Below are 70302 nucleotides of genomic sequence, written 5' to 3'. Positions count from 1 at the left end.
TTGAATTCAGAAATGCAAGCTGCCTCACTTTCGAGGGGTTCGCTGCAGACCCTTACACAGGAGTATCACTTTTGAGGCTGTCACATAGCTGAAGAGCGAGAACAGTAACTTATTAGTTCAGGTTCATGTTTTGTCTAGTGATACTACATTCTCATCTACTGCTCATATACAATACTGGATTAAATAATGATGTAGTAATAACTGCTTACTGTACCTCTCTCCACTGATCTCCACAGTGACCTGCTCAAAGGGTTCCAGGACTCTGCACACCTCCTCCACCACCTCCTATTCCTCTTGGGTTAGAGTATCAACAGGTGCATTGACAATGGCCAGGGAAGAGATGATGACATCCTTTGACTCAAGAAACCGCTTCAACATATAAAATGTTGAATTCCACCTTGTAGTGCAGTCTTGTTTAGGCCTCAGCTCAGGCATCCCCATCTGGCGTTGTGTAGACTTTAGTTTTTTAGCACCTACTGTGCTCCTGTGGAAGTATTCCACAGCTGCTTTCACTTTGTCCACAGTGGGCTTCATCACCTTCAGAGCATCTCTTACAATCAGGTTGATTGACATGGATGATGGGTCCATTTAAAAATGTTCATGACTTTGGTTATGTTAGCCTCATTGTTGCTAACACAACAGACCACTTTTCCCATCTACTTGCCACTCTCAACAGTTCCTCTGCCACGTTCTCGGAGGTGTGTCTGTCTGTGAACTCAAAGCAGTCCAGAAGACAGCTAGACATTGAAAAATCTTCAATGAAGTGACATGTAACTGACATGTAAGAAGTGGTTACCCCTGATGTCCAGCAGTCAGTGGAAAGGCAAACTGCAGTAGCTTTTTGGACTCTTTCCCACACTGAAGCCTGTGTCCTCTCATACAGTTGTGGAATAAGTGATTTTGAAAGGGTTTTCCTGCTTGTAATTGTGTATATTGGATTTAGACTATTGCTATAATTTCTAATACCTCTGTCCTCCACTGTCGAAAATTGCTGGAAATCGGTGGCAATAATTTTAGCCAATGCAATAGCAATTTGGCCTTGTTTTTCTACAGACATAGACTTTGGCATAAACTGGTCCATAGAAGACTGCGTTGCTGTGGGTCGCGGAGTAGGCCTACTTGACTGAGTGGATACGTCTCCACGTGTGAAGGTGCTGGCTCCACCACTATCACTAGTAGGCCTACTTGACTGAGTGGATACATCTCCACGTGTGAAGGTGCTGGCTCCACCACTATCACTAGCATGCCCGCTAGTTTCTCGAAGCTCCGCTACAGCTAGCTTCACAGTTGGGTGCACAGTTCGCATATGCCGGTCTAGGTTGAGCGTAGAACCGGCTTTATATGAGATTTTGTTTTGGCAAATTCTACACTCTGCTCTAATATTGTCTACATTATTAAAATGCATCCAAATGCTACTGTGCTTCTGACTCATTTTCTAGCTGTTGTTTTCACAGCTGTCCTTCCTCTCTCTCATCGGCTGCTAAGTGTGTGACTGAGTGAATTGGCTCGGCATATTTGGTTCATTGGTTGACACTGCATGTCTGACAGGAACAACAGGTGGGGCTGTTAGTCTGAGCAGACAGTTAGAAAGAATGTGTGTGCGCGCTTGAGCATTTAGGCCTATATAATTATTACAAAAAATGTTGCTCTTTGCATTAGTTAATTCTATTCATTTAAATATTTTGATTATTCATATCTTAATTTTTTTATAAATAGATTAGGCTCTTCTGATATGCGAGCCGGCTCCCAACATTCACCTACAAGAGCCGGCTCTTAGAGCCGAATCGTTCGTGAATGACCCATCACTGGTCCCCACATGCTTTAGATGGCCACCATTGTTCCTGTATCCAAAAAGCGAAGGTAACTGAACTAAATGACTATCGCCCCGTAGCACCCACTTCTGTCATCATGAAGTGCTTTGAGAGACTAGTCAAGAATCATATCACCTCTACCTTACCTGACGCCCTAGACCCACTTCAATTTGCTTACCGCCACAATTGATCCACAGACGATGCAATCACACTGCACACTGCCCTATCCCATCTGGACAAGGGGAATACCTACGTAAGAATGCTGTTCATTGACTATAGCTCAGCAATCAACACCATAGTACCCTCCAAGCTCATCATTAAGTTTGTGGCCCTGTTCTCCTCATTGAGTCCTGTGCAACTGGGTCCTGGACTTTGTGATGGGCCGCCCCCAGGTGGTGAAGGTAGGAAACAACACCTCCACTCCGCTGATCCTCAGCACTGGGGCCCCACAAGGGTGCGTGCTCAACCCCCTCCTGTACTCCCTGTTCACCCATGACTGGGTGGCCAAGCACGTCTCCAACTCAATTATCAAGTTTGCAGATGACACAACAGTAGTAGGCTTGATTACCAACAATGATGAGACAACCTACAGGGAGGAGATGAGGGCTCTGGGAGCCAGGAAAATAACCTCGCACTCAACATCAACAAAAGAAAGGAGATGATCGTGGACCTAAGGAAACAGCATCGACGGGACTGCAGTGGAGAAGGCTGGAAAGCTTCAAGTTCCTATGCGTACAGATCACTGACAAACTGAAATGGTCCACCCACACATACAGCGTAGAGAAGAAGGTGCACCAGAGCCTCTTCAACCTCTGAAGAAATGTGGCTTGGCACCCAAAACCCTCACAAACCTTTACAATTGAGAGCATCCTGTCGGGCTGTATCACTAACAGCAACTGCACTTCCCGTAACTGCAGGGCTCTCCAGATGGTGGTGCGATCTGCCCAAAGCATCACCGGGGGCAAACTACCTGCCCTCCAGGACACCTACACCACCCGATGTCACAGGAAGGTCAAAAAAATCAAGGACAACAACCACCCAAGCCACAGCCTGTTCACCCCACTATCATCCAGAAGGCAAGGTCAGTACAGGTGCATCAAAGCCGGGACAGATGTTTTTCAGTCTCTCGATCTCAAGACTGTTAAATAGCCATCACTAGCAGTTAGAGGCTGCTGCCTATATACATAGACTATAAGGGCACAGGGTGAGACCCAGATGCAGACACGGGAGGCAGATTCCTAATGTTTATTAGTATCCATGGGGCAGGCAAGAGAATGGTCGTGGACAGGCAAAAGGTCATAACAAGGTTAGAGTCCAGGAGGTACAGAGTGGCAGGCAGGCTCGAGGTCAGGGCAGGCAGTATGGTCAGGGCAGGCAGTATGGTCAGGCAGGCAGTATGGTCAGGCAGGCGGGTACAGAGTCGAGGCAGGCAAGGGTCAAAACCGGGATGACTAGCAAAAAACAGAGAAAAGGAAAAAGTAGGCGCATGGAGTAACACGCTGGTTGACTTGACAAAACGAGACAAACTGGCACAGACAGACAAAAAACACAGGTATAAATACCCAGGGGATAATGGGGAAGATGGGTGACACAATGATGGGGTGGAGACAAGCACAAGGACAGGTGAGGCAGATCAGGGTGTGACAGACTTGAAATTACTGGCCGTTTTAATAAATGGAACACTCGTCACTTTAATAATGTTTACGTATCTTGCATTACTCATCTTATATGTACAGTGGGGCAAAAAAGTATTTAGTCAGCCACCAATTGTGTAAGTTCTCCCACTTAAAAAGATGAGAGAGGCCTGTAATTTTCATCATAGGTACACTTCAACTATGACAGACAAAATGAGAAAAAAAATCCAGAAAATCACATTTGTAGGATTTTTAATTAATTTATTTGCAAATTATGGTGGAAAATAAGTAGTTGGTCAATAACAAAAGTTTATCTGAATACTTTGTTATATACCCTTTGTTGGCAATGACAGAGGTCAAATGTTTTCTGTAAGTCTTCACAAGGTTTTCACACACTGTTGCTGGTATTTTGGCCCATTCCTCCATGCAGATCTCCTCTAGAGCAGTGGTGTTTTGGGGCTGTTTCTGGGCAACACGGACTTTCAACTCCCTCCAAAGATTTTCTATGGGGTTGAGATCTGGAGACTGGCTAGGCCACTCCAGGACCTTGAAATGCTTCTTACGAAGCCACTCCTTCGTTGCCCGGGTGGTGTGTTTGGGATGATTGTCATGCTAAAAGACCCAGCCACGTTTCATCTTCAATGCCCTTGCTGATGGAAGGAGGTTTTCACTCAAAATCTCCCGATACATGGCCCCATTCATTCTTTCCTTTACACGGATCAGTCGTCCTGGTCCCTTTGCTGAAAAACAGCCCCAAAGCATGATGTTTCCACCCCCATGCTTCACAGTAGGTATGGTGTTCTTTGGATGCAACTCAGCATTCTTTGTCCTCCAAATACGACGAGTTGAGTTTTTACCAAAAAGTTATATTTTGGTTTCATCTGACCATATGACATTCTCCCAATCTTCTTCTGGATTATCCAAATGCTCTCTAGCAAACTTCAGACGGGCCTGGACATGTACTGGCTTAAGCAGGGGGACACTTCTGGCACTGCAGGATTTGAGTCCCTGGCGGCGTAGTGTGTTACTGATGGTAGGCTTTGTTAGTTTGGTCCCAGCTCTCTGCGGGTCATTCACTAGGTCCCCCCGTGTGCTTCTGGGATTTTTGCTCACTGTTCTTGTGATAATTTTGACCCCACGGGGTGAGATCTTGCGTGGAGCCCCAGATCGAGGGAGATTATCAGTGGTCTTGTATGTCTTCCATTTCCTAATAGTTGCTCCCACAGTTGATTTCTTCAAACCAAGCTGCTTACCTATTGCAGATTCAGTCTTCCCAGCCTGGTACAGGTCTACAATTTTGTTTCTGGTGTCCTTTGACAGCTCTTTGGTCTTGGCCATAGTGGAGTTTGGAGTGTGACTGTTTGAGGTTGTGGACAGGTGTCTTTTATACTGATAACAAGTTCAAACAGGTTCCATTAATACAGGTAACGAGTGGAGGACAGGGGAGCCTCTTAAAGAAGAAGTTACAGGTCTGTGAGAGCCAGAAATCTTGTTTGTTGGTAGGTGACCAAGTACTTATTTTCCATCATAATTTGCAAATAAATTCATTAAAAATTCTACAATGTGATTTTCTGGATTTTTTCCCTCATTTTGTCTGTCATAGTTGAAAAAACATGCCTCTCTCATCTTTTTAAGTGGGAGAACTTGCACAATTGGTAGCTGACTAAATACTTTTTTGTCCCACTGTAGATACTGTATTCTATACTATTCTACTGTATCTTAGTCTCTCTGACATTGCTCATCCATATATGTTTATATTCTTAATTCCATTCCTTACTTATATTTGTGTGCATTGGGTATATGTTGGGAAATGGTTAGATATTACTGCACTGTCGGAGCTAGAAACACAAGCATTTCGCTACACTCGTAGTAACATCTGTTAAACACGTGTATGTGACTGTAACAGTATAATTTTAAACCGTCCCCTCGCCCATACCCGGGCGCGAACCAGGGACCTTCTGCACACATCAACAACTGACGCCTACGAAGCGTCGTTACCCATCGCTCCACAAAAGCCGCGGCCCTTGCAGAGCAAGGGGAACTACTACTTCAAGGTCTCAGAGCAAGTGACGTCACTGATTGAAACGCTATTTAGCGCCCACGCTAACTAAGCTAGCGGTTTCACATCCGTTACATGACCAATAAAATTTGATTTGATTTTATCTTAAATAATCGCACAGCTCCCCCTTACTAACTTTTACCTTGCTGATATCTACTTTATTGAGGAAAATCTTACTTACTATGACTGAGATGTGTGGTTGTCCCACCTAGCTATCTTAAGATGAATGCACTAATTGTTAGTAGTGCTGGATAAGAGCACCTGCTAAATGACTAACATGTAAATGTAAGGTAGACATGCAGAACATGGAATAACAACAATATAATGTACTCACCCATGTTGGGCATGGCTAGTTTGCTGCTCTGGGGAGAGGCTGTGTCTGTGAAAAGTAACCTGTCTATGTCCTGGAGACAGATAATGACAGGATTAGCATTGTGTGTGTGTGTGAGATACATAGAGGGATAGTGATTGGCTTAGACAGTGTCTCTCATTCTCTTGGCCACCTGTGCTGTGGCCCTCACTTTCTGATACAGAGCAATGCCATGTATGGGATCAGGGGGACCACTAAATTGAAGGGAAAAACACATTCAGTATAACACTCATAGCTATCTGAAATGCTACTGTCGGAAATAGAAAGATGAAATGGAGACAGTGAGGTGTGTTACTGGTCATATCATCATCGTCATGTCCATCATCTCACCTGAGGCCTGCTGGATGAAGGTGGATTTCCGTCCAAGTTCTGTCAGAAAGTGAGGCAATCCGTGGCCACAGAGATGGACGAAGATCTTCAGAACCTGGAAGGACAGAAACGATGGAAAGGGAAGAGGGATAAGGCTCAGGAGGAACAGATAAATAGATTATATTATATATGGTGAAGATTAGCTTCATTCTTCTACATGATTCCTCTTCAGCCTCAGTTAACAAACTATGGTAAAATTCAGGGTTTGGGGTTTCTTAATGCAGGTGAAATCCTGCTAACCTGGCTAGCTGAGCTCACCTTTATTTTGACATGGCAGGATTCTACCTCCAGCCTCTTCAACAGGTACTCCAACAGGAACTGACCACACCCAGTGGACTCCTGGGAGATTTCTACACAGCCAGGAGGGTAAAGGATGCAAACTGTACTGTCTTTGAGTTGACTTTGAAAAGAGGTGAATCTTACTAAATTATTTTTCATATCAGAACACAGTGCTGATATCATCATGGCCAGCCATGCCCAACATGGGTTAAAAGGATACTTCCGATTTCTTCAAAGAGGTAGCCAGGACAAGGCGATTCATCATCTGCTGTTGCTTTCATCAGAGTGGGAACCTGAGAGAGAGAGATATCTTCAGGCATGGCCAGGTGAAGCCCAGAATAGAACATTTAGCAAGGATTGCTGTCATGTCATAGCCTCAATTATAAAAAAAAAAAAAACAATTCTCCCCAATTGGTAGTTACAGTCTTGCCCCATCGCTGCAACTCCCCTACGGACTCGGGAGAGGCGAAGGTTGAGAGCCATGCGTCCTCTGAAACACGACCCTTCCAAGCCACACTGCTTCTTGACACACTGCTCGCTTAACCCGGAAACGAACCGCACCAACGGGTCGGAGGAAACACCGTTCAGCTTGCAGGCCCCCGGCCCGCCACAAGGAGTACATAGAGCGCAATGGGACAAGGAAATCCCGGCCAGCCAAACCCTCCCCTAACCCAACAACACTGTACTCCGATTGTGCTCCGCCTCATGGGTCTCCTGGTTACGGCTGGCTGTGACACAGCCTGGGATCAAACACCAGGTCTGTAGTGACACCTCAAGCACTGTGATGCAGTTCTTTTAGACCACTGCACCACTCGGGAGGCCTAAGCATCAATTTTGTCTTTAGCACAAACAGGACACACAGGGTGGGTCCGTGGTGATACAGTGTGAAAGAAATCATATCAACGGACTGTAAAGCTCAAGTCTAGTCTGACGATGACATACGATTTCTGTTCAGTGACTGTGATGTCATACAATGTGCTAGCATTCTAACGTTAGTTAGGCTGCTGTAGTGGTACAGTAAACAGTGGGCGTAATGGAATATACAAAACTATTTACTGTTCCTGCAAAATGTGACATATCCACATATCAAAATATTATTTTTCATAGTGTTTTTATTTGTAAATAGCACCAACGTTTTGAAGGAAAGCCAGTCATTCCTTGAATATTACTATGATTTTGCCATCCCGTTCTTCTTCTTCGTGAGGTTTAACTGCGGTTGGCATCCAATAAATGTTGCTTGTTTCTACTGTATTATTGACTGCATGTTTGTTTTACTCCATGTGTAACTCTGTGTCGTTGTATGTGTCGTATGTGCTTTGCTTTATCTTGGCAATTGTAAATGAGAACTTGTTCTCAACTTGCCTACCTGGTGAAATAAATCAAATAAAAAAATAAAACATTTGCAGATGAAGGCGCCTTACAGAAGAGGGGAAGAAATGTGCCATACATAGTCAGGAAGGTACAGGAAGCAATTGATGAGGTAGAGCGATGGGCATTAATGTCAGGATTCAGGTTCTCTGTAGAGAACTCAGACCGTGTCTAATCACATCTAATCCATCTGTGCTGAATGACTACCCTTTCGCCTTGACATCCTTAGAAATGAAATGCCTTGAGAAAATTGTGAAGCCCAGCAGAGGAGTTGATGATGCCATTCTTACTCTCCTCAACATGGTTTACAGACATCAAGAGGGTGCCAAATCCAATGTCAGGGTTTTGTTTGTTGCCTTTTCTTCTGCCTTCAACACAATCCAGCCTTACATTCTGGCACAGACTCTTTCGAGACTTCCCCTTAGATGGGGGGGCTGGTTTTGTGGCTGTTGGACTTCCTGAGCCAATGGTCACAGCGGGTCAAAATACGTCCCCACGCGTCGGACATACGCAACACCCACACAGGCTCTCCTCAGGGATGTGTTTTGTCCCCTCTCCTCTTGTACACTAATAGTTGTACTAGTTTCCATCCTGACAGACACCTCGTTAAGTTCACTGATGACACTGCCTTGATCAGCCTGTTGCATGATAACGAGGAACACCATGGCCCGGTCCTAAATTACTTTGTAGAGTGGTGTGACCAATCACTCTTGGTCCTCAATACCAGTAAGGAAGCATACAACACTTACCTCGGCAACATCTATCAGAGGTCAGAACATAGAGATTGTAGAGGAATGCAAATATGTGGGTGTCCTCTTGGACAAGAAGCTTCAGTGGAGTAAATGTACAGACCTGATCCACAAAAAGAGTCAACAGAGACTGTACTTTCTCAAAAAGCTGAGCTCTTTTCATGTTAATTGTCCTATACTGACTCTGTTTTACAAATCTTTCATTTAGAGTATTTTAACTTTTTGTATTGTTTGTTGGTTTGGCAATTTCACTGTCAGCTAGAGAAATATGCTGAGAAGGATTATTACCACAGCAAGCAAGGTACTTGGAGTCAAACATACAGGCCTGGATGAGGTCTTTAAGGTCAGGGCCCTCCTCAAGGCTCACAAAATCATTTTAGACCCAAGCCACTCCCTGTACCTGGACTTTGAACTACTCCCCTCTGGGCGCAGGTTTAGGGCACCCCTCGGCAGGAAAAACAGAACTAGACAATCATTTGTGCCAGGTGTGAAATCCCTCCTAAATAGCTCGGGCTAATGTTCCTATCGACCCAGTGAGGCTAGTCTCTTTTTATTGTTATGTAACTGTTATGAAAGTTGTATTGTCAATTTGTTTTGTTATTTAAACGCCACTTTAAACGTGTACATGACACTGCAACACAATTTCCCCATAGGGGGACAATAAAGTCAGTAAAGTAAAGTGTTCTTCATCAGGAGGAAGGTGGTAGATGAGGTACGCTTGAGGTTATATAGGAGAAACTTGGAGAGGGTGGGGGCCTTCAGGTTCCTTGGAGTGTATTTTGACACTAGGCTGACCAGGGCAGAACACATTGAGAGAGTGGTGGGAAACTGTAAGAAGGTGCTAGATGTGATGTGCTGTCTGATGGTGATTGAGTGGGGGGGCTGGCCGATCCTCATTGAGGAACATGTACTGTATGTTGCATTGTTCAAATCTGTAATAGACTATGGCAGTATAGCGTATGGTTTGGCAGCCAAGGACCAAGGACTTCCAAGGACATACTGGGTCAGCATTTGTAGTGCAAGAATGTGGGGTGGCAGTCAGGAAACGTATTACAGATCATCTGGCTGTATATGCAGCTGAGCTGATGGCCATACTGTTGGCCTTGCAGTGGGTGGAGGAAGTCAAGGCAGACAGAGAAGTTATTTGCTCTTATTCATGTGCAGGATTGATGAGTATGCAGTCCTTTAGCTCATGTAGCAGCCAGTTGAATAAGACTATAAATGTGATAGAAAAGCATCCAGCAGGAAAGTGTGATTCTTGCCAGGAAACCAGAGACAGTGGAGCATGTACTGATACAGTGTAGGCAGTATGAGCGGGAAGAGAGAGGCTGAGATCCAGTATGAGGGAGAAGGGTATACAGGAAATTTGTTTAAATAGTATACTGAGTAGAACGTCATTAGATACAGTATTAAATATGTTTTTTTTAACGGGGCTAGCAGGTCTCCGACCCACATTCCAGTACAGTAGGTGGCGGTAATGCACCATAACGTTGGTTGCCAATCGCTGATAAACCCCACAGAAGAAGATGGACGTGGAAATTAACAAATCACGTTTGTAGATTTACATGCGTGTCATTTCCTGATTCAGGGTCAACAAGATGGTGCCGGTGCCGTCCATGGTCTGGGCGAGCCAATGATTTGAGTGGATATTTTCCTACGAATGCCTTTTATTTCTATGACACTTCGCTAATATTGTACAAGAGCTAATGCTGGGGCATTAGATTGTTATTCGTTGTTTTTCCACTGTCAAAGAGTATTGAACAAGTGTCCATCTCTGCTGCTGCTCACACAACTGATCATGTCGGGGACAAATGTGTGGACTCGCAGTCGGGAGAGGATGAGACGGTTCCCAGAGCTGTTTGCCCAGTGTTCTGGTGAGGTGCGTAGCCACCAAACAAATTCATACTGAAAAAATATATAAAGGCAATATGCAACAATTTCTACGATTTTACTGAGTTACAGTTCATATAAGGAGAGCAGTCAATTGAAATAAATAAATTAGGCCCTAATCTATGGATTTCACATGACTGGGCAGGGGTGCAACCATGGGTGGGCCTGGGAGGGCATAAGCCCACCCACTGGGAGCCAGGTCCAGCCAATCAGAATTCGTTTTTCCCCATAAACGGCCTTTATTAGAGACATAAATACCCCTCAGTTTCATCAGTTCGCTGGTCTCAGACGATCCCGCAGTTGAAGAAGCCGGATGTGGAGATCCTGGGCTGGCGTGGTTACACGTGGTCTGCGGTTGTGGGGCCGGTTGACATACTGCCAAATCCTCTAAAACGACATTGGAGTTGGCTTATGCTAGAGAAATTAACATCACATTCTCTAGCAACAGCTCTGGTGGACATTCCTGTAGTCAGCATGGCAATTGCACGCTCCCTCAAAACATGAGACATCTGTGGCATTGTGTTGTGTGACAAAACGGCTGACTTTTTGTCCCCGGCACAAGGTGCACCTATGTAATAATAATGCCGCTTTAATCAGCTTCTTGATATGCCACACCTGTCAAATGGATGGGTTATCTTGGAAAAGGGGAAATGCTCACTAAGCGTGATGTAAGCAAATTTGTCAAAAATTGAAGCTTTTTGTGCATATGGAACATTTCTGTGATCTTTTATTTCAGCTCATAAAACATGGGACCAATACTTTACATGTTTATATTTTTGTTCAGTATAGATGGCCACTGTTTGCCATACAATATCCAAAAGCATAAAGCCAAGTTAAGTTGTCATTCTGCCAATGTGAGGACTTGTCCCAGTGTTTCTCCTACCATTGTATAACTGGGGCGGCCCACCAAGGAATTTGGCTTGTGGCCCTGGATGATGCTTTTGGGGAGGAGGCTCGTAAAATAAAAGAAGGTGGAAACACTGCCTTAAACAATAATATATCTATTGTGTTTCCGTAATCATCCTCCAACAGAAGTTTGATCTAAATACTGACTTTTGAATATCATGTCCTCAGGCTGCAGCTTATGGGAAGTGTGTGACAGCTACTACCACAGGCAGACAGGAGCTGAGAAAGGACCTGTGTGTTAAAGAGTTTGATGCTCTGAAGACTTGCATTGTTACAGCAGTGAGTGGCATATTACAGGTGTTCCATCACTTTGTATGACATTGTCTGTCTTTGATGTATAAATTCAACTGACTTGATCATCTTATTGTCTTGCAGGCCAAGAAGGGAGTGAAGTAGACCATTCCGCCCAACACATCTCTGCTGGACATATAGTGCATTCTGCTGGACATATAGTGCATTCTGCTGGACATAGGCTTTATCGTCAACATAAACAGGGGTGTATTCACTAGGAACTAAACGGACGGAAACGAGGAGGGACCTACCTGAATTTGTTCAATAGAAACGCTCAATTACATTGTAAAACGTTTGCATCTGTACTAATGACTACACCCCAGGCAGTTGACCTAATGTCCCCATTGTTCCATGAACATCATGCATTACTGAACCAGTACTACGATGGCAGGTGCTGAAATATATATTGACTAGTCCCACAAGCATAATGTTTGACCTGTTGTTGGTCACAGAGGTAATGCTAGCATGGTGTTTCAACTAGTCTTCAATAGTGCGTCAAGGTCATACCGTTTGACTATGTAATAACATGTAACCCACCACCGAAGACTTGCAGGACTGTGAATTTGTCATGTAGAAATATGCAAATTGGTGTATGGGGTTCTCTTTGGTTAATGTACACAACACACATTGACAACCAACATTTCATATTGTGACATTTTCAGAAATATGAGTCGACCCAGAATTAAAGAAGTCATGAAGACACTGTTGATGTCCTCCCTCTATGAAGTCCATTTCATTCACTGTTCCTTATGGTAGCCACAGCACTGGGCACCATTGAAGAAGTCCAAGCCACTGTTTCAAATGCTACAAGAATAGAGATGACGACTAATTGCACTTCTGTTCTGGAAATGATGCATTTACATCTCAATACAGGCATAAAGATATTCCCTTCGACCCGTTCCATTTCACCCCTAGTTAGGATAAAGGCACAAAGCAGTGGAGCCCTCACACACAGGATACGACAAAACAAAAGAACCATATTCCTTTACAGTCACAGAAGAAACACTGCTGTAGCACATGTAAGGCACAAGAACATGGAATGTAGAATCAGAGTTATGGATTCGGAACTCACACGAAAAATAAAATCATATTGGAATTGTACCGTATGTGTGTGAGAAGGATACGCATTTCTACAGCACTACATTCTTATTTTTATTCATCAAAAATATGATTCTGTTTTCAAAATCAAGAGTCAAATGATCTGGAAGGAGCACTGAAGCTAACCAATTGATCCCTATTTAAAATGTTCTTTGAACACTTTCCAAAAATATGTAGAAACCAGCACGAGGACATTTAGCGACAGTTCAGAGAACATATAGACGCTATTCACAGCACACGATAACCAACATACATTGGGCTTAACAAAACCACTACAGTAACAAAAACACCAGCACGTAATCTTTCCAGAGCCAAAATGAAAACGCCTAATCACTTAGAAGTATCAAGGGATTTAAATTGACTAAAATACAAGTCATTGGATAGATGGTACATTGCGCTCTCAAAACACAGGAAAAAAGGAAACTCTGTATGTGGTATTGCATCGCTTAACATACATTCTAGTCCAAATCTCACCCCAGAGAAAACAAAAAATAAGTTAACATTTACATACAAATCTATTTTTAATAAAGACTAGATCTATGGCAGCATTATACAGCATATTATTATAGAATAATATGTGATCATTGCTACAATATCTTTATCATCACTATTATCCTGTATCTTCTGGAATCATGGAAGGAGCACTAAAGAAAGCACTAGTATTTGGTAATAGATGCCCACAGACTAAGGTCACATGAAGACGCTGCCCAATTCAGATCAGATCTTTTGCCAATAATTGTGAAAAAGATCAGAATTGGGTTGCCTGTGTAAACGCAGCCAGAATGTTCCCTATCACATCAATGCATCTCACACACTCACACTCCTCCTGTACATGTCAGGTATTGTGAAGGCAGGTGGTAAGGCAATAGAGTGTGATCCACGGTACATGACTGTGTGGGGGAGAGAAAGAGTGTGTGTATGCGTTGTGATTAGTATGAAGATGTGTACAAGGTTAGCGCAGTCTGACCCAGTGTGTGTGTGCACAGTCTGACCCACTATGTGAGAGTGTTTGTTTAAATATAGGGATTCGCACAGTCCAACCCAACGGTCCATGAGTGTATGTTATACCGTATTCATGTGCGTGTATGCCGTTACCCAGTCCCTGTTACTCGTCTCTCTCAAGCTCAGAGGTCTGTTTAATCTGGCGTGTGTGTACCAGTGCTCCCCCCAAGGCTGCATGGAGATCTGACCCCCCCATGTCCAAGAAGGGCTCCAGCTCACCCTCCCTGGACTCCCCTGCCCCTCCAGCACCTCCTACCCCCAGGGCTCTCCTTCTCCTCCTCAGGTCCATGTCTCCTTGGTCCCTGGCCTTCTCCTTCTCGTGGATCACCTGGGGCTGGGCTTCCAGAAAGTCCCTGGAGTCTGACTGGACGGCTGCCCTCTCCTTCAGGTCCCGTCCACTCTTCTTCACAGCCTCTAGTTCTCCTGGTTCGACAGGTCCTGGCCCAGCTACAGCCAGAGCCTGTTCCTCCCCTCTTCCTCCCCTCTTCGCTCTCTCCATCACCTCTCTCTCAGTCTTTTCCTTCTCCCACTGGATCCTCTCTTGCTCTGCTTTCTCCTTATCCACCTTCTCCCTCTCTGCTCGCTCCTTTCCCAGCCTCTCTTTCTCCGCTCTCTCCTTCTTTACTTGGTCTTTTTCCATCTCCTGCTCTCTCACCAGTTTCCCTCTCCTCTCCCTCTCTAACCGTTCCTTCTCCACTCTCGCCTGCACCTCTCTATTGATCCTCTCCTCCTCCAGTGTCTCTTTCTCCATCCTCTCCTTGTCCTTGTCTACTACTGCCTCTACCGATCCTTTCCCTGGCCCGTCCTCAGCTTTAGCAGGTGGTGGTTGCTCCTTTCTGTGTTTGGGCTGGTCTGGTTCTACCTTCACCCCCTCTGCCACCTTCTGACCCAGCGGTACCCCTCTAGCTCCCAGCTCCCTCTCCTTAGGGGCCTCCAACGCTGCCCCTGCCACAATCGTCTGTTTAGGGACTTCCTGGACTACTTCCTTGGGGATCACGGGGAGAACCACTTTGACGACCTGCTCTTCTGCACTCTTCTCCACAGGGAGGACCTCATTCTGGGGCTGGACGTGAGGCTCGGCCTGTAGAGCTTCTGCTCCTTTGGGCTCCTTGGCATCTGAGGCCAGGGCAGGGCCATCTTGATCTGGGTCTTTGAGCTTGGATGCTCCCCCCTCCTCCTGTACTCCCTTCTCTGCATCAGCCTCTGGAGCTCCATCTAATGTAACACAAGATACAAAGATCATTATTTACTTTGCCTTTAACTGACCTTACATTTCAATTACTCATACTCAGCACTTAGACATGCATCAGAATATAAACTTAGAGCATGTACGAGAGTGCACACACGGAGTGTGTGTGTGTGTGTGTGTTTACACACCTGTCTTTTTGGGGTGCATCTCCTGGTGTTGTTCCTGTATGACAGCCAGTAGTTTCTCCTGCTGGTCCAACAGTCTCTTCTGCTGCTCCTGCTGCTCCTTTATAACCTGCAGCAGAACGGCATGGTCCAACTGACCCTCTACATGGGGGGAGACAGGGTTAGAACATACCAAAACACACACAGGGGGAGTCAATTACAAGTTCATAAATCATACAGTGCATTCAGAAAGTATTCAGACAACTTCCATTTTTCCATATTTTGTGATGTTACAGCCTTATTATAAAATGTATTAAATCATCAATCATCCTCATCGGCAGACTCAACAGCCTTGGTTTCTCAAATGATTGCCTCGCCTGGTTCACCAACTACTTCTCAGATAGAGTTCAGTGTGTCAAATCGGAGGGCCTGTTGTCCGGGCCTCTGGCAGTCTCTATGGGGGTGCCATAGGGTTCAATTCTTGGACCGACTATCTTCTCTGTATACATCAATGATGTCGCTCTTGCTGCTGGTGAGTCTCTGATCCACCTCTACGCAGACGACACCATTCTGTATACTTCTGGCCCCTCTTTGGACACTGTTAACAACCCTCCAGACGAGCTTCAATGCCATACAACTCTCCTTCCGTGGCCTCCAATTGCTCTTAAATACAAGTCAAACTAAATGCATGCTCTTCAACCGATCACTGCCCCCACCTGCCCGCCCGTCCAGCATCACTACTCTGAACGGTTCTGACTTAGAATACATGGACAACTACAAATACCTAGGTGTCTGGTTAGACTGTAAACTCTCCTTCCAGACCCACATCAAACATCTCCAATCCAAAGTTAAATCAAGAATTGGCTTCCTATTTCGCAACAAAGCATCATTCACTCATGCTGCCAAACATACCCTCGTAAAACTGACCATCCTACCGATCCTCGACTTCGGCGATGTCATTTACAAAATAGCTTCCAATACCCTACTCAACAAATTGGATGCAGTCTATCACAGTGCCATCCGTTTTGTCACCAAAGCCCCATATACTACCCACCATTGCGACCTGTACGCTCTCGTTGGCTGGCCCTCGCTTTACACTCGTCGCCAAACCCACAGGCTCCATGTCATCTACAAGACCCTGCTAGGTAAAGTCCCCCGCTTATCTCAGCTCGCTGGTCACCATAGCGTCACCCACCTGTAGCACGCGCTCCAGCAGGTATATCTCTGGTCACCCCCAAAACCAATTATTTCTTTGGCCGCCTCTCCTTCCAGTTCTCTGCTGCCAATGACTGGAACGAACTACAAAAATCTCTGAAACTGGAAGCACTTATCTCCCTCACTAGCTTTAAGCACCAGCTGTCAGTGCAGATTACTGCACCTGTACATAGCCCATCTACAGTATAATTTAGCCCAGGCAACTACCTCTTTCCCTACTGTATTTATTTTATTTATTCATTCATTCATTCATTCATTTATTTTGCTCCTTTGCACCCCATTATTTTTATTTCTACTTTGCACATTCTTCCACTGCAAATCTACCATTCCAGTGTTTTACTTGCTATATTGTATTTACTTTGCCACCATGGCCTTTTTTTGCCTTTACCTCCCTTATCTCACCTCATTTGCTCACATCGTATATAGACTTTTTTCTACTGTATTATTGACTGTATGTTTGTTTTACTCCATGTGTAACTCTGTTGTATGTGTCGAACTGCTTTGCTTTATCTTGGCCAGGTCGCAATTGTAAATGAGAACTTGTTCTCAACTTGCCTACCTGGTTAGATAAAGGTGAAATAAATCAATCTCCATACAATACCCCATAATGACAAAGCAAATATCTTTAATAAACATTTTTTTCAAATGTATTAAAAATAAACTATTCAGACCCTTTGCTATGAGACTCGAAATTGAGCTCAGATGCATCCGGTTTCCATTGATCATCCTTGAGATGTTTCTACAATTTGATTGGAGTCAAACTGTGATAAATTCAATTGATTGGACATGATTTGGAAAGTCCCAGTTGACAGTGCATGTCAGAGCAAAAACCAAGCCATTATGTTGAAGGAATTGTCCGTAGAGCTCCTTGACCGGATTGTGTCGAGGCACACATCTGGGGAAGACGACAAAAATAATGTCTGCAGCATTGAAGGTCCCCAAGAACACAGTGGCCTCCATCATTCTTAAAAATTGAGGAAATTTGGAACCACCAAAATTCTTCCTAGAGCTGGCCGCCCAGCCAAACTGAGCAATCGGGGGGCCGTGGTCAGGGAGGTGACCAAGAACCCGATGGTCACTCTGACAGAGCTCTAGAGTTCCTCTGTGGAGATGGGAGAACCTTCCAGAAGGACAACCATCTCTGCAGCACTCCACCAATCAGACCTTTACGGTAGAGTGGCCAGACGGAAGCCACTCAGTAAAAGGCACATGACAGTCCACTTGAAGTTTGACAAAAGGCACCTAAAGACTCAGACCATGAGAAACAAGATTCTCTGGTCTGATGAAACCAAGATTGAATTCTTTGGCATGAATGCAAAGCGTCACGTCTGGAGGAAACCTGGCACCATTCCTCAGGTGAAGCATGGTGGTGGTGGCAGCATCATGCTGTGGGGATGTTTTTCAACAGCAGGGACTGGGAGACTAGTCAGGATCGAGGGAAAGATGAAATTAGCAAAGTACAGAGAGATCCTTGATGAAAACCTGCTCCAGAGCACTCAGCACCTCAGACTGGGGCGAAGGTTCACCTTCTAACAGGACAACAACCCTAAGCACACAGCCAAGACAACGCAGGAGTGGCTTCGGGACAAGTCTCTGAGCCCAGGAAATAGATAGAAATAGATGTGCAGCAACGCTCCCCATCCAACCTGACAGAGCTTGAGAGGATCTGCAGAGAAGAATGGGAGAAACTCCCCAAATACAGGTATGCTAAGCTTGTAGCGTCATGCCAAGAAGACTCAAGACTGTAATCGCTGCCAAAGGTGCGTCAACAAAGTACTGAATAAAGGGTCTGAATACTTATGTAAATGTGATCAGTTTTTTAAAAATTATTTGCCAAAAATTTTGCCAAACCTGTTTTTGCTTTCTTATTATGGGGTACTGTGTGTAGATAAATGAAGAAAAATAAACAATTGAATACATTTTAGAAGGCTGTAATAAAAAATGTTCAAAAAGTCAAGGGGTCTGAATACTTTCCGAATGCACTGTATATTGAGCAGTATTGGTATCTACATCGGAGGGAGAAGGAGCATTCGATTTATCCAAACAAACAGCATAGGGATGTGTTTATGGGTGGGGGGCTGGAGGAGGGATAACTCAGTCAAACTAATGTAGGGTATGGTTGCTACAAACAAGATGTGAGCAGTTTAGGCAAGGTGGGGGGATACTGTGTGAGAGGGCGTGAGGTGGGTTAGGACTTGGGGATTATGGCCATGTGGGTTGGGGGGGGCAGAACTAGAAAATATTACTAAACTGGATACTACGCTCTCATCTCCAGACTTCATTAGTTGATTGAATGACTAGATGTGAATACAGTAGGAGAGAGAGGAGTTCATACCTGCAACCATCTTTTTTATCACTGTGACAGGAGCCCGGCAGAGGAAAAGAAAAGGAGCGAGAAAGAGAGAAAAGAAAGAGTGAGTCAGCAGAGAGAAACCAAAAATGTGCTGCGGAGTGTCCTGAGTGAATCAAGCCAAAGAGCGAGAAAGTAACGAGAGAATCCACTCTTCAAAAACAACCAGGCAAAAGCTTGTTGCCAAAGACACACTTGAGATGGAAAGCGAGAATAGAGAGATAGACAGAGAGAGAAGCAGTCAGACAAAGAGGCGGTACAAGTCAGAGAGAGAAAGAATACAGACAAAGCATGGAATGGGACAACTGAAGTGGGAGGTTTACATACACTTAGGTTGGAGTCATTACAACTCGTTTTTCAACCACTCCACAAACTTCTTGTTAACAAACTATAGTTTTGGCAAGTCGGTTAAGACATCTACTTTGTGCATGACAGGAGTAATTTTTTTACAACAGATTATTTCACTGTATCACTATTCCAGTGGGTCAGAAGATTACATACACTAAGTTGACTGTGCCTTCAAACAGCTTGGAAAATTCCAGAAAATGTCATGGCTTTAGAAGCTTCGGATAGGCTAATTGACATAATTTGAGTCAATTGGAGGTGTACCTGTGGATGTATTTCAAGGCCTACCTTCAAACTCAGGGCCTCTTTGCTTGACATCGTGGGAAAATCAAAAGAAATCAGCCAAGACCTAAGAAAAAAAATGGTAGACCTCCACAAGTCTGGTTCATCCTTGGGAGTGATTTCCAAACGCCTGAAGGTGCCACGTTCATCTGTACAAACAATAGTACGCAAGTATAAACACCATGGGACCACGCAGCCGTCATACCGCTCAGGAAGGAGATGCGTTCTGTCTCCTAGAGATTAATGTACTTTGGTGCAAAGACTGCAACTCAATCCCAGAACAGCAGCGAAGGACCTTGTGAAGATGCTGGAGGAAACAGGTACAAAAGTATCTATATATCCACAGTAAAATTAGTTCTATATCGACATAATCTGAAAGGCCGCTCAGCAAGGAAGAAGCCACTGCTCCAAAACCGCCATAAAAAGCCAGACTATGGTTTGAAACTGCACATGGGGACAAAGATTGTACTTTTTGGAGAAATGTCCTCTGGTCTGATGAAACAAAAATAGAACTGTTTGGCCATAATGACCATTGTTATGTTTGGAGGAAAAGGGGGAGGCTTGCAAGCCAAAGAACACCATCATGTTGTGGGGGTGCTTTGCTGCAGGAGGGACTTGTGCACTTCACAAAATAGATGGCATCATGAGCAGGGAAAATTAGGTGGATACATTGAAGCAACATATGAAGACATCAGTCAGGAAGTTAAAGCTTGGTCGCAAATGGGTCTTCCAAATGGACAATGACCCCAAGCATACTCCAATGTTGTGGCAAAATGGCTTAAGGACAACAAAGTCAAGGTATTGAAGGGGCCATCAGAAAGCCCTGACCTCAATCCCATAGAAAATTTGTGGGCAGAACTGAAAAAGCCTGTGCGAGCAAGTAGGCCTACAAACCTGACTCAGTTACACCAGCTCTGTCAGGAGGAATGGGCCAAAATTCACCCAACCTATTGTGGGAGGCTTGTGGAAGGTTACCCGAAATGTTTGTCCCAAGTTAAACAATTTAAAGGCAATGCTACCAAATACTAATTGAGTGTATGTAAACCTCTGACCCACTGGAAATATGATGAAAGAAATAAAAGCTGAAATAAATCTCTCTCTACTATTATTTCACAATGTTAAAACAAAGTGGTGATTCTAACTGACCTAAAAACAGGGCATTTTTAGGATTAAATGTCAGGAATTGTGAAAAACTGAGTTTAAATATATTTGGTTAAGGTGTATGTAAACTTCCGACTTCACTGTATATCCACTATAACAAGAATTTATTAAAAAATCCATCCATTCTGCCAGTCTATGAGCTGCTAACCCTGGTCCTTGGTCTGTACTTCAATTCTTTACTCCTTCTTACTCTTCCACTTACCATCCATTTTGTCCTCTGCTCCTCCCTCCCTCTCTTCCTTTGCTTCTGGAGCAGCAGCCACCTCCGCTGCCCCAGGAACCACTGCCACAGGAACTGGGGCCGCCGGCTCACCTAAACCAGTGTCAAAGGTCGGGTGACGTCAAACATCTACTGCCAATCAAATCCCTGAGCATCTGAGTTGATTGAATGTTCTGGATAAAGAACAGTCATACGCACGTTTCCCAGCAGCATCTGGGGCTTTGGCCAAATCCTCAACCAGCGCCTGCTCAGCCACCATATCCTTCACAGCAAGCACCTCTTTCACTGGGCCAAGTTTCTCCACTTCCTTTAGGGGCAGGACTTCTTGTTTCTTCCCCACCCCCGGGTCAGGCTTCTCCAGCACCTCATTGAACTGAGCCTCGGCCTCTTCCACTTCCTCCTTTTTCACCACCATTTCCTTCTTCTCTCCTCCCTCAGACTGCCCCTCTTCTCCTCCAGCTGCAGGTTGGTTCTTCTCCTCCTCCAGCTCGGCGTCGTTCTTCCTCTTCTCTATCTGGACCTCATCGTGAGGGATGGGCGGCTCGTGCCGATGGGCCTCCCCATCAGGTACCGCCACACCTGAAGGGAGGGAGGAGGGACACACACACACACACAGGTATAACACATGGGTTTTCATGTGTTGCTGTAAATAGTATTCCTGACTTTTCTTTTAAACCTAGCACTTATAGATTATTGGTTTTCTTATATGTTGCAGTCTAGTGGATTTTGCTTGGTTCTAACAGGTTCTCCTAGGTTCTGAAACTCTCTCCCTAGTTCTGAAAGGTTCCCCCTAGTTCCATACCTGCGTCGGGGCGGTCCAGCTGTACCTCCTCCTTCTTTTTCATGTCTGCTACTGCTTGTTCAGGTCCTTTGATCTGGGGGGCCTCAGCCTGTTCCTGCTGTCTCTCCACTGGACGGTCTGGCTCTACTGCAGCTGGGGCATTAGGCCTCTCCGCCAACACAGGCTTCACCTCAGGCTGTTTCACTGCCACTGGCTTTTCTACTGCTGGGAGGGAGAGGGAGGGAGAGAAATGAGAGCGAGACAAGAGAGAGAGAGAGAATGCAGTGCATTCGGAAAGTATTCAGACCCCTTGACTTTTTCCACATTTTGTTACGTTATTTTATAAATTTTATTCTAAAATGGATAAAATCGTTTTTTCCCCTCAATCTACACACAATATCCCATAAAAGACAAAGCAAAAACACCTTTGGCAGCAACTACAGCCTCAAGTCTTCTTGGGTATGATGCTACAAGTTTGGGACACCTGTATTTGGGGAGTTTCTCCCATTCTTCTCTGCAGATCAAATCAAATTGTATTTGTCACATAGACATGGTTAGCAGATGTTAATGCGAGTGTAGCGAAATGCTTGTGCTTCTAGTTCCGACAATGCAGTAATAACCAACGAGTAATCTAACAATTTCACCACAGCTACCTTATACACAAGTGTAAAGGGATGAAAAATATGTACATAAAGATATGAATGAGTGATGGTACAGAACGGCATAGGCAAGATGCAGTAGATGGTATTGAGTACAGTATATACATATGAGATTATAATAAGTGGCATAGTTTAAAGTGGCTTGATACATGTATTACATAAAGATGGCATAGTAAGTGGCATAGTTTAAAGTGGCTTGATACATGTATTACATAAAGATGGCAAGATGCAGTAGGTGGTATAGAGTACAGTATATACATGAGATGAGTAATGTAGGGTATGTAAACATTATATTAAGTGGCATTGTTTAAAGTGGCTAGTGATACATTTTTTACATGTATGGCAGCAGCCACTCAATGTTAGTGGTGGCTGTTTAACAGTCTGATGGCCTTGAGATATAAGCTGTTTTTCAGTCTCTCGGTCCCTGCTTTGATGCACCTGTACTGACCTCCCCTTCTGGATGATAGCGGGGTGAACAGGCAGTTAAAACGTTCTATCCTCTCCACTACTGTCCCGTCGATGTGGATAGGGGGGTGCTCCCTCTGCTGTTTCCTGAAGTCCACGATCATCTCCTTTGTTTTGTTGACGTTGAGTGTGAGGTTATTTTCCTGACACCACACTCCGAGGGCCCTCCCCTCCTCCCTGTAGGCCGTCTCGTTGTTGTTGGTAATCAAGCCTACCACTGTAGTGTCGTCTGCAAACTTGATGATTGAGTTGGAGGCGTGCATGGCCACGCAGTCGTGGGTGAACTGGGAGTACAGGAGAGGGCTCAGAACGCACCCTTGTGGGGCCCCAGTGTTGAGGATCAGCGGGGGGGGGAGATGTTGTTACCTACCCTCACCACTTAGGGGCGACCCGTCCAGTACCCAGTTGCACAGGGCGGGGTCAAGACCCAGGGTCTCGAGCTTGATGACGAGTTTGGAGGGTACTAGGTGTGAAATGCTGAGCTGTAGTCGATGAACAGCATTCTCACATAGTTATTCCTCTTGTCCAGATGGGTTTGTGCAGTGTGGTTGCGATTGCGTCGTCTGTGGACCTATTGGGGCGGTAAGCAAATTGGAGTGGGTCTAGGGTGGAGGTGATATGGTCCTTGACTAGTCTCTCAAAGCACTTCATGATGACAGAAGTGAGTGCTCAGTTACCATCGCTTTCTTGGGAACAGCAGAATGGGATAAGGATTGATTGAATATGTCAGAACCTCTCTAGCTCTGTCGGGTTGGATGGGGAAAGTCGATGCACAGCTATTTCCAGGTCTCTCCAGAGATGTTAGATCGGGTTCAAGTTCGGGCTCTGGCTGGGCCACTCAAGGACATTCAGAGACTTGTCCCGAAGCCACGCCTGCATTGTTTTGGCTGTGTGCGGAGGGTCGTTGTCCTGTTGGAAGGTGAACATTCGCCCCATTCTGAGGTCCCTGAGCACTCTGGAGCAGGTTTTCATCAAGGATCTCTCTGTACTGTGCTCCGTTCAACTTTCCCTTACTAGTCTCCTAACCCTGCTGTTGAAAAACATCCCCACAGCATGATGCTGCCACAACCATGCTTCACCATAGGGATGGTGCCAGGTTTCCTCCAGATGTGACACTTGGCATTCAGGCCAAAGAGTTCAATCTTGGTTTCATCTGAACAGAGAATCTTGTTTCTCATGGTCTAAGAGTCCATTAGGTGCTTTTTGGTGGGCTGTCATGTACCTTTTACTGAGGAGTGGCTACCGTCTGGCCACTCTACCATAAAGGTCTGATTAGTGGAGTGCTGCAGAGATAGAAAAACCTTCCAGAAGGAATACCATCTCCACAGAGGAACTCTGGAGCCCTGTCAGAATGACCATCGGATTCTTGGTCACCTCCCTGACCAAGGCCCTTCTGGCCCAATTGCTCAGTATTGTCAGGTGGCCAGCTCTAGGAAGAGTCTTGGTGGTTCCAAACTTCCTCCATTTAAGAATTATGGAGGCCACTGTGTTCTTGGGGACCTTCAATGCTACAGATGTTTTTTGGTACCCTTCCCCAGATCTGTGCCTCGACACAATCCTGTCACGGAGCTCTACGGACAATTCCTTCAACCTCATGGCTTGGTTTTTGCTCTGACATTGTCAACTGTGGGACTTTCCAAATCATGACCAATCAATTGAATTTGTGTGGGAACTCCTTCAAGACTGTTGGAAAAGCATTTCTCATGAAACTGGTTGAGCGAATGCCAAGAGTGTGCAAAGCTGTCATCAAGGCAACGGGTGGCTACTTTGAAGAATCTAAAATATATTTGGATTTGTTTAACACTTTTTTGGTTACTACATATGTGTTATGTCATAGTTTTGATGTCTTCACTATTATTCTACAATGTAGAAAATAGTTTTTAAAAATGTTTAAAAAAACCTTCAATGAGTAGGTGTGTCCAAACTTGACTGGTACTGTATGTAAATAAGGTATCTTTTTTTTAAATCAATTTGCAAAAATGTCTAAAAACCTGTTTTCGCTTAGTAAATATGGGGTATTGTGTGTAGATTGATGAAAATTTTTATTTAATCCATTTTAGAATAATGCTGTAACGTACCAAAATGTGGAAAAAGTCAAGGGGTCTGAATACTTTCCTTAACGCACTGTATATACCAATATGTGTGAGTGTGAGATCCACTAGATGGCAGCAGAGATCTAAACTATAAAGAGATGCAACACTAATGCAATAAATACAATACCTGCTACAGTACAGTCTAAGAGAGAATCAGGAGAGAAAATGACGAGGGTACAGAGAGAGAGACCCATGCTTCTGTTCTACTGGCCTCACTAATCTGCAATAAACAGGAAACAGGTGTGGAAGGAAGTGGGCGACTATCAGTCAGAGGGAGAGAGCGAGATAAAGAGTGATAGAAAGAGGAAAACGGAAGGCAGAGGATGAGGCTGTGTGAACTGTCCTCGCTCCTATGTGTGGAGCTCTTTCTAATTTTTACGATCCCCCTCTTCTCCTCCTACCAAAACCCCTCAAGCCCCTAACCCCAGCCCTCCTGTCTCACTCATCTCTCCCCTCATTTCCTCTGTCTGTATCTCTCAACCCCTCCCTCCATGCCACCTCCATCTGATACCACTGTTACAGGAAAGAGCTAGCAGGCATTTCAGCTGCCCAGGAAAGGGGGAAGAGGAGAGGGAGTAGGTGAGAAGGAAAGGGGGAGAGAGTGGGGGGATAAGGGGAAGATGAGAAACTGGAGTTTGAAGGGCATCATTCTGGCTCCATCAATGTCAAACCCTGCTTCTCTTCGATATTATCAAGTGGTTATCCTCTACCCCCGTCTGTCAGTCTGTCTAGCTGTCTGTCAGTCAAAAACACAATATATTCCCCCATTTATCTGCGGTTCCATATTTCTTTGTTTTAAGATTGCTTTCACCTTTTGGCTCTTGTTCTCTATACTCTCACTTTTCTGCACCTCTCTCTCCAACAATGACATCAAAATGTGAACTTTGGAGTTTTGAACATTGCAGATTTGGAACTGATTAGAAAAGAAAAAAAAAGAACAAAATAGAATGGAAAGTTGACTCGGCGATGGAACATGGCCTGTGGCTATAATAGTAATATATGGGCTGTACCGTTCCGTATATCAGGAACATCAGGAAGGACCCCAAAGATGGCACTCTTGACCGATGCAGGGGGAGGAGGGGCATGCTTGGGGGTGGAGTCACTGGCTGAGATTGACAACGTGGTAAGGGTGCTGACCAGCAGGATGCCTAACCCCACCCATAACACCAGCTATAGAGGGAGAGAGAGAAAGATTATATAATAATAAAATATACCATTTAGCAGACGCTTATCCAAAAGTGTGTATACATTTTACATATGGGTGGTCCCAGGAATCAAACACACTATCCTGTTGTTGCAAGCGCCATGGTCTATCAACTGAGCTACAGAAGACCACCAGAGAGAGAGAGAGAAAGAGAGAGAATGAAAGAGAGAGAGCGAGAGAGGGATGTTGGTCAGTGATGGGGTTAGTAGGGATAGTGTGTGTGTGTGTGTGTGTGTGTGTGTGTGGTACCTGTGCAGTGAGTCCATTCTTCTGTATTTTTCTGTAGATGAGTGCGGGGCAGATGAAGCAGATGAGGGAGCCCATGGTGGCTCCAGTCAGTCCCAGGATGGTCTCCACTACAGACATAAGATCATAGAGAAACATTTAGTTACACACAATCCCTTGGTTGGCTAAAGCGACATACTCCAGCTGACAGTGTACCACGTGGGTCTGTGCGTCAGTCAGGCTAACAGTCCTCATCCTCCTCATCCGCTCTCATCTTTCTCTCCACCTCTTCCTGCACCTCCACACCATACATACAGTACAGAGACAGGGCTTAGCCTTCCTGTTCAATCAGAAGTCAGTATCTCCACACCATCTTTCAACCCATCTTGCCCATGGCCCTGTCCCAAATGAAGCACAAACATACACACCCCTGATCTAATCTAGTACAAGCTTCACTTACAGAACCTGTGTTTCAAGCCAGTACCAATGCCATCCTTCTCCTGACCCAACCCCTCCCTCCCCTGGGCAGGTCTGTCTGGGCGCTGGGCCCAGGCCCCATCTCTCATCCTGGGAACCCAGGCTATATTGTGTCCCTCAGATTTAGTGTCTGTTCCCCCTGGAGTCCCTCCTCCCCCTTCCTCTCTATTAGCCTGATTAGATACACACACCCCAGCCAAACACAGCAGTGTGTGTGTGTGTGTGTGTCCCTACCCAAACACAGCCCTAACAAATAGCCTTACCAAACAAGATGAATAAAACATTCAAACTCACCCCAACCTTCACATCTAGATCATTATTACAGCACACAGACAACTAACGGAGACCACTAAAGAACAAATGTGCGCTGTGGGGGTCTATGAGCCAGAGGGTGTGTGTGTGTGTGTGTGGCTGTGTGTGAGGAAGGGAGAATAATAGCGCTATCTTCCTGTCTGTTCGTCCAGAGGAGATAAAAGTAGAGGTGTGATTTAAGGTGTGTGTTAAGAGTGTGACAGTCACTGAGTCATAAACTCATATTCACACACATCGTAAAAAGCTTGAGTTACAACACACACATAAAACAACACATGCATCATGAAGGCCTGCGGACATACAAACATAAGAACACGCGAACAGTCGCGCACACACACACGTGAACACACACACACACGTGAATGCCCGCCTGCACCACACGCACATACAAACACACACCATTGGGGATGAGGATGCCTCCCAGCATGGTTCCGAAGACGATGGCAAGGGTGATCATCTTAAAACGAAGTGGAGGCATGTACCCCCCTGCAGCAAACGTCCCGTCCTTCTGCTGGGGGACAAAAATACTCATTATAACAGTATTCTACAGTAAAGCTCTTCTGGTTAGGGAATGATAATTTCTTATCACTGTTTACTGTGTGTGTTAACCTTCATTTGTGTATAGATTCACCTGTTGTTCGAACAGCATGGTGTTGATGGCCTGTCTACAGGGCAGTATCATCATGGGGAAGCCCACAGCCACTGACATCATGAAGCCCACCCGGATCATCTCTGTCACCAGGTTAGAAGGGAAGTTCATCAGAACGTTACCGGCTATGTCGTCTGTGAAACTGACGTAACCAAAGAAGCCCACCTAGAGAGAGGAGGAGAGGAGGAATAGAGGAAGGAAGGAGGGAAGAGGGGTTAAATCACAGTGATAAATTCAAAAGCCACGCACACACGTACTATGCGGTGAAGACATCGAGACGGGAAGTGACATCAGCGTGCACCACTCACCGTGATGTAGAAGGTGGTGACGACGTTGAGGGAGGTGGTGAAGATGGTGCTCATGCGTTTGATGGAGGGCTCGTCCAGACTGTCGTAGGTAGGCAACACCTGCCTGTAAACAAACAACCAGCACACAAACTACAGCTGCCACATCAGACAGGACTAGACAGGTCAAATTTCAGGGCAAACTTTGTGCTCTACTAGAAAAAGCTAAAGTTTTAGTACAAACTTTGTAGTCTGGTCTCCTCTCTCTAAAGACACCACAGCTGTCAACATCAACTGGGGATAATTCAATGTTTTGGGGTTTTTAAAGATCATAATCAAATCAAAATCAAATGTGTATATTTGAATCAAAGAATAAGATATTGGTCGAGGCAAATTGGTCATGAGAGGGTATAAAGGTTTATCTGACGGTTTAGATCTCTACTCATTATAGATGGTGAGATTGAACAGCGAGGATCAGCATTGGTATCATATTAGATTAACACACAGGGAGAGAAAAACAGCAAAAAGGCAGTTGTGGTTTCCGCACAGTGTGTGTGCGACACCGTATGTGCGACACCGTATGTGCGTGTTCGTGCGATGCCATGCACTAGTGTGTGTGTGTGTGAGAGAATGAGAGTGGGTGAGGCTGTCTGTCAGTCAGGGAGGGGTGCAGTAAAGTGCTGGTTATTATCTCTGAGAAACAAAGAAGAGACAGAACGGGCTGTCTGTCATCAAGCAGCGCTGTAAAAGAACAGGCCAGCAGCACATTAACAGGGGAATGTACAGGCCTTCTATATAACAGCTAGTGTTCGACGAGGGTTAGAGCATTATAACCTTTCTTGGCCGTCTTTTTTGCACTCACTTTTGTGTGTGTGTGCGTGTGTGTGGGAAAGAGAGAGAAAGAGAGAGCATACAGTTACCATGTCTCTCTACCGCATTCTCTCCCTTTCATTCACTCCCTCTTTCTGGTTTTTAATGGGTGTACAGCACTGTCCCACAGTGCTTTTCCTTGACGCCTGTTTAAACTCAGGAACTATTCCAACTTATAGCTGAGCTCAAATAAAACAGCTTACTGGAACGAGACCTCAAACCTGTAGAGTACTGTACATTCTCTCAATATACCTCATTCCAATGTTTTTTCATTCTATTTATAGTTTACAACCATCTGTAAAATAGTCCAATGTATGTTTTCTTATTGGGTTTATACGATCTGTAAAACAGCGTACTATAGCTATTGATTTGAAATACTTCTTGCCGTCAAACTGAAACTAACACTCCAGCATGTGTGGGTAGAGGGACAGACATGGTCTTCATATTGCTTGTCTAGTTTGTTTGACTCCACAGCAGTATCACAGAGGGACATTTTCATTAGTGTTTGTCTATTCTATGACTGCACAGTTTCATAACTCTATAGTCTTGGCCTGGTTAATGGTGATATTAAGTCATGTTATAAATGAACGTAAACAGCTTTAATAAAAAGGTCATAAAAAGCGTATGTGTTGAAAGCTGTTTAATCAGTGTGTGAATACATTAGATGGCAGCCGTCCATTGGTCTGATTAGCGGTTTGGCTGAAGCAGCATGGAGTCGAGCAGCGCTCCGCTCGCTGTCTGACCACTGGCCAACAGAGGGCCCTGCCAAATAACATTCATCACCGCTAGAGTGTGACACACACACACTAGGACAGGCCCGTGCGAGAGTATTGTTACCTCGGTGGGATAATTATTCTTGTTCCAGTCTCAGCACCAGTCAGCCTCTCCCCCCCCCCCAATAAACCTTACCCAATCACCTCCAAAAAAACTCACATAAAACTCCCTTAAGACACTTCATACATGCAAACCGTAAGCGTATGTACCAGTCAACCCCAAACACAAACACACACCCACCCACCCAAAACCCTTCCCCTTTCATCCCAGGCACCATGGCAATGACAGAAGAGAGGAGGCAGTGACAGAACATGCAGATGGAGGTGAAGATGGAGGGAGGGAGGGAGGGAGGGAGGGAGGGAGGGAGGGAGGGAGGGAGGGAGGGAGGGAGGGAGGGAGGGAGGGAGGGAGGGAGGGATGGGTGGGTGGGTTATGCTGTTGAATTCCATACTGTTACTGTCACTTGTCCACTCAAGCTTAACATTGTTGTCATCTATGGTCCACCAGGTGCCTTTAGAGTTCCTCAATGAACTTGACACCTTGATAAGCTAATTTCCTGAACATGGCTCACAGCTCTTCATACTGGGTGTCTTCAACCTCCCAACGTCTGCCTTAAATGAATTTCTTTCCACCTCTTTCTTTCCCCTCCTTGCCTCTTTTGACCTCTCTTCCCCAGTCCCCTCCCACTCATAAGGCAGGAAATATGCTTGACATCTTTACTAGAGGCTTTTTACCTACTAATCTCACTGCAACCACCCTCCAGGTCTCTGATCACTAATATGTTTCCTTTTCGGTCTCCATTTCCTCCAACCCTACCCACTCAGCCCCTACCCAGATGGTTGTGTGCCGTTGCCATCTTCTCCCCCTCTCTCCTCTTCAATCCTATCATCTCCCCCTTCTGCTAAATCCTCCCTCCTGCCTCCTGATTCTGCCTCTTCAACTCTACTCTCCATCCTATGACTCGCACAATCCCCTTTCCTCCCAGCCGGCTCGGCCCTTCTCTCCTGCCCCGTGGCTGAGTGACTCATTGCGAGCTTACAGAACAGGATTGCGGGCATGGAGGAAGCTAAACTATTGGAGACCCTATCATCCTTTCACTCCCTCCTGTCTATCTTCTCTTCCTCTGTATCCACTGCTAAAGCCACTTTCTATCACTCTAAATTTCAAGCTTCCACCTCTACCCCTAGGAAACTCTTACACCTTCTCCTCCCTCCTTAATCCTCCACCCATCCCCCTCTGTGGACGACTTTGCCAACCACTTTGAAAAGAAGGTTGACGACATACGCTCCTCATTCACTCAGCCTATTGATTCCACTGATCCCACTCACACAGAACTACCCTACACCTTGACCTCTTTCTCCCCTCTAATCCTGCAACTGGTGAGGTCCGGCCTCCCGACAACTTGCCTGCTTGACCCCATTCCCCCTCCCTTCTCTAGACCATCTCCGGAGACCTCCTCCCATTCCTCACTTCCCCCATCCCTGACCACTGGCGGGCCGAGCACATCGATGGGGCTGTAGTGGAGCGGGTCGAGAGCTTCAAGTTCCTCAGTATCCACTTTCTAAGGATCTATCATGGTCCAAACACACACCAAAACAAAGACGTGAAGAGGGAATGACAATGCCTCTTTCCTCTCAAGAGGCTGAAAAGGTTTGGCATGGGCTGTCAGATCCTCAAAAAGTTCTACAGCTGCACCATTGAGAGCATCTTAACTGGCTGCATCAACACATGCTATGGCAACTGCTTGGCATCGCGCTAAAGAGGGTAGTGCGTACGGCCCAGTACATCACTGGGGCCGAGCTCCCTGCCATCAAGAACCTCTATACCAGGTGGCGTCAGAGGAAGGCCCAAAAATATTGTCATAGGCTCTTCTCTCTGCTACCGCATGGCAAGCGGAGTCTGGAACCCATAGGATCCTGAACAGCATCTACGCTCAAGAAATAAAACTGGTATACTGTTAGTTAAATAAAGAGCTACCCAAACTATCTGAATTGACCCTTTTTGCAAGTATATTTTTTTGGACTCACATACACTGCTGCTACTGTTTAATACCCATCACGTTGCATAGTCACTTTATTCATAGGTTATATGTACATATCTACCTCAATTACCTCGTACCCCTGCACATCGACTTGGTACTTGTACCCCATGTACACTGCATGACCAAAAGTATGTAGACACCTGCTCATCGAACATCTCATTCCAGAATCATGAGCATTAATATGACTTGGGTCTCCCTTTTGCTGCTATAACAACCTAAACTCTTCTGGGAAGGCTTTCCACTAGATGTTGGAACATTGCTGCAGGGACTTGCTTCCGCTCAGCCACACAAGCATTAGTGCGGTGAGGCACTGATGTTGGGCAATTAGGCCTGGCTCGCAGTCGGTATTCCAAATCATCCCAAAGGTGTTTGATGGGGTTGAGGTTAGAGATCTGTGCAGGCCAGTCAAGTTTTTCTACACCGATCTTGACAAAGCATTTCTGTATGGCTCTTGCTTTGTGCACAGGGCCATTGTCATGCTGAAACAGGAAAGGGCTTTCCCCAAACTGTTGCTAAAACTGAGTCGTCTAGAATGAAAAACAGCCCCAGAACATTAATTATCCTCCACCAAACTTTACAGATGGCACTATGCATTAAGGCAGGTAGCGTTCTCCTGGCATCCGCCAAACCCAGATTCGTCCATCGGACTTGCCAGATGGTGAAGCGTGATTCATCACTCCAGAGAACGCATTTCCACTGCTCCACAGTCCAATAGCTTTAAGCTCACTGTTTGATGAAATAAGACACAAATGACTCAAGAGGGAGCCCGAGATCAAGATAACAAGAAGAAAATAAAACTGAACCTGTCCCGACCATCCTCTTCCCGCTCCTACTGGCTTTCGCCGATTCTGCCGTTACTCTCCTGAAGTTGTCGGTAACAGGCTAAACAAAGAGTCGGCAACCTCTCATGTGTAATGCCAATTTATCTTACCATTTCTACCGATCTGTGTGCCAGTTATGGTTTTCATAGAACATTTTCGTAGGACAGTTTCCTTTCGTTTATAATAACGTATTCATATCTTAAAATCATTGTCATGTGGTTAACCAAAATTCTATCCAAATCGAAATGAAAAGGATAAACTATGTAAAAATAGCCTATAAAGCCAACAAATAAAAACATTGCAGCCTGCAGGTAGAAAATATCCTGATAAAAATAAATATCCGATAAATCACAATGGCTACACACATGGCCTGTCTGCAATAACCTTGAAACATTGGATCAACTATTAACTTGGGTCTGGCCTGAAGTTCATTGTACATTGTATACAATTCTGGGCCCTCAGAAACTTTGTTTACTTGCTGTTTGCTAAACTTTGTTTACTTGCTGTTTGAGGTGAAGAAAACATAATTTTGAGAAGCTCCACAGCTGATTAGTTGTGGTGCATTAAGCCAATCAGAAATACTACCACATCCCCAAATGGGCCCATTTTATATGCCTACATTTGCAAGCAGGGCAGGTATCCTATAGGCCTTATTCTATGTGTAATCAGGTGCGCATCAACAGTGATGAGGCAACTCCGGAATGCTGGCCTTCTAGGCAGAGTTCCTCTGTCCAGTGTGTGTTCTTTTGCCCATCTTAATCTTTTATTGGCCAGTCAGATTTGGCTTCTTCTTTGCAACTCTGCCTAGGAGGAGGCATCCCAGAGTCGCCTCTTCACTGTTCACGTTGAGACTGGTGTTTTGCGGGTACTATTTAATGAAGCTGCCAGTTGAGAACTTGTGAGGCGTCTGTTTCTCAAACTAGACACTAATGTACTTGTCCTCTTGCTCAGTTTTGCACTGGGGCCTCCCACTCAATTTTCTATTCTGGTTAGAGCCAGTATGCGCTGTTCTGTGAAGGGAGTAGTACACAGCGTTATACGAGATCTTCAGTTTCTTGGCAATTTCTAGATGGAATAGCATTCATTTCTCAGAACAAGAATAGACTGACGAGTTTCAGAAGATAGGTCTTTGTTTCTAGCCATTTTGAGCCTGTAATTGAACCCACAAATGCTGATGCTAAAGATACTCAACTAGTCTAAGGCCAGTTTTATTGCTTCTTTAATGCAAAAGGGTTTTCTTTTGCAAAAGGGTTTTCTAATGATCAATTAGCCTTTTAAAATGATAATCTTGGATTAGCTAACAACGTGCCATTGGAACACAGGAGTGATGGTTGCTGATAATGGGCCTCTGTACACCTATGTAGATATTCCATTAAAAATATATATTATCTGCCGTTTCCAACTACAATAGTCATTTACAACATTAACAATGTCTACACTGTATTTCTGATCAATTTGATGTTATTTTAATGGACAAAAACGTACTTTTCTTTCAAAAACAAGGACATTTCTATGTGACCCCAAACTTTTGAACAGTAGGGTATATATTTGCCTCTGCTCGACTAAAGAATATCTTGGGTCTACCAACAGCCTATCGACCAAACAATCGACTAGTCGAATAATTGGGGTCAGTCCTAGTATAATGCCAAGTTATTGTTATTGCTTTTCTATTATGTCTCAATTTTCTTTATCTCTGCATTGTTGGGAAGGGCCTGTAAGGATTTAACTGTTAGTCTACACCTGTTGTTATACAAAACATGTGACAAATAACATTTTATTTGGCATGTCCCCTCTGACTTCAAAATGTTTGTTCCCCTCCTTAAGAAACCAACACTCAACCCCTCTGCCGTCAAAAACGACCTACCGGTATCCCTTGTTTCTTTTCATTCCAAAACACTTGAGCGTGCCGTCTCTGACCAACACTCTCACCAGCTCTCTCAGAACGATCTTCTTGACCCTAACCCTTCAAGACGGGTCATTCAACTGAGACTGCTCTCCTGTGTCACAGAGACTCTCCGCACTGCCAAAGCTGACTCTCTCCCTGTTCTCATCCTCCTAGATCTACCTGCTGCCCTTCGACACTGTCAGGACTGGGTGTCTCAGGTTCTGCACTCTTGGATTGCATCCTACCGGACACGCCACTCCTATCAGGTGAAGAGGATCTTTGTCTGCACCCCGTTCTCTCACAGGGCTCGGTTCTAGGCCGTCTCTTCTCTCTATATACCAAGTCACTCGGCTCTGTCATATCCTCACATGGTCCCTCCTATCATTTGTATGTGGATGACACTCAACTACTTTTCAACTTCCCCCCCTACTGACACCAAGGTAGCGAAACGCAGGTATCTCAGCTGGGATGTTGGCCCACCACCTCAAGCTCAAAAAGAAGGAGCTGCTCTTCCTCGCAGGGAAGGCCTGCTCGTTCAAAGACCTCTCCATCACGGTTGACAACTCCACGTGTCCCCTTCCCAGAGTGCAAAGAACCTTGGCATGACCCTGGACAGCATGTCATTCTCTGCAAACATCAAAACAGTGACTCACTCCTGCAGGTTCATGCTCTACAACATCTGTAGAGTACAAACCTACCTCACACAGGAAGTGGCGCAGGTCCTTATCCAGGCACTTGTCATCTCCTGTCTGGACTACTGTAACACGCTGTTGGCTGGGTTATCCGCTTGTGCCATCAAACCCCTGCAACTTATCCAGACCACTGCAGCCCACTTGGTGTTCAACCTTCTGAAGTTGTCCCATGTCAAACCACTCCTCTGCATTCTCCACTGGCTTCCAGTCAAAGCTCGCATCCACTACAAGACCATCGTACTTGCCAATGGAGCAGCTACCTTCAGGCTAGGCTCAAACCCTACACCCCAACCCGAATACTCTGTTTTGCCACCTCTGGTCTCTTAGCCCTCCCACCCCTACAGTTGAGTAGCTCTTCTCTGTCCTGGCTTTCCAGGACAGAGAGGAAGAAAATGCTCTCTTAGTCCATCTCTCGCTAGTTACATTGTAGATCCTACTCTTTACTCCTCAAGATCTCCAATCAACACCTCGTCTCCAGGCTTTAACAGCCGGTATGCAAGCAGTGCTGTTGTGATAAATAACCTATTTTCCCAGGGCTAGAATGCAGTTCCTGGCAACCCATTATAAAACCCACACCGAAACAACATGATGCACTTTTGTTAGACAGATACAACTACAGCAGGCGACTGCATCTAGAAGTAGAAGTACCTGGCAATAGAACAGGGAATGAAGTAGCCGATTGGTTAAGTGTGAAGCCGTGAAAGTGAAACAGCAAACTCCCCCACCCCTAACTCTGTCTCCGTCACCTTGCAGACTAACCCTATAGCCTTTGTGTTGTCTTTATGAATGCAGGTAGTCATGCTCCATTCAGTACATTTATCAGTGTTCTACATGCAACAATAGCACATTAAACAACAAATTAGGAGCAGCATGAAAGAAAGACCACATGACTATCATGTCCATTCTACCCATTATATTTCTGTCTCTAGACTCTACATCCTGGTCATGTTCAATAGGCATGAAACAGGAAACTTATTGGACAAGTTTAGGTGTGTACCCCTCCATTATTATTATGTTTTTTATTTTTTATTTTATAAAGTGTCTCGGACTTCTTTTTGTGCCTAATGAACACAACCCATATCCTATCACCCTTTCAGGGACTGCGCAGGAGGGGCGGGAAGGGACTGGGAGGTACTTACGACTGACAGGCGAAGGCCATGCCACAGATAGGGAGGCAGCGAAAGACACCGTCCCAGCGCACCAAACTGACCCGCCCCAGCCAAAAGCCACTGAGTAGCCCGTGTTTGAATGAGGACAGCACCATCTGAGGGAGGGAGGGGGGAGAGCAGGGGGGAGTTATGGCTTGAACCAAAAGAAGAACAGGAGGATTGAAGAGGAGGAGAAAAGCCCATTCTGAAGGCCTGTCTGATCATGAGTGAAAGAATGAAGAAGGGAGGAACCGGAGAAAATGAATTTGAACACAACATTTAAAAAACGAGACAGAATATGCCATGTTGATAAAAAAGTCTCCTCCTGCCCAAATAAGGCTGTGACGAAATCAGAAATCATCCTCTCGAACCTGTTAGACATTTACACATGCCCAATGTCCAATTTGTAGGGCTGCACATTTAATCAAATGGTAATCTAAATTGTGATATTGAGATGCGCAATATCCATATGACAAGAGGCTGCGTTATTTTGAAACAGCCATCTGTAAGGCCCGTATTTTTACTTTGGATTTATTGCTTAAGTTGACAGAGTTCTCTCCGCCCCGTCACTCAGCCAGGAAGTTTCTCGAGCTCGAGATTCACTCTGCATGCATCGACCAAACAGTATGCAGTCAACAGATTTTTCCCAAACAAGAACACAACTTTCCACCTTACTTCTTAATATAAATCCACATATTTTCTATATTATACTATTTGTTAGTGTAACTTGCTCTTAGTTGGCCTTAGGAAACTGCAAATTTGCCTAAAGGTTTCCTGTTAGCTCCTAATGCTACTTGTTCTTAATGAGAGACAGCTTGTTCTTAATCAGAGAGGAAAAGGTGAAGAATATTCTAAAATCTTTGTATGAATGTACCTATCCATTTAAATCTAATTAGGTTCCCATGGGAAAGACTGACCAACACTTTGGTTCCTGCTCTGTCACAACCATCTCCTCCCTTTGTTGTCATGCGAAACAGAACTGAATTCCAAGTGCCCACTGTATTCCAACCATAAAATTAACATCATAATTCAATTTCTATGATTCCATCAGTTTAACCAAGTGTTTTGATCAATAATCGCAAGTAAAATAGCAATATTTGGTACAAAAATAGCAATTTGATTTTTACTCATTTCGTGCAGCCCAACCAACTAAAATGCAGAATTTAAAGACTGATCAAGAAAATAAATATTTCTGAGGGGCAGATGTTTTGATCGGTACGGCATTTACTGTCTGTAGTTGATTCCCATATCCAGCTCCAGAGGACCAGAGAAATCCTCCACATCAGAGGATGGCAGTTTGGGGGGACAGGGGTTGAGCAATCAATAATTGTGCACCCCCTTGCCTCCAAACCATAGACACACAAACAACCTAAAGACAAACAAAAATGAATTTGAAGAGGGGAGAGGAAATGGAAATGCGAGGATTGGATTGGAGATTGAGAGGGAGGATGCTATTACTTTTAGGAGGTGGTAGGTGGGTTGGGGATTGAATTTTGTCCCCTTAGCGTCCGAGTTGATACCTTCCCCCAGGTCGGAGTTCAAGGATTGTTTCCATGGTTACTTACGGGTGACAGCAGAAGGTGGTGGCGATAATGGGCAGGCACTGTATGACGCCCCTGACCCGCCACAGGTGTACACGCTCGAACCAGGAGCCTGAGATCAGGCCGTAACGCAGAGAAGACATGACTATCTACAGCAGCCAGCCAGACAGCAGTCAGCAGCAACACAGGAGAGGAGAGAAACAGTCACAAGGGAGAGGAAGGTAGAGAGAATCGTAAAGGAGATGTCAGAAAGGAAGGGGGGGGGGGGGGGGTCAGGAACGGCAGTGATAGAGAAAGAAGTAGGAGAGGAAGGGAGATACATCAGTTAGAGGGTTAGTGGTCTGGACCAAGGTGGGTGGAGGTCAGGGCCAGGACTGGTTCTAATCCCAGACACAACAGTACTCCAACTCACAGTGGTGTTCAGTAGAGATGTCATGGTTTTACTACAGGAGGTTGGGGCAGAGCACAGGATAGCACAAAGAGGCTACACTATACTACAGTAGCAGTACTAAAAGGCTAACTGTGTAAGCAGTGCAAATACTACAGAAATTCACAGAGCCATCGACAATAACATCAACATCAATACATTTTCGCAATAGGGTCAAAGAAAAGGCAAGGGAGTCACAGTGTCAACAGTCATTATTCTATCAGTGTGAAACAGGAATTAGAAACACATATCATCATGATAGAAGAGCCATAATTCTTTGTAAAAACCTATCGAGTAAAATGTATATTAGCAAAACTCTTAACATTACACCTGCTGCAGGCAGCCCTGTACCCCTTCCCCTACCTGTGTGGTTTTGGTCTCACCGTGAACATGAAGAACGTGTAAAACATGAGGGCCATGGCAGAGAAGGACTGGATGGATGACATCAGGTTCCTCTGCAGACTGAGAGGCAGCACGATGAACAGGGACACCGTGATCAGCAGCAGCACACGGAAACCAAATGACACCTGCGGAGGGCGAGAAAGGACACAATCTCTAACCAATCATTCCACGCAAACAATCGGTTTGAACAAATCAGCAACAGTACAAGGAAACCAAGTGTGGTGCAAAAAGTACCTTTTGAGTTGTGGTGACGAGAGGCAACACGACACATTTATTCAATCATTTGAAGAAGAACCATCCCCTATTTTATGAAGATCGAGCCATAGCCAGCCACCTACAGTGCATTCTGAAAGTATTCAGACCGCTTGACTTTTTCCACATTTTGTTACATTACAGCCTTATTCTAAAATGGATAAAATTGTTTCCCCCCCTCCCCTCATCAATCTACACACAATACCCCATATCGACAAAACAAAAACAGGTTTTTAGAAATGTTACCAAACGTATTAAAAAAAATACAAAATTGAAATATAATATTTACACAAGTATTCAGACCCTTTACGCAGTACTTTGTTGAAGCATCTTTGGCAGCGATTACAGCCTCCAGTCTTCTTGACGCTACAGGCTTGGCACAACTGTATTTAAGAAGTTTCTCCCATTCTTCTCTGCAGATCCTCTCAAGCTGACAGGTTGGATGGGGAGTGTTGCTACACAGCTATTTTCATGTCTCTCCAGAGATGTTCAATCGGGTTCAAGTCCGGGTTCTGGCTGGGCCACTCAAGGACATTCAGATACTTGTCCGAAAGGCCACTCCTGCGTTGGCTTGGCTGTGTGCTTAGGGTCGTTGTCCTGTTGGAAGGTGAACCTTCACCCCAGTCTTAGGTCCTGAGCGCTCTGGAGCAGGTTTTCATCAAGGATCTCTCCGTACTTTACTCCGTTCATCTTTCTCTTGATCCTGACTAGTCTTCCAGTCCTTGCCGCTGAAAAACATTGACAGCATGATGCTGCCACCACCATGCTTCACTGTAGGGATGGAGACAGGTTTCCTCCAGACATGATGCTTAGCATTCAGGCCAAAGAGTTCGATCTAGGTTTCATCAGACCAGAGAATCTTGTTTCTCATGTTCTGAGAGTCCTTTAGGTGCCTTTTGGCAAACTCCAAGTGGGCTGTCATGTGCCTTTTACTGAGGAGTGGCTACTGTCTGGCCACTCTACCATAAAGGCCTGATTGGTGGAGTGCTGCAGAGATGGTTGTCCTTCTGGAAGGTTCACCCATCTCCACAGAGGAACTCTGGAGCTCTATCAGAGACCATCGGGTTCTTGGTCACCTCCCTGACCAAGGCCTTTCTACCCCGGTTGCTCAGTTTGGCCGGGCGACCAGTTCTAGGAAGAGTCTTGGTGGTTACAAAGTTCTTCCATTTAAGAATGTTGGAGGCCACTGTGTTCTTGGGGACCTTCAATGCTGCAGAAATGTACACTTCCCCAGATCTGTGCCTCGACACAACAGTGTCTCAGAGCTCTACAGACAATTCCTTCGACCTCATGGCTTGGTTTATGCGCTGACGTGCACTGTCAACTATATAGACAGGTGTGTGCCTTTCCAAATCATATCCAATAAACAGAATTTACTCCAATCATGTTGTAGAAACATCTCAAGGTTGATCAATGGAAAAAGGATGCACCTGATCTCAATTTTGAGTCTCATAGGAAAGGGTCTGAATAGTTATGTAAATAAGCTTTATTTTAAAAATATATATATAAGCAATAATGTCTAAAAACCTGTTTTCACTTTGTCATTATGGGGTATTGTGCATAGATTGATGAGGAAAACAATATTGAATCAATTTTAGAGTAAGACTAATGTAACAAAATGTGGAAAAAGTCAAGGGATCTGAATACTTTCCGAATGCACTGTACATTAAGCAGGCATTGATTGCTAATGCGTTTTCAAGTGTAACACCCTACGAAAACACAACCCGCAGACACACAGAAATCACAGAGGCTGTCACCCATCTATCATATAGCCAACGACATGACTCATGTCTACACTTACGTTTACATGCACACTAGTAATTCTATATTAAACTGATTATGGCACTAGGCCGAGTATGGCATTAGACACGTAAACACCTTACTCTGCTTATCTTAATCTGCCTAAATCATACTCAAAGTAAGTGTACACTAATTAAAAGCACAAGCTTCCTTCTTTTTTTGTGCATGTGACACATGAACATTAAAACCAAGAATGGGGTGAGTTCGGTAAAGTGAATGCATTAATCTTAGAAATGGTTTTTAAATAGAAACTTTATATGTCCGAACTCAGAATCAAATAGGCTACCCTGATTTCAGATGTATCCATGTAAACAGGATCATTAGGGAAATAAGTATTCTTGCAAATAATGTAAACGTTTAAATCTGATTATTCACAATAATCATATTGTGTGCATGTAACTGTAGACGGCTTCAAGATAATAAAAATAATAATAATAAAAAAGCTGGACAGGAGATAAAAGACTGCATTTCTCCCAAGTCGCCATGCCAACACTATATAACAAAATTGAGAAGTTGAAACAGAGTTCACACATGTTGTTTACAACCGAGCCCTACATTCCTTTGAAACTACACTTGATGAGTAGTTTCAACTGAAAGGTCGGTGTGTTGACTGGACCAAACGCGGTAAAGGCCATCACATTGAATGACTGGACCAGACTCCAATGTTTTGGTCACATGCTGCACCTTGCAATAAGTAGGCTACGTGTTAGATGTTTTTAAAGCAATTTGACTTCATTTAAATTATAACAATGATTGGGCCTACTTATACATAATTACACAATCATAAGCTTTATATTCCATTGGTTAATATGTAGGTGCAATAATCCTATCTGCTATCATATGTATAACAATATTGTCAAATATTTGTTTAATTAGTTTTTTATTCAGGTATCACGGTATGTATTAATTCATATGATCTCATTTTAGAAGTGATGTCCTTTACCCAGACACTTGTATTAACCATGGCTGATGGAATTACCAAGCTTTTAAAAATATCAATTCATAACACCAATATCTGTCCCAAAACATGTGCACTTGGGTATTTTGTCCAAATCATGCAGCCCCATTGTATTCTCTGATTGCTTCTGTAATTCAAAACTCTTGACTCCTACCGGTAGGCCCAACAACTGGGCGAAGAAATTAGAGCCCAGGTCAGCGATGACGACATAGAAGGCAATACAGGTCCCCAACATCAGACCTATCATACTGTAGAGGAAGAGTGGGAGAGACCAAGAGAAAGTGGGAGGAAGAGGGAGAGAAATTCAGATATTAGCATTTGATCAAGGCTCTAAAGACACAAGACATACATCAAAACAGTATTGGCTCTCAAAGGAGAGGACACCTACCTGGTCTCCACCAGTGTTTTGCCTGGTTTGCCGTAGGCATGGAAAGCTAGGCCAGCATAGGTCCTGCGTTTGGTGCTGTTAGCCGTGTGGACCAGAAACATACACGACTGGTGGGTCATCCACGAACAGAAGAACAGCAACAAAGTCCCCAGCACTATCCCACACTAGAGCGAGAGAAGCAGAGACAGAGAGGGTTATGTCAAAACTGCAAATATGGCAACTCTGTCATACACATTTCAGTTTAACAAGGGCATGATGGGGGCCTAAAACTGCAATTCGGTACAAAGATGTCAAGATCAGCATAAAGCATGAGGCACAGCCTGTATAATGCACCTGTTAAGGCGCGTGGAAAGGTAAACACGGAACAAATGTTCACTCATTACCTGCCGTCACACTAGTAGCTTATCGTGAGTTCAAAGTCGCTACACACGATAAGATAAACTACCTCTGCAATGGAATAATCGTGTGACCGGTGTAAGATAGCGGAAACCGTACCTGTTTGAAACAGAACGGCATGGTCAGAACGCTCACTCCAACGATGCTGTTGACCACGTTCATGATCAAACCCCAGTTTGAAGCCGCCGCCGTCATTTTGAATGTTTAGGTTTTCTTCACCACACAAAAAACGTTCAATACTACGTAGAGAAATGACCACGGTAAAGTGGCAGCCGTTCTTTGGTCCAAGTAACAATGATGACAGTAGTTGAATCCGTCCGATTCTGCTTTACTTTTTCCAAAGCGTATCTTTTTCAAGAGCTATGTGACGTGGCGCTAGTAGGATAGCTAGAGAAACCAAAACATACCGAACAGGCAAACTAGATCATTCAGCTAAAATACATGTAGTTATATTTCATTTCACGAAATAAAATACATGTATCTGCATCGTGCATGTACGTTCAAAATGAAAAATTGACAGCTGAAAGGAAATCGAGCTTTTGTTGTTGCAAAAACTTTGTTCAACACACACCTAACCTTAACCGTTTTCGATTCCCTTGATGTTGAAGCTTATGTTATCATCGGTGACTCGTCCACTTGGTTAAAATAGACCGATATCAATGTATATCCGTCACATAACGCTATAAAGTTGTATTTTCATATTTGAGATAAACAACTACAAAAGCTACGGAAATCACTATTTCCTGAACGTGTACACAGGAAGTATGAATCTGGCTCTTTACTCTTCTTCGTCTTTAAGGTTTTATGATAGACTACACCTATTGGTGTATTGTCGCCACCTACTGTATGGATTCTGAACGATAAATAACAAATATCCATTGCGGGAAAATACCAACGTCATATACAATACAAACAAAATAAATCCCCACCCCACTCCAGGTGCCTGTGTGGAAGGAACATTCATCGACAGGTTTCCTTGTAATGCCTCTGCTGTACAATCGCGGAGTCCCGCACTCACAACGATGCCTATTTTCTCTGATTTGTTCTTTGTTAGAGCTGTGCAGTTTATTACCAATGCATCTGGCTCATATTATACCCAGAGATACTTTTGAGGGCATGGGAAAGTTCTTTGAAATCGTATTAACGCCCAATGTGTAAATTGTCCATACGTCTCTTTTCCGAGATGTAAGACATATTCTCTGTAATATCGTATAGCTTTGGAATCGTGACATTACGTACTTTCGTGGAAAATAGTGAAGTTTCTCGACTCCTGATTTTCGAGAAGGGATTGCGTGACGCAGCATGACTATAGTCTGCTGGCTGGGTGTTACACTGTCTTATTCATTGCAGTTGGGATTCCTATCTCTTTTGTCGTTGAATCGTGACAAGACTGTTCATGATGCGCTTGGGCGTTCTCTAGCGGCCAGGCGTGTTACAGCATTTCGGAAAAGTAGCGTCCCTAGAGCCAACAAATGAACTGTGTTTGCGCAGCCGCGACCATATGAAAAACCTTCAGGCAGAGAATAGACAATCTTATTTTATGGTATTTATTATGCATGTGATTAATTGTACTGCACACACAAACAAAAAGTCCAACAAACTGGCCTTAATAGTATCTGGGGCTGAGAGGTTTTTGGGTTTCCAGGACTTCACTGCCAAAACATTGCAAAGATTACTGTCCAAGGATCTAGCGCCAAGTCAATTTTTTAAAACTGCATTGTTGGTTAAGGGCTAAGGGTAAGTAAGCATTTCACTGTAAGGTGTTGTATTCGGCGCATGTGACAAAGGGATTTGATTTGAAGATGCTCTTCCTTCTCAGGCAACAGAGCCTGTAGGGATGGGTGTTGGCAGTTGAGAGCCTGTAGGGATGGGTGTTGGCAGTTGAGAGCCTGTAGGGATGGGTGTTGGCAGTTGAGAGCCTGTAGGGATGGGTGTTGGCAGTTGAGAGCCTGTAGGGATGGGTGTTGGCAGTTGAGAGCCTGTAGGGATGGGTGTTGGCAGTTGAGAGCCTGTAGGGATGGGTGTTGGCAGTTGAGAGCCTGTAGGGATGGGCGTTGGCAGTTGAGAGCCTGTAGGGATGGGCGTTGGCAGTTGAGAGCCTGTAGGGATGGGCGTTGGCAGTTGAGAGCCTGTAGGGATGGGCGTTGGCAGTTGAGAGCCTGTAGGGATGGGTGTTGGCAGTTGAGAGCCTGTAGGGATGGGCGTTGGCAGTTGAGAGCCTGTAGGGATGAGTGTTGGCAGTTGAGAGCCTGTAGGGATGGGTGTTGGCAGTTGAATCTGAATAAAGGACTACATTGAGTTTAGTTTAGTTTACTTTTATGTTCATTCTTTTTTGCTGATATACAGCCAAAACAGTAGGTGGAGGCATGCATCTATAGCATTTGTTTGCAGACCACAGTAATATCAAAGAAGAAGAACCCATACAGTAGGAGGCGGCAATACACCAATAGGTGTAGTATGACATAAAACTTTAAAGAAGAATAGATGTTCTTTGCTTCAGATTCTTTGCTTCAGTTTTGTGTATTTCTTCCAAATGTTACAGTCATGACTGGGGGAAAGGAAGACGATCCTATAGGCTAGATCTGTGGTTAGGGTAACTTCCCTGAGCCCTAGTGGTTATTGTGTCATCTGACCAGGCAGGTGTGGGACCAGAGGAGGGGGATGACCCGAGCACTTTACCCCAGTAAGGGCTCTGGGGAAGGGGGATTTGACAGGCAGGGATCCGATGGAGCTTTCGGTGGTGGGAGAGGGAAGGGGAAAGAGTGTGTGTGTGGGTGCATGCGCAAGTGTGTGTGCGTCACGGAGGTATGGGGAGGTTAAGACACGAAAAGCCTGGCCATTGTGCTCCAGTGACCCCTCAAAATCAATGTGACAGACTGGTTGATTGGCTGGAGGGTCCTGGCTGTCCACACCTAATCCCTCAAGGTAGGCCCAAGGCCTCGGTTGGGATACGGCTGGGGTTTGAGGGAGTGTGTGTGTGTGTGTGCTTGCGTGCAATGAGGCCGGCAGGAGATGGGTACATGAAGGTATGGAAGGCAGTTGCCTTGCTAAGACTGGCAGGGGCAGGACCAAGTACATGGCCAGCAGTTGTAGTTAGGGGCATTTTTCTGGGGACACATTTCATGGCAGATTTGGGAGGATAATCCAGTTGGGGTGAAATTAGACACAGGCATCTGGATTTGACCTACTGACCTCTGTAGGTGACCCCAGGTCGCGGTGGGGTCGCGGGACACAAAGCAGAGTGCTGACCCCTGAGAGGTCAAGCATGCGGACCGCTGAATGGAGGCCTTTCTGGGGCCAGGCATGCACACGATTTCCCATGAGCACCGGGGGCTTGAGGTCCTAGGTCTGCCCAGGAAACCAGTGGAGGGAGGGAGGGAGGGAGCGAGGGAGAGGGAGAGAGAGCCCTCTGCTCCAGTAATCACAGTTAATTACAACGCAGCATTAGCCCTGGCCATGAATGGGGTTTTCAACCAGCCTCCTATACAGAGAGAGAGACTGCATGGCCCTGCCTATCCAACTGAACATTGCCTACCTTTGTGCCTCTGGCCCCTCAACATTCTATTAACCCCCTGTCATTTGACCATCAGTAATACACTGGGGGCTAGAGGCTCTAATGACCACTCTGCTAATAGGCTACTAGACTACAGATAGAATGAAGGAATGGACAAAAGATGTCTTCTGGGCTGGATGGTTAGGTCTGGTGTTGTTGTTGTTAAATGGGGAGGCCATGTAGAATCGGAATGAAGCTTTAAAATGCAACTTCAGTTCATTTTAGTTGATTCTGTCTTTGAAAAATGGAGGGTTATGTTCTAAGCATTTGGGTCATGAGAAAGCAAGTTATGGGCATTTCCATGTAAAAGGACCCATGAGCACCAACATGTGAAGATTACAGGAGCATATCAAATTGGGTGTCAAATAAGAGTCCATCTTTTTTTTCAATTGAGGCATAGAATACATTTTCAACCATTTTTCAGCTTAATAATTAGGTAGTACTGTAAGTGCTTTGATTTTTGGATAAACAGATGTTGGCATGGAAAACGTATAGCAGAAAAAGTCTTAAAAGTTATCAGAAATACATCAAAATACAATAATGTTGACGTGAAGACCCCTGCCAACTATACTGAACAAATATATAAACGTGATATGCATCCATTTCAAAGATTTTACAGAGCCACAGTTCATATAAGGAAATTAGTCAATAGAAATGAATTCCTTAGGCCCTAATCTATAGATTTCACACGACTGGGAATACAGATATGCATCTGTTGTTCACAGATCAGACACCTTTAAAAAAAAAGGTATGGGTGTGGATATGAAAACCAGTCAGTGTCTGGTGTGACCACCATTTGCTTCATGCAGCGCGACATATCTCCTTCACGTAGAGTTGACCAGGCTGTTGATTGTGGCCTGTGGAATGTTGTCCCACTCCTCTTCAATGGCTGTGCGAAGTTGCTGGATATTGGCAGAAACTGGAACACACTGTCATACACGTCGATCCAGAGCATCGCAAACATTCTCAATTGGTGACATGTCGGGTGAGTATGCAGGCCATGGAAGAACTGGGACATTTTCAGCATCCAGGAAAAGTGTACAGATCCTTGCAACATGAGGCCCGGCATTATGAACATTAAATTATCTGGCAACAGCTCTGGTGGACGTTCCTGCAGTCAGCATGCCAATTGCACGCTCCCTTAAAACTTGAGACATCTGTGGCATTGTTGTGTGACAAAACTGCACATTTTAGTGTGGCCTTTTATTAACCCCAGCACAAGGTGCACCTGTGTAATGATCATGCTGTTGAATCAGCTTCTTGATATGCCCCACCTGTCAGGTGGATGGATTATCTTGGTAAAGGAGAAATCCTCACTAACAGAGATGTTACACATTTGTGCACAAGATTTGAGAGAAATAAAATTTCTGGAAACTTTTATTTCAGCTAAATGAAACGTGGGACCAACACTTTACATGTTACTTTTATATTTTTGTTCAGTGTAATATCAACACTTATGTTTAGTTTTGGAGAAATGTTTTACCTTCTGTAAGTTTAAGAATATTGCCTTGTAATTCCGTTACCAAACCCCACATATCTTGAAGATATTTTCTCATTTTTCTCCCTCAAGAGGGAGGGTAATGCAAGTTCACAGAAGTAACAAGTAATGGTAGACATACCAATTAGTTATAGTGATTCTTTTTTAATATTTATTTTGGTTAAGAATTGTTAACTTATTCAGAAGCGTAACTCCGTTACCAAATTAACAGAATTACCCCAAAATCAATAATGGAGTTACTGCAACTGAATTGGCTGCAATGGGAAACCATAATATCCACAAATCACAGTTTGGCCACCTGCCATTGTCCTCCCTTCTACTGACATACTGTTATGTTCAGCTCATAACTGTTTTCTTTGTCTTTCTGTTTTCTGGTGTGAGAGTGTGAGTCTGGACAACCCCTCCTACTCTCTCTCCCTCTCTGCCTCTCACTCTCCAGTTAATGTAACCTCTCCCAGCTCTTACTGACACCTACCGATGGGCTCCCTCTTTTCCCATGTACTGTAACCAGAACCAACTGAACACCTATCGACACCGGACGACCATGGACATTGGAAAGTAGTTGACATTCGGTCAGTCCACCCTGGCCTTGATGTTAACGCCCACACTTTCATTTAATTTGATAGGTTTAGATTTGGTCAAATCAAATCAGTCATAGATGTATGTTTCATAAGTTTGGATAGTACAGTGAGTAAAGCACAGTAGAGTACAATACAGTACCAGTACAGTGAGTAGAGCACAGTAAAGTACAATACAGTACCAGTACAGTGAGTAGAGCACAGTAAAGTACAATACAGTACCAGTACAGTGAGTAGAGCACAGTAGAGTACAATACAGTACCAGTACAGTGAGTAGAGCACAGTAGAGTACAATACAGTACCAGTACAGTGAGTAGAGCACAGTAGAGTACAATACAGTGAGTAGAGCACAGTAGAGTACAATACAGTACCAGTACAGTGAGTAGAGCACAGTAAAGTACAATAGAGTACCAGTACAGTGAGTAGAGCACAGTAGAGTACAATACAGTACCAGTACAGTGAGTAGAGCACAGTAAAGTACAATACAGTACCAGTACAGTGAGTAGAGCACAGTAGAGTACAATACAGTACCAGTACAGTGAGTAGAGCACAGTAGAGTACAATACCAGTACAGTGAGTAGAGCACAGTAAAGTACAATACAGTACCAGTACAGTGAGTAGAGCACAGTAGAGTACAATACAGTGAGTAGAGCACAGTAGAGTACAATACAGTACCAGTACAGTGAGTAGAGCACAGTAGAGTACAATACAGTACCAGTACAGTGAGTAGAGCACAGTAAAGTACAATACAGTACCAGTACAGTGAGTAGAGCACAGTAAAGTACAATACAGTACCAGTACAGTGAGTAGAGCACAGTAAAGTACAGTCCAATACATCAGTACAGTACAGTAAAGAAAGGTAGTGTACAGTACAGTAGAATAAGATAAGTTTACTTTAAAAAATGTTTAGCATTGCACAGTTCTTCCACTACATTAGTTTTTGTAATTTTTCAATTGAAATTGTTAAAAATAGTCCTTTTGCATAGAGTTATATGGTTTGTTAAACTTTGAAGTCAATGGTTTTTGTTTGGCATGTATTTTAAAGTGGGAAAAAAACTGTCTGAAAGCATAATTCCGTTACCGTGGAACCCTTAATCCTTTTCTTAATGTTGGCAGGTTTAATGCATTATGATGCAGTTATTATGTCAAATATATACAGACACTCTTATAATGTCTTAATGAAGTTCCGTTATGGTCCTGTCTAAATAACATCTATTTCCAGTGTGTGGAGCGGGAGCTTGGGACAGTAAAAGTGTCAGTGTAACATTTTTGGTAAGGAGGACAGCTCAATCCTCCCTTTAACACTCTTCTCGTATACGAATGGTGCCTCTTTCTAACCGTCACCTATTTTAGGCCTGGACACACACACACACACACACACACCCTCTTTCTATGAAATACCGCCTAAACTGACCATAAATCCAGTGTGTTTTTAAAAGGCCAGACTCATAAAGAGGAGAGGTGGAAACGCTGCACTGATGGCCCCTCTACACTCTCTACATCAGCTCAAACACACACACACACACACACACGCACACACAGATACACACACAGATACACAGACACACACAGATACACACTTATGGGGACACACATATAGGGATGCACACACGTACAGATACATACACACAGTCACACACACAGAACGATGTACAGTGCCTTGCGAAAGTATTCGGCCCTCTTGAACTTTGCGACCTTTTGCCACATTTCAGGCTTCAAACATAAAGATATAAAACTGTATTTTTTTGTGAAGAATCAACAACAAGTGGGACACAATCATGAAGTGGAACTTGCATATTATTGGATATTATTGGATATTTCAAACTTTTTTAACAAATCAAAAACTGAAAAATTGTGCGTGCAAAATTATTCAGCCCCTTTACTTTCAGTGCAGCAAACTCTCTACAGAAGTTCAGTGAGGATCTCTGAATGATCCAATGTTGACCTAAATGACTAATGATGATAAATACAATCCACCTGTGTGTAATCAAGTCTCCGTATAAATGCACCTGCACTGTGATAGTCTCAGAGGTCCGTTAAAAGCGCAGAGAGCATCATGAAGAACAAGGAACACACCAGGCAGGTCCGAGATACTGTTGTGAAGAAGTTTAAAGCCGGATGTGGATTTGGATACAAAAAGATTTCCCAAGCTTTAAACATCCCAAGGAGCACTGTGCAAGCGATAATATTGAAATGGAAGGAGTATCAGACCACTGCAAATCTACCAAGACCTGGCCATCCCTCTAAACTTTCAGCTCATACAAGGAGAAGACTGATCAGAGATGCAGCCAAGAGGCCCATGATCACTCTGGATGAACTGCAGAGATCTACAGCTGAGGTGGGAGACTCTGTCCATAGGACAACAATCAGTCGTATATTGCACAAATCTGGCCTTTATGGAAGAGTGGCAAGAAAGCCATTTCTTAAAGATATCCATAAAAAGTGTTGTTTAAAGTTTGCCACAAGCCACCTGGGAGACACACCAAACATGTGGAAGAAGGTGCTCTGGTCAGATGAAACCAACTTTTTGGCAACTTCTGGAGAGAGTTTGCTGCACTGAAAGTAAAGGGGCTGAATAATTTTGCACGCCCAATTTTTCAGTTTTTGATTTGTTAAAAAAGTTTGAAATATCCAATAAATGTACTTCCACTTCATGATTGTGTCCCACTTGTTGTTGATTCTTCACAAAAAAATACAGTTTTATATCTTTATGTTTGAAGCCTGAAATGTGGCAAAAGGTTGCAAAGTTCAAGGGGGCCGAATACTTTCGCAAGGCACTGTATATACACACACGCACAGAAGGTATATTACCCTCCGGGGACAGCATGCAGTGTGAATGGTGGAGACTGTTACCTGTGTGAGTGAATGGAACAGAGCGTCTGTGTGGATTCATGCTGGGTCTCCTCTATTAAACCAGGCTATAAGGTACAGTGTGTGTTTGAGTGCTGACACTCCTGCCCACACCTATGATCTACAGCCCGTGTGTGTCAGTGTGTGTGTGGTGATGAGTGTAGTTCAGTGTAGGGAGGAAATTCCTTCACATTTAAATGGAGATATAAGTCTCTTTGGAGTTCGAAATGTAGAAAATCAGGGATCTAGGGATGATCATTTATACAGGCTTTTCACTTTCACACTGACTGGCCGGGGTAAAACTGAAGTCACTCAGTGATTGGCGGAAATTAACCCTGCCATATTTCTCCTTAATTGACACCACCCCTACTCCCTCCCTTCATCCCTTCTTCCATCCTTCACTCCATCCTTCCATTTCTCTCTTTCATAACTGGGTCTACCAACACTCTGTGATTAGACTTTACTACCTTTACTGGGTTGAAGTGGATCTCAACTCTTACTGAGCTAAGAGAAGTCGATGCCATCTTGGTCCTGTTGTTGAACCCTCACCTCAGCTGGTTTCCAGTTAAGCCCATTGACTGTATAGACCATATTCATCAACTGAGTTACCGGTAGATTAACTGGATCCATTAGTTTAACTCGCACACCTATCCTCCTTTTTTTTCCCTCCTCTGTCTCACTATTCTGCATCATCCCGCAACCCCTCATACTTTCTTTATTTCTCTCTCTCTCTCTCTATATGTCTTCCTCCTTGCTCTCTCATTCTCCAAACTCTCCTTCTCTCGCTCTCTCCTTCCTCTTCCCCCTTTCCTCTGTCACTCAACAATGCATGTGGATGGCCCCACAGCAGCTGGTGGCTGAGAAGCAGTTGCTTCTGGGAAGAAAAAAAACATTAAGGTTCTCATAAACAGGAAATATCTCTTTAATACCAGTAAATAGAACACAGACGCAGCCATTCATTATCCCAGGCGAACCCTGACCTCATAACATGGCTGCTTGTCCTACTTCATGACAAAAATGTGAAGCAGCAAGGAACATTATGTACAGCAATGTAAACAGATCATGATGGAGACTGTGGATCTTCATTATAAGGGAATGTGTAATGTATTAGAAATTGTGCAATGGGGTCTAAATCATTAAGGTCTGAATCATAACTTGTGATGTGTACACTTAACACTGAATGTGTGTTCCTGGTTCCTGCCCAGATCCTATTTGTGTTTTGTCTGTGTACTCCGCACTCCATAAATATTTGTTGCCTACAACCCTGACCACACTAAACACTTTACAGTCCAGATGACCCACACATATCACCCCCTCCCCTCTTCTCCCATACTTAGTTCTAGTCTCCTTCCTTTCTTCTTCTCTCATCAAAATTCGGCTGTTTAATTCACTGTCGGTGGACCTGATTGATCTGCTTCCTACATATTTGAAAAACATCAACTTAAAGGGTTATTTTAGATCAGAGAGAGAAATTAGAAAGAGGAGAAAGGGAGCGAGAGGGGGAGAAGAGGAGAGCAGTACCGCTGTGGTTTAAGAAGAAAAGACACGGGTTCCCTTTGTGATTACATGTTCTGCCCCTCTTTTTGAATAGAAGAGAAACAAGGGAGCAGCTAGCTATTGTAGGCCCACATAATGGGGACTTTTATTTACTTTCCTGAATGCTGCCTCTGCCAGGGACTCTTGTCTCCCTGTGTCTCTCTCTCTCTCTCTGTCTCTATCTCTACGTCCGTCTCTCTCTTTCTCTTTCACAGACTCTTTGTCGGATCCCTCTGTGTTGGAGTATGGAGTCATGCGTACATGCATGCCTCTGATATTCAACCCCCCAATCACCCACCCACAAGGAAAAACCCCATAGGGGAGAGAGATGTGTATCCCCCTGCAACATGTGGGTGCATTTATATATGACCTGTACCTCCTCCGTCCCCTTTTGCCCGGGAAACAAACACACACACCTAGATCACCTTTACTCCACACAGAAACGCATACAAGGCTCTCCCTCGCCCTCCCTTTGTCAAATCTGACCAAAGCTCTATCCTCCTCAGCCCTGCTTACAAGCAAAAAAATTCAAACCGGAAGTACCAGTGATGCACTCAATACGGAAATGGTCCGATGAAGCGGATGCTAAGCTACAGGAGTGCTTCGCTAGCACAGACTGGAATATGTTCCGGGACTCATCCAATAACATTGAGGAGTTTACCACATCAGTCACCACCTTCATTAATAAAGTGCATTGACAACATCATCCCCACAGTGACCGTAAATACATATCCCAACCAAAAGCCATGGATTACAGGCAACATCCACACTGAGCTAAAGGCTAGAGCTGCCGCTTCCAAGGAGCGGGACACTAATCTGGACGCTTATAAGAAATCCCGCTACGACTTCCGACGAGACATCGAACAGGAGAAAACAGGAAAAACGGCAATACAGGACTAAGTTCAGATCCTACTATGCCGGTTCTGGCACTCGTCAGATGTGGCAGGGCTTGCAAACTATCACAGATTACAAAGGGAAAACCAGCTGCGAGCTGCCCAGTGACAGCCTATCAAACAAGCTAAATACCTTCTATGCTTGCTTCGAGGCAAGCAACTCTAAACCATGCATGAGAGAACCAGCTGTTCCAGACAACTGTGTAATCACGCTCTCCGTAGCCGATGTGAGTAAAACCTTTAAACAGGTTAACATTCACAAGGCCGTGTGGACAGACGGATTACCAGGATGCGTACTCTGAGCATGCGCTGACCAGCTGGCGGGTGTCTTCACTGACATTTTCAACCTCTCCCTGACCCAGTCTGTAATGCCTACATGTTTCAAGCAGACCACCATAGTGCCTGTGTCCAAGACCGTGAAGGGAACCTGTCTAATTGACTTTTGCCCCGTAGCACTCACATCTGTAGCCATTAAATGCTTTGAAAGGCTGGTCATGGCTCACTTCAACACCATCATCCCAGACACCCTGGCCCCACTCCAATTTGCATACCACCCCAACAGATCCACATATTACACAATCTCTATTGCACTGCACACTGCCCTTCCACCTGGACAAGAGGAACACCTATATGAGAAAGTGGGTCATTGACTACAGCTCAGCGTTCAACGCCATAATGCCCTCCATGCTCATCACTAAGCTCAGGACCCTGGAACTGAACACCTCCCTCTGCAACTGGATCCTGGACTTCCAGTAAGCAACTGGAACACACATCCGCCACACTGACCCTCAACACGGGGGTCCCTCAGGGGTGCATTCTTAGTCCCCTATTGTATTCTCTGTTTACCCATGACTGCGTGGCCGTGCACGACTCCAACACCATCATTAAGTTTGCTGACGACAGGATGGTGGTAGGCCTGGTCACCAACAACGATGAGACCGCCTATAGAGACTCCTGCCACCCAAGTCACAGACTGTTCTCTCTGCTACCGCACAGCAAGCGGTACTGATGCACCAAGTCTGGATCTAACAGGACCCTGAACAGCTTCTACCGCTAAGCAATAATGCTACTAAATAGTTAACCAAATAGCTACCCGAACTATCTCCATTGACCCTCTTTGCACAAACTCTTTTGACTCATCACGTACTGCTGCTACTGTTTATTATCTATCCTGTTGCCTAGTCACTTTAACCCTACCTATATATACATATCTACCTCAATTACTTCGTTCCCCTGCACATCGACTCAGTACTGGTACCACGTGTATATAGTCAAGTTATTGTTACTCGTCTATTTATTCAGTGTGGTATTATTTGTTTCTATATTTTTCTCTCTGTGTTGTTGGGAAGGGCCTGTATTGTAAGCATTTCACGGTTGTTTTTGAAGCATGTGACTAACACAATTTGATTTGATTTGACCCCTCTCCCTAAATCCTTAGCTGCTATCCAGCCGCTGATCGGTGTCCCCTCCTGTCCAGAGGCCACATAGTTAGTAGTTAGGCCATGCAGGTTTTTTTTGCCAATCCTGCTGTGTGTGTGTGTGTGTGTGTGTGTGTGTGTGTGTGTGCGTGCGTGCGTGTGTGCGTGTGCGTGCGTGTGTGCGTGCGTGCGTGTGTGTGTGTGCGTGTGTCTATCCAATACATAATATTATGTAGCTATGTGTTATTCTATGCAACTCTCTGTAATGTTATGTAGCCCTATTTAGTTCTGTATGCCTGCCTGCCCTTCCCTCTGGTAGTAACATGCTGTATTTGGAGCCCTCTCCCCTGGGCCTCAGAGTTACCTGCATTCAAAAACAAGTAAACTACCACATAAAGATCATCCTTCATTTCTCTTGAAGTCACTCACTGACACACACGCACACACACACACACCTCTGACCCTGTTTGAGGTCACACAGAGGGGGACCAAAATTAGTTTCAAATGTTGGCATTATTTATTATTGGGTGTCATCTCACTGTACAAATCCCTTACAGATGTTTGCCTCCTGTGCATGCCTGTGTGTGTGCATGCCTGTGTGTGTGTCCCTGTGTCTGTTTGTGTGTGTGTGCGCCCATGTATGTGTGTGTGCATGCCACATGTGCTTGCACGTGCGCCTCTTTGCGGTGTGTGTGTGTGTACGTGCCTCTTTCTGAGTGTGTGCACATGTCTGTGTTATGACCAATCATATGCTGTATATCCTACAGGTGTTACAGTTTACTAATATGAACCTCCCCCATTTCCCTCCTCCACAAACTGAAGAGAAACAGTCCTGTTATTCTACAGCTGGCTGCCAGACATCCCAATGCAGACTCACAGACCTCCATGCAGATTGATCAACAGTTTTGGTAGTAATTGTAGTAGATCTGTATGTTGATCAGCTGGTAGACCAATGATAGTCATTAAATATTTTACAAATATCTGTTTGCCACCATTAGAACATAATATTGTTCACACACTATTCATACTCCTCTGCTGCCTCCTTCCTGCATCAACATTTAGTTTTGTGTATTTACCAGTAGGGGGGGCCCCAACGCATCCTTTCAGTCTCACATCCAGAGAGTGATATCATTGAAGTATAGAGTGAGGTTGCTCATAGATCCTGTTCTAAGGTCAGTTTTGTGCTTTCATGTTAATTAATGTTTAAGTTTAGGATTGGGGGAGGGGAAGCTGTGGGGGAAACTGACCTAAGATCAGTATCTAGAGGCACCTTCATCTACCTACTCCTCCCTCCATTTCTGTTTCTCATCCCATTCCAGCCTGTTGCATAATCTTCTGTTTGTCATGGCAACGCTGAATTGTTTGAGATTCCAACCAAGTCATCTGTTATGTCACCTGATCTCACCCTGAACTCTCTCTGACACACAGACACATACACACACTCTTTCAGGCTGATGTCATTGCAAACACAGAGTCAGTTCCTGGAGAGGGCTATGGCTGCAACAGTGTGATCTTCTGCCATGATGTCATATTGATGTGTCTGTGTGTGTGTGTGTGTGTGTGTGTGTGTGTGTATTTGAAAGAGAGAGAGAAGTAATGGTTGGGTTGAGGTTGCTGTACATAGGTTCCGTAAACAACTACGTGTGTGTTTTATTGTCATTAATTTCATCGGCAGGTAGGGAAGGGGAGGGGGAAAGACACACAACCCCCCCCCCCTAAACATCTGGTTTGGCAACCGTTCCCTCTCTACTGATGTACCCCCTCCCCCTTTCTCCTAATCCCTTTCTCCTCACCCCTCGCAAACAGTAACTGTGAGGTTACAAATATTAATACTAAATAGGACTTATTAAGTGTCCGGTTTCATAGGGAAGATCCATCTTAAACCCCCCACGACCGCAAACTGCACACATTGTTGGAGGTAAAAGAACACTGTTAAACAATTACAGGCAGATTGGCAGCACTGTTTCTATTAGAGAATTAGAAGTCTTGCTGTATAGGTTATAATGAAGCCATTAATGATACATAAACTGTTGCATCAGCTATTTAAGCTAGTCATTAGAAAAAAACGTTCAAGTATAATGACAACCTTAACCTTTGCACAATAATTTTGGTTGATGTCAAAATAGGGAAAAATACTGTATAAATAGATAATAACAATGCCCAAATTTCAACACTAAACTTTTCAGTGCTAACGTTTTCAATGCCAAATGCCATGAAATGTTTTCAGCTGTGCCATAAGATTCAAAAGGCCTGAATAAAGCTGAGAAAAGTCTGAAGAAAAAAGAGGGAAATGTAGAAGGGCAGAGCGTTTAAAAAAATGACAACAGACAGGAGAGAGGAATTTGTATTTCTTGTCATTGTCTGCGTATTAAAAAAACATCCCATGGTCAAGCAGTCAGCATACAGAGACAGAAGACTAGCAACAAGCACTCAGCATACAGAGACAGAAGGCTAGCAACAAGCACTCAGCATACAGAGACAGAAGGCTAGCAACAAGCACACAGCATACAGAGACAGAAGGCTAGCAACAAGCACTCAGCATACAGAGACAGAAGGCTAGCAACAAGCACTCAGCATACAGAGACAGAAGGCTAGCAACAAGCACTCAGCATACAGAGACAGAAGGCTAGCAACAAGCACCCTGTTTCCACCACGACAAGCACTCAGCATACAGAGACAGAAGGCTAGCAACAAGCACCCTGTTTCCACCACGACAAGCACTCAGCATACAGAGACAGAAGGCTAGCAACAAGCACCCTGTTTCCACCACGACAAGCACTCAGCATACAGAGACAGAAGGCTAGCAACAAGCACTCAGCATACAGAGACAGAAGGCTAGCAACAAGCACCCTGTTTCCACCCCGACAAGCACTCAGCATACAGAGACAGAAGGCTAGCAACAAGCACCCTGTTTCCACCCCGACAAGCACTCAGCATACAGAGACAGAAGGCTAGCAACAAGCCCCCTGTTTCCACCCCGACAAGCACTCAGCATACAGAGACAGAAGCCTAGCAACAAGCACCCTGTTTCCACCCCGACAAGCACAGCATACAGAGACAGAAGCCTAGCAACAAGCACCCTGTTTCCACCACGACAAGCACTCAGCATACAGAGACAGAAGCCTAGCAACAAGCACCCTGTTTCCACCCCGACAAGCACAGCATACAGAGACAGAAGCCTAGCAACAAGCACCCTGTTTCCACCACGACAAGCACTCAGCATACAGAGACAGAAGGCTAGCAACAAGCACCCTGTTTCCACCACGACAAGCACTCAGCATACAGAGACAGAAGGCTAGCAACAAGCACCCTGTTTCCACCACGACAAGCACTCAGCATACAGAGACAGGAGGCTAGCAACAAGCACCCTGTTTCCACCCCGACAAGCACTCAGCATACAGAGACAGAAGGCTAGCAACAAGCACCCTGTTTCCACCCCGACAAGCACTCAGCATACAGAGACAGAAGGCTAGCAACAAGCACCCTGTTTCCACCCCGACAAGCACTCAGCATACAGAGACAGAAGGCTAGCAACAAGCCTTCTGTTTCCACTCCGACAAGCACTCAGCATACAGAGACAGAAGGCTAGCAACAAGCACCCTGTTTCCACTCCGACAAGCACTCAGCATACAGAGACAGAAGGCTAGCAACAAGCACTCAGCATACAGAGACAGAAGGCTAGCAACAAGCACTCAGCATACAGAGACAGAAGGCTAGCAACAAGCACCCTGTTTCCACCACGACAAGCACTCAGCATACAGAGACAGAAGGCTAGCAACAAGCACCCTGTTTCCACCACGACAAGCACTCAGCATACAGAGACAGAAGGCTAGCAACAAGCACCCTGTTTCCACCACGACAAGCACTCAGCATACAGAGACAGAAGGCTAGCAACAAGCACTCAGCATACAGAGACAGAAGGCTAGCAACAAGCACCCTGTTTCCACCCCGACAAGCACTCAGCATACAGAGACAGAAGGCTAGCAACAAGCACTCAGCATACAGAGACAGAAGGCTAGCAACAAGCACCCTGTTTCCACCCCGACAAGCACTCAGCATACAGAGACAGAAGGCTAGCAACAAGCACCCTGTTTCCACCCCGACAAGCACTCAGCATACAGAGACAGAAGGCTAGCAACAAGCACCCTGTTTCCACCACGACAAGCACTCAGCATACAGAGACAGAAGGCTAGCAACAAGCACCCTGTTTCCACCACGACAAGCACTCAGCATACAGAGACAGAAGGCTAGCAACAAGCACCCTGTTTCCACCACGACAAGCACTCAGCATACAGAGACAGAAGGCTAGCAACAAGCACCCTGTTTCCACCACGACAAGCACTCAGCATACAGAGACAGAAAGCTAGCAACAAGCACCCTGTTTCCACCCCGACAAGCACTCAGCATACAGAGACAGAAGGCTAGCAACAAGCACCCTGTTTCCACCACGACAAGCACTCAGCATACAGAGACAGAAAGCTAGCAACAAGCACCCTGTTTCCACCCCGACAAGCACTCAGCATACAGAGACAGAAGGCTAGCAACAAGCACCCTGTTTCCACCCCGACAAGCACTCAGCATACAGAGACAGAAGGCTAGCAACAAGCACCCTGTTTCCACCTCGACAAGCACTCAGCATACAGAGACAGAAGGCTAGCAACAAGCACCCTGTTTCCACCCCGACAAGCACTCAGCATACAGAGACAGAAGGCTAGCAACAAGCACCCTGTTTCCACTCCGACAAGCACTCAGCATACAGAGACAGAAGGCTAGCAACAAGCACTCAGCATACAGAGACAGAAGGCTAGCAACAAGCACTCAGCATACAGAGACAGAAGGCTAGCAACAAGCACCCTGTTTCCACCACGACAAGCACTCAGCATACAGAGACAGAAGGCTAGCAACAAGCACCCTGTTTCCACCCCGACAAGCACCAAGCATACAGAGACAGAAGGCTAGCAACAAGCACCCTGTTTCCACCCCGACAAGCACTCAGCATACAGAGACAGAAGGCTAGCAACAAGCACTCAGCATACAGAGACAGAAGGCTAGCAACAAGCACCCTGTTTCCACCACGACAAGCACTCAGCATACAGAGACAGAAGGCTAGAAACAAGCACCCTGTTTCCACCCCGACAAGCACTCAGCATACAGAGACAGAAGGCTAGCAACAAGCACCCTGTTTCCACCACGACAATGCAGTTGTGCGCCTAGCCGTTAGGCAGGCAAGGGGGGGGGGGGGTAGTTTTGGTAGGGAGGGAGGGATGTGGTCCAAGAGAGCTAGCAACACTGACTGCACCCCTGTACAAAAGAAGACGCAACTCGAACTTGAATGTCTGTGTCTCTGTTCGAGGGGTTCCAGACCATACCCCTCCCCCCTCTACATACACACACATTAATTCTCCCCGTAGTGTTCTGGTCTCTCCACTCTCGATCATTGGCAAAGTAAACCCCCAGCACGTGAGGGTAATAAATGGACGATCCCACACCGGATACACACGTTAGGAAAGACCCCCTACCATTCCCTCACTCTCTCCTATCTTTTTCTTATTTTCTCTCCCTCTCTCTCTGTTCTCTTCACCTCTTCTCTCTCCCCTCGTTTATTCTTCCCCAGCCATCTCCCTCCTCTCTTCTTCTGCTGACCCTGCTGACCTCCCCTGTCTCCTTCCTTCCTCTGAAAGCAGAACACCTGCCCCCTTCGTCTGCCCCAGTGGTCCTCTGGCCTGTCAGTCTCAGCCATGGGCCCTGGCTTGCATTGCTGCTGGCTGGGGTCTGGTTATCCCTGCCTGGGGTCTGGTGCCTGGGATAGGTAGGTGTGTGTGGTTCCATTGGACTCCCCCATGACCTTAACATCTGACACTGCCCCCTGGTGGTGTGTGTGTGTGTGTGTGCGTGTGTGTGGTCTTGATCTTCTATCCTCCTGCGGACCAGAAATCTGCAAAAGTCCCCACAAGGATAGTAAAACAAGGAAATGTCTCGCTTGTGTGGACATTTCCCACATCCCCATGAGGACATAGACTATTTTAAGTTTAGGGATTAGGGATAAAATTAGGTTTTGGGTTAGGTTTAGGGTTAGGGTTAAGGTTAGGGAAAATTGTAGGTCCCCACTAGGATAGAAAATGTTTGTGTCTGCTTCTGTCTGTTTGTGTGTGTATATGTCAGTGCAAAAAATGTGAGTTCATCTCTTTATTATTGGATATTATGATAACATTGTACATTACATTGTAACACAACAACATAAAATGACATGAGACTTTGGCACATTTCAATGCAAACCAGACATTATAATGGATCAGCATAGAATAGTTGATCATTGGATCATTCATTGGAAATACTGAAACTCTGGGAGGTCCACAACTAATTAAATAAGCACCACTGCTCTTCTCCCTACAACCCCACACCCGACTCTCCTACACCCCGGAGAAAGAGAGAGGGAGGGAGGAGGGGAGAGAGAGACGGGAGAGCAGGATAGAGACAGAGAGCTAAAGGTTCAGCAACAGAGGATTTGCGTGTGCTGATCTTTTAAAAATGATTTTTATTGCTGTCAAAACATTTGTAGTGGGATTTAATACAGGATGGAGGGTGGAGGAGAAGAGCGGTATAAAACGCCTCTCATCCATGGCCCATGCCGCTGAGGAGGAGATTGAGAGAAAGAAAGAGGGAATGCAAAGAAAGAGATCGGGAAGAAGAGGCTTGTCCATAGGTACAAGTCTTACAAAACATTTGTCATAGCCTAAATAAATTCAATCCCATTTACAGTTTACATAGGAAATCCTGAAATGATTTAGCTACTATATAAATGCCCAGACTATCATTCAATTACTTTCTGTCCCCATCATATTTTAGTAAAAGATTTGATGAATTGTATTATGTGAATTGAAAACATCATAAAATCAAGAATTCATATTTTATATTTATTCATATATTACAGTTTAAAAATCATACAAAAAAAACAAACATGAAAGGCATTGACACTGACAGGGGAATCAATTTGTACATACCAACATCAACATTGTTAATTTAAGGAGTGTACATTATAGAAACGGTGGCAGGCTATTGCTGTGAGTTTAGATTGTTTAATCTAAACTCACTTAAAAAAAATCTTGAACTATATATCGACATTTTTATCTCCAAATACACGATTAAAACAGACATTTGACCCATTGAAATTGAATCATAAAACAGTCCTACTTTTAAAATAGAAGGTAAAATCACTTGACCAGGCATGGACTTCACGTGCCAAGATCCACGATGGAGATATGCTTCTGAAGCACGTGCGCAATTGTCCTATATTCTAGCTACCTCAATAAATGTACCTTGATAATATTTCTTCACAGTTCCCAACACGCCTCGTCTCGCCCTGTTAACATGAATGTGTCTGCGAAATGAAAGGCTGAAGGAGGGAAACATTGAATCGATGTTGTTGTTTTATCACATTTTTCTACACCGACGAGGTAATTGGGTAAGGCTTGTACGTGAACATATCATGGTACATCTGCAAATGAAAAGCCTTATAGTTGTCTAGTATATATACGCACATAGAAGAAACGGCTATTGAATGTGCATGGTTGGATCCATGGAAGCCTACTTGCAACAACAGCTTGTGAAATCCATAGTTTACTAGATTGAAAACAGAATGATGAAACCATGTCATTCTGTTCCATTATCGAAGTTATTTCATTAAATAAGTACGAGTTGATATCGTATGTAGGTCTACTTCTAAAATACCTGAGGTCTAGAAGGTAGACCCCGCTTGCTTCTCTTTCAGCCCTATGGGCCTGCAGACCTGGGATTGAAGCCCTGCGTGTCGTCTGTCTGTCAGGCCACGTCCTCCCCCTTCTGTTTGTAATTATTGTTTACACTGTTTACCGCTAAACCATATTTTCCCTGTTCTCATTTCACGGTCGACAGCAACGAAATTATTTTGTTATTCGCAAATGTGTACATTTTTATTTTCCAACGTCTGGTAAAACAGGATAACTAGCAATCTAGCAATAAAACAATTTGACCTTAAACACTGACGCCTTGAAACAAACCTGGTTATTTAGACTGGAATTTGCAACAAAAGCGAGAGATGGTTTACCAGCGAGACTAAATGTGGTAAAATGTATGCATATTTTACATAACGATTTTGCCCATTATTGCAATTTGAAAGATCCTAGTATGTGAGAAAGACTACCAATTTATAATTCATTGCAGTAAATCGCAGCGGAGACTGCATTTAATTGACGTTGTATTGTATTTCTTAGCTGGGCGCAGTATGCCTAGGGTGAGGATTCGCTCTCTGCCCGTCCCAACTCAGCGGGGTGGCGAGAGAAGCCCCCGTCGCGATGGAGGCCCCTTCCCCCGCTGCAGGCAGGCAGCTACTCTGCCTTGCTGGCCACCAAACAATCAACTGGTAGCGAAGGAAGGCATCTTGTATCTTTGACCAAGGGTAGTTCTGGCCTGTCTTGCCTAAGAAAACTGTACAGGCCTATCATCTACGTCGAGAAAAATAAGAAATACATTCTGATGCAGCCAAGTCCCCAAGGCAAAGTAGGCCTACTGGAAGTATTGTAGACTAGCAGAGACAGTAGCCTAATGATTTATCTATGCAAATAAGGCAACTTAATGATCTGAACTGAAATCGGTTGACTACTTCGACGTGGCTGCTGATATCCTCTACTATGGACCACACTATCTCCACTATTGTTTAAAATCACATAACCTCTAGTCAAAAGTTTGTGCGTGATACAAAACATGGTGCAGTTGTATGAGGCGAGATGGTAGCCAGCTGGTATAACGCCCATATAAGCAGCTCATAGGCCTATTTGTGGAGAAGTCCCCAAGCTGTGTAAAATAAGGCTCTCTTGGCCTATCCCCTGATGAACAAATAATGTTTCAGGAGGCTGGTGGGTTTCTTTAATATTTAAGACGCGTTCCGCTTACAAAACATCGTGCGTAAAGGGCCAGAGTACAAAATGGGGGTTTGGAACGCAAGCCATCAAAGGACAGCCTACATCTACGGAGTCTGAATACTCCTTGCTTTCTGATTTGAAGTGTTTTCTTCACACTGGTGCTTCTCGTGAAACAAATGTAGTTGTTTAGAAACATATTCTATTTGCTTTTGTAGTAAATTATTGCAAGTTAAATGCGGGTGCTTATAGGCTATAGCTTCCTGCCCATGTCCAAGTTGTTGATCAGTAGCCCTACCTCATTACATGATTCTGCAGGTCTCAACGCTATAATTGCCCCTTCCCCTCACATATTAGATGCAGGTATTTTTTAAATTCTACAACGAATTCGAGATAATGTTTTATCTTTACGCACAATAACATATGTTCACAGTGTAACATTCTGGAAGTATTTGAATAGTCGAGATACAGGACATTGTAGGCTACATTTCTCTAAACTGGGAGGTGTTCTTACAGCCATATCTAAATGTGTGATATACTATATTTACTGTAGGCCTACGTTTTATATAAATATGAATATTTATACTGAATTTTATTTATTATTAATATTACACTGAATTTGGGCCTACTGGAATTTTGATAATATTTTTTTCTTTCAACAAATAAGCCATTGTTACTGACAATCTTATCTAAGGGGACTGAATTGTTTGTTTGGCTAGCTAAACTCTACGGAAAGTTCCCCCATCCAAAAGTAAAACATGCGACATCGAAGCACCCGTATGCTGCCCCCAGTTTTCTTCTGTGCATTTATGCTCCTAAAGAGTCATGCAATAACCATCTAACAACAAATATGTTTTAAGATACTCAGGGTTTGTCCTATAGCCTATATTGAAATTCTGAAGACATTGCCTCGTAGTTATCTCTTCTTCAGGTGATTTTTTTTATTCATTTACGTAATTTACCAGACGATGTTATTCAGGGCGATTTACAGTAGTAAGTGCATACATTTTCGTGCTGGTCCCCTGTGGGAATCGTACCCACATCCCTGGCGTTGCAAGCACCATGCCCCACCAACAGAGCCACACGGGACAATGTTAATTCAAAAGAGATCAATGTCGTGAAAATGTTGATATTCTCTTCCTAATATATTTAAGGTTAGGCCCTGTTTTCAGACTGGCGGTGTTATTATTATTGCTATTATCGCCGTCATCATGTTCATAGTCAAAAGCTCCCCCTCCCGCCGCAGTCACTTCGAATTAACTTCACTACAGCCGTGCACAGGTCCCTGCTTGAGCCTCCATAGGCTCCATTCCATTCCTCAAAAACGTTACGTTCAAACGTTCTGACAAAAAAAGAGCTAGAGTTATTTCTAATTTGTCTCAATGCCCACTTGTTGTTAATCAAAAGCACACCACATAATGCAGACTTGTGTGTGTAGGCCCTATATGTCGTTCATAATCGACAATAAATAAACACGTCTTTTATTCTATGTGAATGGTAGTGTGCATGGTGGAATTTTGTTTAGGCCAAGATTAAACCAAGCAGTCAAACTGTGTTAAAGGCCTGTATGTGGGAACACGATATGGGAGAAGATAGTGAAGCAAGACGTTCCAAAATAACGTTTTTTTGTTATAGCATTATTATTATTATAATCATTATAATTATTATACTTGTATAATAAGGAGTTGTATACATTTTGAGAAGCCTCTTTAAACTCTAACTCATTGAGGTTTCTTTGTTTTTGCTAAATGTGTTCACATTAAGTCACGTTTATAAACACTAACATGGTCATTTAGGATTTTATTTAAAAACAAACTATCATTCAACACTAACCTTTTGTAGCTAACTTTTTATTTTGCAGACTCTACTTTAGGATTAAATTTTCCAGTGACCTTGACAACAAAAACTTTTTTTTAAACACATTTAAAAATGAAGAAATAATATTACTAAAATTGATTATTCTTAGATCATATATAGGCTTAATTGTAATGCAAAATAAATTGTGGCATCATCAAATAATGCAGTGTCAACGACTAGATATTAATCAATTAACATACTAATGTGCACACAAAATTGGCAAACTTAGTCATGTTTTTAAATTATACTGTATCACACTCACACATTGAAAATAAATGATCAGAAAGGAGTTTAAAGTGGAATTGAAGTAGTCTTATCTATAAACACATTGTAAAGTCAAGTCAAATTAGTTGATTTTGAAATCAAATCTTCTAAACCTATTATCCTCAAAAACAATTCAGGGTCACACCATGCTTAATGTTTAACCATATATAGTTGATTGTATTGAAGTAAAAAAAAAAATTACAAAAATAAAAAAAGTTTATGGTTACCAACAGTCTTTATCTATATAGGCTACACAAAGGATTTCAACATGGCGAAAGAGGCGCGCTCACCCCGCCCGTTTGATCGATTTTAAGGTTTTATTGCTGTGGATTTGATGCCTTCAATGCACCAATGGCTCCTACAGGAGTGAAAGGGCACTTTCACAACAATTCTGTAGATATATATATTATTAGTATATCTGGTTGGTTTTCTACTACGTTTGATATTTAAAACAAATGATAATTAAATGTACATAGTGAAATAAATCGAATTATTTCAAATTGAATAGAAACGCGTCCTAAACAACATACTTTGTTATGTGTATGGTAAATCATTTTATTACTAACATGCACACAATTTACAAATGCTGGATAATAATCTTTCTCAAACTGTCCATATTATAGTAATAGCCTACATTTTCAAACTAACTATAGAAGTTATATTAGCTTTTTCATAATGCTACATTAAATTGTTGCAGATAATTTCATGCATTTTATGTTCCGCAAAGACTATCCAAATGATCGAATACAAAATAAATTAGCTCTGCAATCTGCATCACAACTATGAATGAATAATATAATAGAGGGGAAACACATTTAGTACATTGCCCACCTTTTCTTGTTAAAAATAAATCCTTTGCAGCTCCGATTACTATTTTACAAAATATTTTCCATAAAGCGTTGCAATTGATTTGCAACTCCTCTATATATGTTAACGCAAAGTGGATGAAAACGCAATTGTTCGATTTTCCAGGATTTAAACTCATTCAGAGCTGGCAGATTGCATGTAACATGAGAAGTGAGCACGGATGCAGTTTAGCTCAAGAATACAAAATATACCACATTATGCAAAAAATTTGAATCTCGCGCCCTGGAGCTGACACCTCCTTGTCATGGGGGGGCGTTCCAAACGGCGTTGTGTCGCGCGCATAGGCTGTGTTCCTATGTTGTTGTAGAATTCGAATATGAAACCAATCCCTGGTATTTGCCGGTAGTCGAGCATGTTCCTTACGAAAACACACCTTTCCAGACTAATTGTTTTGGCATTCTTGCGTTTTTCTAAGTGAAAAGGGATTGATTTTGGGTATAGATGGTGCCGTGTCCAATGTCCCCATCCCCCCTCTCTGAAAAGCGAACAGTTTTTCCGCAAGACGACTTTCCTTTGCCCAAAATTCTCCCATATCGAAGACCTAGATGCCCTCTTCAGATAAATATCCTCCCGCGTTGCCCTGGTCCATCCAGTCCTGGTCCAGTCGTGCGCTTTACCTCTCTCATTGCTGTGTAGCCCTATCCATATCCAAACAACGCCATTACCTCTGTTCAAGTGTTCTTGCAGACTGCACGGCAGCTGGGCTGCCAGGGGAGAGACGCGAAGAAGCGATCTCCCCCTCCCCTTCTCTTCTCTCAGCCGAGCGGGGGGGTGGGGGTAGGGGGGGGGGGGGGTGTAGTTGGAGGGAGCCCCGGTGCGCTGAGCTGTGTAGCGTTCTGTAATCGTTGCTCCGAAATCCCGCATGAGGGCACGTGGGTTAAAGGGGGATCTGCATATTCACGCGAGGAGAGGAGATGAAGAGTTGGATTGGCAGCTGGTTTGATGGGGGAAATTCTACTGTGTTGTTGTTATTATCCATCTATAGATTATAGTATAAATATTACATCTAATTGAAAATCCATGAACCATTATGAATTCAGATGTTTTCCTCATGATTCAGCATCTGCCTTTAGGTCAGACAATCCCTCTAGCTATTATTGGGTGAAGTGGATCAGTCAAAAACCATACATTACCATAGCTAATACATACCCATACAAATGTATGGAGTCACAGAATTTACAACATTTATCCTCCGTCAAAGTATAGCTCCCCCTTTTCACAGTCCCGTGCTGTCAGAGCATTAGCGGCTGTTCTGTGTTCTGCTGCAGCTTTCAGTTAGACAGAGTTGTTGTGGACGTGAACAGAATCTTTGACATTTATTGTGCAATGCTTTACAACATGACTGGAGCTATAATTGTATCACCAGCTAAGTCTTGCTCTCTTGAAGTAGTGGATATACGCTGGGTGTACAAGACATTAGGAACACCTGCTCTTCCCATGACATACACGGACCAGGTGAATCCAGGGGAAAGCTATGATCCCTTGTTTATGTCACCTGTTAAATCCACTTCAATCAGTGTAAATAGGGGAGGAGGCAGGTTAAATAATATTTTTTAAGCCTTGAGACAATTGAGACATGAATTGTGTGTGTGCCATTCAGGGGGTGAATGGGCAAGACAAAAGATGGAAGTGTCCTTGAACGGGATATGGTAGTAGGTGCCAGGCGCATCGGTTTGAGTGTGTCAAGAACTGTTACGCTGCTGGGTTTTTCACGCTCAACAGTTTTCCGTGTGTATCAAGAATGGTCCACCACCCAAAGGACATCCAACCAACTTGACACAACTGTGGGAAGCATTGGAGATAACATGGGCCAGCATCCATGTGGAATGCTTTTGACACTTTGTAGTCCATGCCCGACAAATTGAGACTGTTCTGAGGGCAAAAGGGTTTGCAACTCAATATTAGGAAGGTGTTCTTAATGTTTTATACACTCAGTGTGTAGGTGATTAGTTGACATCTGTGTGTCTCGTCTGTGTGTGCACAGCAAATTCTCCAGTGTTAAATCAACACTGAGTGTTAAATTAACTCTGAAAGTGTGGACTCATGTAGACACTGGAAAGTGTTAAATTAACACACTGCTTGGTGTAAAGCCTTATTTCCCAGAGTGCCTTGCCTTTTCAAGTGAATTGTAGAGTTACCACCCATGACTCTTTTTTTTGTGAAAATACATTTGACATTTTCAGTCCTTAGGACATTACCAACTGAGATATTGAGCGAATGTACAAATGTAAATTATTATTAAACACAATACAATACATATTTCATAAGACCTTATTTTGAGGGCCTACACTCTAAACATAACATTTAACTCTGTAAGTGTTGAATTAACACTCATGGGTGTAAAATAACCCCAATGTTGTTGTTAATAACCAGAGCTGAACCAAAACAAGGGCCATTATTATCTTATTTCCCAGCATGCTCTATTGCATGTTCATTTTAAGAATTGTTTGTTTCAATATCTATGTTTTAGCATGTACATTGATTTATTAATGAATGTTATGCTTCTCAAATATTTCGAAACTACACTGAACAAAAATATAAATGCAACATGTAATGTATTGGTCCCATGTTTCATGAGCTGAAATTTTCCATACGCACAAAAAGCTTATTTCACCCAAATTTGGTGCACACATTTGTTTACATCCCTGTTAGTGAGCATTTCTCCTTTGCCAATATAATCCATCAACCTGACAGGTGTGGCATATCAAGAAGCTGATGAAACGGCAGTATCATTACACAGATGCACCTTGTGCTGGGGACAATAAAAGGTCAAATGTGCAGTTTTATCACACAATACAATGCCACAGATGTCTCAAGTTCTGTGGGAGCGTGCAATTGGCATGTTGACTGCAGGAATGTCCACCAGAGGGGGGAGGGGGGGGGGGGGGGTGCTGAGGAGTATTTCTGTCTTCCCCCATTTTGTAGGGAAAACTCATTCTGATTGGCTGTCATGTGAAATCAGTAGATTTGGGCCTGGTAAATGTATTTAAATTGACTGATTTTCATATATGAACTGTAACTCAGTAAAAAAAAAAAGAAATTGTTGCATGTTGCGTTAATATATTTTTTCAGTATAATCCAACATGTTACTTGGATTTATTGCACCCGTTTCTGAAATGGTTGTTCCAGTTTAGATTCTTTAGGTAGTCTCATATTTCAGTCTTCCCAACCCTGGCAGTCGTTCTGAATGCAGGATGCGGGTGATAAAAAAATTCACAACGTTCGATATCCCCACGCTGGCCTGCGTAATGTAACAGGTTGCGTTAATCACCCAACATGTTATGTTGTTCAGATTACCCAAACATGGGTTCATTTGACCATCAATTATGTTTCTATAAAAAAAACTGTTGAAGACTTCAGTTACCCAAGTCATAGACTGTTCTCTCTGCTACCACACTGCAAGCGGTACCGGAGTACCAAGTCTAGGACCAAAAGGCTGGTGCAAATCCAGGCTGTATCACATCCAGCTGTGATTGGGAGTCCCATAGGATGTCGTCAAGGTTTGGGGTAGTCCATCATTGTAAATAAGAATTTGTTCTTAACTGACTTGCCTCGTTAAATAAAGGTAACATTAAAATAATAAGACTGCTGAACAATTATTCAAATGCCCACCCATAGTAGTTGATCTGCTGGGTCATATCTCAATAACCCAGCGTCAACAAACCAACCTTGCTCTTTTTAAAACAACCCAACTAAGTGGCCCAATCCAAACAACCCAGTATTTTTTTTGTGTAAACCCTCAAAATAAGTCCTTATGAAATACATATTGTATTGTAAAAATATTCACCTAGGATGTCA

General features: G+C 44.1%; 2 protein-coding genes across 13 annotated transcripts; one reads left to right on the top strand and one right to left on the bottom strand.

Moving 5' to 3' along the window:
- Window positions 1–10158: 10158 nt before the first annotated feature.
- LOC110499223 (NADH dehydrogenase [ubiquinone] 1 alpha subcomplex assembly factor 8) lies at window positions 10159–12428 on the top strand. The gene is made up of 3 exons (XM_021576217.3): window positions 10159–10518; window positions 11604–11714; window positions 11811–12428. The coding sequence occupies exons 1-3, from the start codon at window positions 10438–10440 to the stop codon at window positions 11829–11831; spliced, it is 213 nt and encodes a 70-aa protein (XP_021431892.1). The 5' UTR covers window positions 10159–10437; the 3' UTR covers window positions 11832–12428.
- Window positions 12429–12865: 437 nt separating this feature from the next.
- LOC110499205 (putative sodium-coupled neutral amino acid transporter 10) lies at window positions 12866–43369 on the bottom strand. Of its 12 annotated transcripts, none has more exons than XM_090212814.1 (17): window positions 42868–43100; window positions 42396–42683; window positions 41901–42064; window positions 41667–41760; window positions 38484–38627; window positions 37698–37822; window positions 27926–28028; window positions 27600–27782; window positions 27368–27479; window positions 26204–26310; window positions 25761–25920; window positions 21555–21758; window positions 20951–21331; window positions 20735–20845; window positions 18730–18750; window positions 15204–15341; window positions 12866–15041 (listed from the first exon to the last, which is right to left on the bottom strand). In XM_090212814.1, the coding sequence occupies exons 2-17, from the start codon at window positions 42489–42491 to the stop codon at window positions 13930–13932; spliced, it is 3255 nt and encodes a 1084-aa protein (XP_090068940.1). In that variant the 5' UTR covers window positions 42492–42683; window positions 42868–43100; the 3' UTR covers window positions 12866–13929. The 12 variants fall into 12 exon arrangements, with proteins under 12 accessions (XP_090068940.1, XP_090068941.1, XP_090068947.1 ...); XM_090212815.1 differs by having other exon boundaries at window positions 21555–21755; XM_090212821.1 differs by adding an exon at window positions 36124–36248 and having other exon boundaries at window positions 42396–43076.
- Window positions 43370–70302: the final 26933 nt, after the last annotated feature.

Source organism: Oncorhynchus mykiss, chromosome 20 (assembly GCF_057628025.1).
Source record: "Oncorhynchus mykiss isolate SJ-2025 chromosome 20, ASM5762802v1, whole genome shotgun sequence".
In the NCBI taxonomy this organism is placed as follows: Eukaryota; Metazoa; Chordata; class Actinopteri; order Salmoniformes; family Salmonidae; genus Oncorhynchus; species Oncorhynchus mykiss.
The sequence above is the reverse complement of the archived record's forward strand: the minus strand, read 5'-3'. Positions and strand labels throughout refer to the sequence as shown.

Coding starts and splice junctions, on each gene's coding strand:
- LOC110499223 (XM_021576217.3), top strand. CDS start 10,438: ATGTCGGGGACAAATGTGTGGACTCGCAGTCGGGAGAGGATGAGACGG. Junction 10,519..11,603: donor TTGCCCAGTGTTCTGGTGAG/GTGCGTAGCCAC, acceptor TCATGTCCTCAG/GCTGCAGCTTATGGGAAGTG. Junction 11,715..11,810: donor AGACTTGCATTGTTACAGCA/GTGAGTGGCATA, acceptor ATTGTCTTGCAG/GCCAAGAAGGGAGTGAAGTA.
- LOC110499205 (XM_090212814.1), bottom strand. CDS start 42,491: ATGACGGCGGCGGCTTCAAACTGGGGTTTGATCATGAACGTGGTCAAC. Junction 42,065..42,395: donor TGCCGTTCTGTTTCAAACAG/GTACGGTTTCCG, acceptor CTCTCGCTCTAG/TGTGGGATAGTGCTGGGGAC. Junction 38,628..41,666: donor CCCAGTTGTTGGGCCTACCG/GTAGGAGTCAAG, acceptor CGCCCTCCGCAG/GTGTCATTTGGTTTCCGTGT.